The sequence below is a fragment of the Nicotiana tabacum genome, chromosome 11, assembly GCF_000715075.1.
Source record: "Nicotiana tabacum cultivar K326 chromosome 11, ASM71507v2, whole genome shotgun sequence".
Lineage (NCBI taxonomy): Eukaryota > Viridiplantae > Streptophyta > Magnoliopsida > Solanales > Solanaceae > Nicotiana > Nicotiana tabacum.
This window is the reverse complement of record NC_134090.1, coordinates 20,413,762-20,484,359: the sequence shown is the minus strand read 5'-3', so window position 1 is coordinate 20,484,359 and position 70,598 is coordinate 20,413,762. Positions and strand designations below refer to the sequence as shown.

Below are 70,598 nucleotides of genomic sequence, written 5' to 3'. Positions count from 1 at the left end.
TTGAATACAAAAAGTTGAAAGAACAACATCCGTTGACGACATTGCTTTTCCTGATTTGACTGTTGATGTTAAGAAGACCGAAAAATCGATGTACCGAGGGAGCCTTCGTGAATATCAAGCTTTGATTCCTTAAACTTCCATCAAAAACAACATATCCAGCTACCTCCTCTAATGTAGGAGTGAGCTCGAAGTCAGAGAAATGAAAGACATTGTGAACAGGGTCCCAAAAAGTTACTAATGCCGCAATCAGATCATCATGGGGTTTAACTTGCATAATATCCGGGATATTTCCCAAATGCTTGATGACCCACTTTTGACCATCTTCGCCTAATTCACACCACCACCTTTGAAGCTGGAATAGAAACTCTTCTGTATTTGCGGATGAGGGGTTTTGTGTGGTGCTCATTTTGTATCTGAAATTTAATTTAATAAAGTCAAGACTCATTTTGAAAACATACTCTAATCATTTTCAGTCAAAACTATTTTCAAGATTTAAAACTATTTTTTGGGAATTTTTCAAACTATTTTCAAGATTAAATACCTTTCAAGATTAAATACCTTTATTTCAAGATTTGAAAACTATATTTTACTTTTAAAAAAAAAACCCATTTTATTCCTCAGCTCTTACCATGATTTCATTTAAGCCGGTCAGCAAGCATGTTCGAGGCAAATGAATGCAAAAAAACCCATTTTATTCCTCAGCTCTTACCATGATTTCATTTAAGCCGGTCAGCAAGCATGTTCGAGGCAAATGAATGCATATATAGCAAGTAGGATGCATCAGGATGGTCTTTTTATTTCGGGTTCACCTGTCTTAGACAGACCCAACCCCTGTGTTGAGTCCCCTAAGTCAAATGCACGTGATGCAAATAAACGTTCCTACTAGGGATCCGGTACATGGCTGAGTTATTCTAAGTGTAAAACCTGAGGTTGATTGTTCTAAACCTGGCTTACCCAAACAGACAGTTTGAGCCGAAGCGGGGGCAACGTACCGGGAGCACGAAAGTCTGCCCGGCCTAGTTACTTGTCCCAACTCCGTCTTATTTGGTATGACTTTAACAGAAAGGTGGGTCACGCGCACGTGTACACCATAAATTCAGAAGACTCAGAAAGAAGGGGGTTTCGTAACAGTTGTATATATTCACAATTCAAATAATATTAAAGCGGTAAAAGCATCATTTAGCACATTAGGCATACATCATGTAAAAATCAGATAATAAAGCCAAATAATTACAATTACTCTAAGCTCGAATTCATAACCCTGAACCAGTGGTTCTGGGCATAAAGATCCCCAGCAGAGTCGCCAGAGCTGTCACACCTCCTTTTTACATACCCGAGAGGGTACAAGGGAGTTTTTCCAATTAAAGGACAATCGAAACGGGATTGGTTTATTAATTTCAGAGTCGCCACTTGGGAGATTTAGGGTGTCCCAAGTCACCAATTTTAATCCCGAATCGAGGAAAAGAATGACTCCATATTACAGTCTGCGCACCAGAAATCCGGATAAGGAATTCTGTTAACCCGGGAGAAGGTGTTAGGCATTCCCGAGTTCCGTGGTTCTAGCACGGTCGCTCAACTGTCATATTCGGCTTATTTATCTGATTTTAAATACCATTATGAACCAATGTGCCAATTTTAACTTTTTACCGCTTTATTGTTATTATTTCAAAAGGATGTGAACATCGCTTAAAACATGTCTTTGGACTGCGTCACATGAAATGCACCCACAATCTGGAACATATTTTATTTGATGTTTTGGGATTTGGATCTGGGTCGCATGAAATGCACACCCCAAGTTTTAAGAAAGTAGATTATTAAACACGCACCTAAAGAGACTATCGTGTTATTATTTTGGGAAGGGCCGTGAAATTTGCTAAACGGCCCGTCCCGGAATTTAAGTATTTAATATATACATTTAGAGGGCCCCGCAGCTTCTACATTTTTGTTTGTCGAGGCTCGTCTCATTTTTATTTTAAAGGATGACTATATTTCCTATTAAGTTCGTCTCTAAAATAAAAGAAAATCTCTTAATTATTTACATGCTTGCAGATTATTTATAGCAGGATCCGAAATGCTTTTACAGAATAAGGAAACGTGACCATGCATACGGACAGCTGATCGAACATTATAGGCCCAAATCCAGCTCATGCGGAATGGGCCAGACCTGGGCCACTGTTTATCCGAGGCGGGTCTGTTTGGTCTGTTTTGACCTGGGCTCGACCTTCATAAGGTTGAGGGGCGCGGACTTGTGCTAATTGTTATAAGGGTGTGGCTTGATAATTATAACGAGGCAGTTTATCAAAAGAGAATGAAAATTAACTGAGGCGGATAGTTTTATTCTTTGACATGCATTAAAAGAGAATGCTAATTACAAAACACAACTAATTTCCAAGACATAGCCTAGTATACTGCCAATCCTTTTGTGTGTCAACCTAACCAACATATGATATTAAACCATACTACATTTTTTGTATTCACTGTATGAAAGGACCAACTCCAATACCCAAACAAGATTGTAAACCATTACACACTACATGATCATCTATATAGCAACTACATGTGGACATAGATGTCTTCAAATCTTCCCTTTTGTATTCATGCTCGACTTTCAAATTACATGGACAGTATTAGTTGTGTACCTGGTATAGAGGAACAAAAGAAGAAGGAAAAGGATCAGCTGAGTAGTACACAGCAAACAACAGCAACAGCAGATTCACAGCAACAACACAGCAACAACAACCAGCCAACAATGATGAAGCTCAGCAAAGAGTCGAGCAACAAATAAACAATCCCAGAATAACAGAGTAGGAAATAACAGCCCAGAATGTTGAATGTAACAACAACAGAAATCCAATGACCACAAGAAAGCTTGGCAAACGACAGAAAAGCAAAACCACAAAGACAACCTGATCAAACTGGACTCTTGCACAGTTTCTTCTAGACAATACTCATTCACAATGTTCTGAAATTTATTTCTGTTTTTCCTTTTTCAGTTTTCTTACTCACAGAATCTCTCAAGACTCCAAAAAAATGAACTCCCCTTTCTAATGGAAGGTCTGCCTCTTTTATAGCCTAACCTTAACACTTTACAGTCTGTTTGACAACTCAAAATTCCCCCTCCCTGTTGTTTTTCCACTCACTTATTTTAAATAACAAAACTCCCATGAAATCCCTGACAGCCCCTCTCTCTTTTTGTTGTTAAAGTGTCCTAATCTCTTGTTTATTTAACCAAGGTATGGGCAGCAGGAATATAATCTGACAGCACATGTTGTCCCATTATTTTAATTCCTTAAAGCTAACCATACACAGGCTGCCCACGGTCTAAACCAAATAAACATGGCATCATATTTAAAATCAAAGTCTGAACTGCCATTATAACCTTCCCCTAGATGTTCTTTAATTCAATTTGAACAAAATCAATAGGCAATACAATTCAGTTCCTAATGGGATTCAAATACGATCACAGCAAAAATAAACAACATGAATCAAGTTGTTACCATTAATGACTAAAACTAATTGACGACATATATCGACTCGACTATATTAATCGTAACACATAACAATCAATCGTTCATATAAACAACACGTACAGAGTCCCGAATGACTTCAGACAACTTTGTTCAATCACTGGGAACCTATATGAATTAACTCGTTTGACGACTAATCTAATCGAACATGTATATCACAGAATACATTCAAATCATACACAGAAAACAATTGACCAAATAAAAGGTCTTTACAAAGACGGAAGAAATTAAGAAAAGTATCAGAAAACACCAAACAAACACAACAGAACATGCTAACATACTCATCCACACAAAAACAGAAAAGGAAAACTTACTAAAAAATGTTCAAAGCAGGCCGACCCCAGTCCGAATTAAATTTGACCATTTGAGGCCAAACAAACTCTAACCAGGGTGTTCTCAAACCGAGAACACCTTGGTTAAGGTCTATTAGACCTCAAACCCTCTATGAAGCAGGTCGGGTTCCTCAGGCTCTTGTGTTCTAAGGTTCAGATTTTCAGATCTGGTTTTTTTAGGAGTTGTGGGTAGATTCGGACCAAACCAAGTTTGGTTTGGTCACGAGGAGGGTCCGGGGAATGTTTTGGTATGAAGATGGGGAGGTTTGGTATAGATCGAGTTTTGTCTCAAATCTTCAAATCCAGATTCGAGACGATAGGAGGTGATTCGAGGTACATGGCTAGTGGATTCGTGTTCAGGGTGGTTGGATGCTTCAAGGGTGTGAAGGGGGTGGTCACCGGCATTCATGCCGCTGGGTTCTGGTGAAAAGGAAACTAGGGCGGCGTTAGGGTTTGGGGGTTTCAGGGCTTGGGGAAGGAGACGAGTGAAGGGTGGGGTTCGGATAGGGGGCGTGGGGTGTGAGGGAAAGCTTATATACGGAGTAGGGGATTGGATCTGAGCTGTTAGAGCAGATGATCTCAACGGCTTGGATCTGATGGTGAGAAATGAGACGGGGTCGTTTGATATTTAAACGGGGTCGTTTGGTTTAAGTGAGGGGCTGGGCTGAACCGGTTATTGGGTCGGGTTATGTTAAATGGATCTGGGGGTGTAATCCTGGCCGTCGATTCACTCGAGATCAACGGCCCAGCTTAGACGGGACAGAACGACGCCGTTTGGACCGTGTCCGGGCTGCCTGTGTTTGGGCTGTTTTTGGGCCTTAAAATCTTGAAATAAATAGGCCCAATCCGGTTTTCTAAATAATTTGCACTCTTTTTCTTTGTTTTCTAATTTTAAAAATTCAACTAAATTAAAAAATGAATTTGAAATACCCATTAATCAATACTTAACACAATTATTCATACACCTATATAAGAAAAATTTAAAATGGTTAAATTACAACCTAGAAATGCATACATATTTTTTTGTATTTTGTTTGATTAATGATTAAATGCAAAATGGACAGACCCACAAACACATGTCACGGAAAACTCGAAAAATTGTACAGCGAAGTCATTTGTCACTATTTTTATTTTCTTTTGGAGCGATTGTCTGTGAAGCAAAAATCACGTGCTTACAGTAGCAGGAATGAGTCTTTTGGGCATTCTTTGTTCAAATCTGTGAAGTCTATGCACATCCGCTATTTTGCGTTCTTCTGTTTCACCATGACCACATTGGCGACCCATTGGGGGTATTTTGATTCCCTGATGGAGCGTTTTCCAGCAATTTTTCAACCTCATCGCGGACTACATCATTTATTGCAGAATTGAATTTCTGCCTAACTTGCCTTACCGGGGGGTAAAATAGATTGACGTTCAACTTGTGTATCGTTATCTCCATCGGGATACCTATCATGTTTGTATAGGAAAAGGCAAACAAGTCTGCGTTATTAGTTAAGAAATGACAAATCCGCCTGGTTTTTGAAGCTTGTGGCCGATGTAGGCTCTCTTGTTGTGGTCGTTATCATCAAGTTAGACGGGGTCGAGGTCTTCTACGGTTTCTCCCGTAGCCTCTATTTTTTTTGGGGTCTTTGATGACGTCCTCCCTTTAATCATTGCTCGACCTCGACCATGTTAATTATTATGTCTCTTTTGCTTTGCCTTTCATTTGTTGGGTGTATGTGCAATCCTGGGCAATGCGATATCATTCTCGGGAAGTGCGTTGTTCTTCTCGTATGCTGAACACTCCCCATAGGGTAGGAAATTTGATAACTTGGTACAAGCTGGAGGGGATGACCTTCATGGAGTGTATCTATGGTCGACCTATTATGGTGTTATACGTTGTATCCTCATCCGTGATGTGGAATGTGGTTTCCATAGTAAGCTTCCAGCCAGGATGGGGAGTGTGATTTCTCCAGATGTTCGTTCAACTGCATTGTTAAAATTGGTTAGCGTGATGCAGCGTGGCACTATTTTATCCTCGAGTTTCATCTGTGCAAGTACTCGAGGGTGGATAATGCACGCGCCGCTCCCATCGTCCACCATAATGCACTTTACATATGTATCTAATATTTGTAATATGATAACAAGAGCAACATCATGAGGGAAAACCAAACCCTGGGTATCTGACTTATCGAAGATGATACTTTCTTCGAGTTCATTGTACCACTCTTAAGTGATCGACCGTTTGAGTTTGTGGGTCATGGTGCACTTTACGCTATTGATCGATGCATCATTGCCGTCTCCGATGACCATTTGGATGGTGCGAGTTGGTGAAGGTGGTTTCGGCGGCCCCTAGTGTTGTTCGCGTCCTCGGGCAAAATTGGCCCTCCCTCGGTCGCTCAACATCTCTTTCAAGTGTCCTTGGTGAAGCATGTTCACGACCTCCTGCCTCAGAGCAATGCAGTCCTTGATTTTATGACCTCGCTCCTGATAGAATTTGCATAGGGCATTTGACTTCCTGGTGCTTGGGTCGGACCTAATCTTTTGTGGCCACTTTACTTTTGGGCTGAGCTTCTTGTCACGACCCAAAATCCCAACCCGGTCGTGATGGCGCCTCTCGTGAGGACAAGGCCAGCCAATCAATAAAACAGTACATCTCTTTAGAATTACTTAGCAGGAATAAGTCTAAATCATGGGCAATATAATCTTAAATGCGAAATAAACGTGATAGAACAAGGAAAATCCTCCCAACTCAGCCCGAAATTGGGGTGTCACAAGTCATGAGCTACTACAGAGTTTACTAATATTTTACAAAGTCTGGAATTATCATAAATAACAAAGATAAGGGAGAAAACGGGGCTGCGGACGTCAATAGCTACCTCGTTACTCCTAGTCACCGCCTGGTCTGGAAAGAATCAGCGCTCAGGAGCGAACTCAGCTCTGCCTGTATCTGCACACATGGTGCAGGGAGTAATGTGAGTATTTTGACCTAGTGAGTAATAAAAATAAATAACTACTGAAAATATGAAATCTCATAACGGCACAATATAGCGCTATCCCAAGCAGTAAAATCAGTTATACAGTAAAATAGTGAGTATCAGATAATTCTTCTTTTAAAACAGTAAAGACAAATAATTTCCACAGAAAGGATAAATCAAAAGCTTGCCCCTCGGGCTCAATATGTAAATCTCAGTATAGTATCAGCCCCTCGGGCTCACTCCCAACTCACCAGCACACAACATCATCCCCTTGGGCTCACTCCCAACTCACCACACACAAGCAACGGCCTCTCGGGCCCACTCCCAACTCACCTGGGTACCCTGCGCTCACGGGGGTGTGTACAGACTCCAGAGGGGCTCCTACAGCCCAAGCGCAATATCAATAGGCCTGAAAGCCTTCACACATCACACACGAGGCCTGAAAGCCTCCTCATATAACACTTGAGGCTTGAAAGCCTCCTCACATCACTCAACATATCCTCACGTATGGCCCTCGGCCTCAATCAGTCCAGAAAATAATCATAAGCCTCTTGGGCATCAGTAAAACAATAGTGCTCAGCTCAACAGCATTATAAATATCATTAAATCTCGAGTTGAATATAAATGTAGCTGAGTTCACAAAATAATATAATTCAATTGGACTGAGTTCAAATAATATTTCAATTCGTGAGGAAAATAGTGATGTAAATTCACAAAAGATTTCAGATAATTGGCACGAAGCCCAAATATGGCAATAAGCCCAATCATAGTAAAAACAATAATTCTTTATCAATTACGCGGTAAAAATATCAACTGGGATGGACCAAGTCACAATCCCCAATAGTAAATGACCCCGCGCTCGTCATACAACGCGTGTCTCATCTCAACATAGCAGTATGTTGTGCAATCCGGGGTTTCAAACCCTCATTGCATCATTTAAAATCATTACTCACCTCAAGACGGTCCAATGTCTACTCCGCTATGCCCTTGCCTCTCGAATTTACCTCTTCGCGCATCAAATCTGGTCAAAACCACAACGAATACATTACAATAGGCTAAGGGAATATAACCCAATTGAAAAGACTCGAAAAATATCGAAATTCACGAAATTCGCAAAACCCGAGCCCCGGACCCACTTCTCGAAAAATTACGAAAGTCACATCACCGGATTCCTCGTCTCGCCACGAGTCCGTACATATAAAATTTACCAAAATCGGAGTTCAAATGACCCCTCAAATCTTCAAATCTTATTTTCAAATCCCTAGGCCTAAATCTTCAATTTACTCCTCAAAAATATGTAATCTAGTCGGATTATTCGATGATAATTCAATATTATGGAGTAAAAATAATCACAAGTGACTTACCTCAAGATTTCCCAAGATTTCTTGCTAAAAATCGCCCAAAATCCGAGCTTGGAAGTCAAAAAAATGACCAAACTCGGATTGCTGGACATTAAATCTGTCCAGAAATTTTCGGTACTGTTCACGTGGGGCACTATTCATGCATGTGAGGTCACTGTTCACTGTTCACCCGCCGGTACTATTCATTGCTGCAGAAAATACAGCAGCTTTTAAGAAATTTGCAGCACAGCCATTTTTCACGGAAATGGCTCTAACTCCATCATACGAACTCGGAATTAGACGATTCTTATTCCTATGAGTCAAAAATAATAATAAAAATATAACCCTTCAATCGAAACTCAATTCGGAGCTCGTTTTCCCAGTTCAATACCCATTTCGCTCGTTAAACAATTAACTCACATTTTACGTCAAAAACCCAATCGTGACTTGATGAAATTAAACCAAAATTTTCAGATCAGTCCTATAATTCATGATTTAAATTCTGGAAGTCTCAAAATCAAATTTGGATCTCTAGAACTAAAAATGAACCTTTAGATCATTACATTTATGCTCAAAACGGCAAAAATCTTCCAAAAATGACCCGTTGGGCATCCGAAACACACCCGAGGCCCCCGGGACCCCAACCAATAATAACAACTAGTCCCAAAATACATTACGGACTTGCTCGAGGCCTCAAATTACATCAAACAACGCTAAAATCATGAATCAACCTCCAATCCAAGTTTTATGAACTTTAGAATTTCCAAGTTCTATTTCCGATGCCGAAACCTATCAAATCACGTCCGATTGACATCAAATTTTGCACACAAGTCCAAAATGACATAACGAAGCGACAGAAATTCTCGGAATTCTATTCCGACCGTCGGATCAAAATTTCACCTATCAACCGGAAATCGCCAAAATACTAACTTCGCCAAAATAAGCTAATTTCTTCACCGGACCTCCAAAATTAATTCCGATTGCGCTACTAGGCCTTAAATCATCCCCCGAAACTAACCGAATTATCGGAATTCAATTTCGAGCCCTCTAACTCACAAGTCAACGTCCGGTTGACTTTTCCAAACTAATTCTTCCTTAAAGAGACTAATTGTCTCATTTCATACCAAACTCGATCCGAATTGACTCAAATTCACCAAGTACACATATTGAAATATGAATAAGCATTTAACAGGGAATACGAGACGAAAATACAGGAAATGACGGTTCGGGTCGTTACACTTCTCCAACACGTAGACTATTTCTGAATGTGAGACACAAAAATTGTAAGCGGTTAGTAAATGAGTCATACCTCTCTCGCTCCGGTGAGTCCCTTTACTTGGCCTAGATGGACCTTCTTCGTGAAGGGAGGGGACACGATGGCACCCTTGATACATGGTTGATGCCTTTATCGGTTGGCTCGTGGAGCTACTAGATCTCTTCTGGCATCGTTTCTTAAGTCTTTACTGGACTCAGCTTGTACCGAGGTCAACTGTTGGGTCGGCCCATTCAAGTCGTATTCATTAGCACGGACTTCGGCACAATAGGCACTGTATATTTCGTCCCAAGTGGTTGGGGGATATTTCATAAGCCGACTCAGGAACTTTCCGGTCGCCCTCGAACCGTTTCTGTTCAGCCCGTTTTGGAAAGTTGCTACAACTATGCCTTCTAATACATTTGATAATGTCATCCTTACACGATTGAATCAAGCGAGGAAGTCTCTCAGTCCCTCTCCAAGTGCTTGTTTGATGACGAATATGTCATTCACTCTTGCTTCCACCTTTTTCGCTCCGGTATGGGCCTATACGAACATGTCGGCCATCTCTTCGCATGTTTCAATGGAGCGCGCGGGCAGCTGTGAATACCAAGTTAATGTGCCTCCGGTGAGTTTCGCCAAACTTTTTCAACAACATGGAGAATACTTGTTCTTTGGTGAGATCGTTTCCCTTTACCGTGGTGACGCAGTGAGTCACATGATCTTCAGGGTCGATCGTACCGTCATATATTTTTAGGTAGGGCGACATTTTGAAGGTTTTGGGTATGGTATGCGGGGCGGCTTCATCAATGTAGGGTTATTCCACGAACCGACCAACATCTCTTTTTGGTAAGAGTTTTGGGGCACTTGGTATTTTGTCTACCCTATCTTGATGCTCTTTTATTTGGTCTCGAAGCATTTTGTTTTCATTTTTCATTTCTTGCATCTTCCTCAGAATGGTCGTGAGGGATCGTCACCTGCATTATTAACATTGTGAGTAATACCTGTTATTGGAGGGAGAGGGTCATACTGCTAGGCCGTCATTGGTGCAATGCAAGTCTTCGCATTTTCTCTTATTGCTTTTTGGGTGGGCTTGTCGAGGATGTTGGTCATCCAAGCCTCAAGTAATTTCTTCATTGCTGGTGGAGCCTCTTCCATTGTAGACGTGGAATCCGCTTTATCGTGGGACGTTGTGATGCTACCATGAGGGAGGGGTGAGCCACTTCGCATGGGAAGGCATTTGGCATTACATCTTCATCCTCCGTTTCAGAAACCTCATTGATGGTGTTTAAGATGTTGGTAGTGAGATCGGCCACCGCCCTCATCTTTTCTTCTCTGTTACCTGCCAAGTTAGATCTGTGTGTACAAGAGAGTAGGGGATTTTGCATTTTTTTGCTAATTATAGATCTAGAAGAAACTAAAATTTTAACTTAGAAATCCCCATAGACGGCGCCAAATTGTTTGACCAAAAAATATAGATCTTTGATTCATCAATTATATATATATATATATATATATATATATATATATATATATATATATATATATATATATATATATATATATAATGAGGGGTTAAACCTAGTTAATAATAATAACTTCAGATCTATAACCGATTAATACCAATAATGCAGAGCAGCGTTAAAAGAAGATTAAATGCAATTTGCATTTAATATTTTAATACCATTAAGCAATAAATAATAATAAATATCACTAGAATAAATAAGGAGAATATTTAACCCAATATTGAAAGAGGTGGATGATTCCACCTTCTAAAAATGATGAATGATAGATAAATACCAGAATATTGGGACCCTTCTCGGATCTGATGGAAAAGGTATGGAATAATAGACAATCGAATCTCTTTAATTTTATCTAGAGAGAAAGTCTGCTTTTCAAAGAATGTTCTTATCCGAGAATATTACATGCCTATCACCTGATCTCTCTTTCTATTTATAAGGGACATACCCCCAATTAACCCTAAAAGTACAAATATAGAATATTCTCTTAAAAATCTTGTTACTAAACTAGCCGTTACTGCTCCTTCTAACACTTGACCTCATCCATGATCGACTGCTCGAGGGTGAGTCCTATTGGTTACTAGTCAACCTTGGCCAAATTATTTTCAGTAATATCACTTTGTGTCGAATATCCTTGGGCAAATTTTGACCCATACAAAGTTAAGGACACCAAGTCCTTAATATTTATACAACACTCATGAAGTTAATGACACCATGTCCTTAACATTTACACTGTACGTATGAAGTTAGGGACAGGATGTCCTAAAGTTTAAAATAGAAGGTGCTAATTCAGGACACTTTGTCCTTAATATTTACGTAACACTCATGAAGTTAAGGACACCTGTCTAACACATGAGTATTTTTGTCCGGCCTGGTTAAAGTTTATTAAAATACTGACTAAAAAGTAAATATATTTTAACAGTAACTAAAAAGTAAATACATTTCTAATTAGTGGCCAAATGTACGCTTTCCCTCATTCCTGCGCTCTTTTGCTTGTTTTGAAATACCATCAAGTTCCTTCCCGATATGGCCATTTTAAAAATGTATATGATTTTAGTAGTTATAAAAACGGGCCTTAATTATGATTTTAGTAGATTTTACTTGTTTTAAAGAATTCTCTCTCTCTCTCACGCGTATTTCATTTTTCATGATTTTAATTTAGACCCTTTTTTTAAGACAAGCCATGATAATTAGGAGTAAATACAATGAGGATAATTGGGTAGAGTTTGGAGAATTACATTAATGAGGATTATGTGAATTTGGAGAATCAAAATAAGAGTGATCAAGATATGGAGAATTAAATTAAGAAAGAGCGCCATTAAGACATTTATAGATTTGCTACCTTAATCTTGTAGCTTTAAACAAAAACTTTTGGCATGCAAATAAATTCATGGTTTCCTTTTTGTTAGTAATACATAGTACTATAAACCAAAAAGAGAGAAAAAGCTTTAAATGTGTTTTTGTACAAGTCGTCTACTTCTCTACTTTTACTCCCATTAGAACTCTACATTTAATGGGACAAAAAGGAATTACTTTTTGGCGTTTCTCCACAAAACCAAGAACAAAATTGTATAAAGTAAATTAAGATCTTGATTTTTAGAACTAGTCCAAGTACTCTTTTGGCTGGCCACCTTTGATAATTTCCACCTTAAAGGTAGAGCTATATGGTCCCAAGGTATTCAATTGAATCTATTCCTAGATAATTAAACTGAGCAAATAAGACAACAACGTTATATCTGTACATGTGTTGTTGAATCTTCTAAGGTACAAATATTGCTTTACCTCCTAAATTTGAACTTTATCTTATAATTTTTTTTTTGAATCTTTTATTAGAATTTTTAATTTCGTTACTATCAACTTCATCTTACCTGCTCAATTCAAGCCGTGAATTCAAATGATATCAATGAGTGTGGTGAGATAAATGAAATTTCTTCATCTTTAATTATAAATTTTGGGTTCTGAGCTTGAAGTGCACCAAAAAAAGGGCGGCAAGGTGTACTAAGCTTTCGTTATGCGCGGTATTCGGGGGAAAGAGTCTGACCACAAGGGTCTATTGTACACAGTTTTATCCTATATTTTTGAAAGACTATTTTTCGGCTCGAACTCACCTCCTGATCACATGACAACAAAGTTACTAAAGGGAAGAAATGCACCCAAAGACAAACAACAAAATAAGAGTGCGTGCCCTAGCAAACAACTTTGAAAAAGCCATAATATTTACTCCTACTTCTAACTCCTACTAATTACTCCTACTTCAAACTTCTCTTCCCTTCCCCATGCATTAATTATCACCCTAACTAAATTAATACTAGCTGCTTTTGTCAACCCCCACCCTACTAAAACCCTCTACTGGACCAATATAACTGTCGACTTCTGAACTTCTTTTTCACAATATGGTACTATATGTATATAATGCACAGATATTGAAGTGTTCATTTGATGAATAACCAACCCCATGAATTCTTTGAAAATTCAGTGTTCCTGACTCTCTGTATAGCTATATTCACTGGTACATTTCTGAATCTTTATTCCATTCCCTTTTTTCTTGTTCCATTTTGTGCTCCTTATTATGGTTATATACATACCGTTTCTCTTTTGTCCACGTCTTTCTCCTGCATGATAGGGGTAATGTGAAAAGTTTGCTCTAATTAAATGTTTCCATTAAAACTGTCCATGCAATTATTAAAGACAGTTGGAAACTTTCTTGATCTTTTTGTGGGTCTATTGTTAAAATCTTAAATTTCCCTTTTTAAGTTTGTATTCTGAATTACGCTACTTGGGGATTGGAAATATGGACTAATGTATATGTTAGTAAAAATATAATTGTTTCATTTCTTAATGATTTTGCAATAATTAAGATTGCAGGAAAATTGGATATTTTCTCTTAATTTTTGTCTCTTTTCACAGGTTTGATCAAGTGAATTTCAATCTTTTGTGGGTGGCAGAGAGTTTACTGAAACAGAGGATTTTCAGGGGTTTTTTTTAAAAAAAAATTTCTTTGAGTTTCTTGGAGAGGGTAAAAAATGGAGGGAACATTAGGCCGGCCGGATGAGCTGGCCAAGTCACTGAGCCGGCGGTCCTTGAGTAAGAGCGGTCGAAGGCCGAGTTTTGGATCAATAAGTGGAAGGAGTTGGGCATCAGCTAGTGTTAGAGAAGTGTTTAGTGCAGCAACAGGAGGTGATGTTTTTCAAACAAGTGCAAGGGAAAATGATGATGAAGAAGAGCTTAAATGGGCTGCTATTGAGAGACTTCCTACTTATGATAGGCTAAGGAAAGGAATTTTGAAGCAAACATTGGATGATGGAAAGGTTAATTATCAACAAGTTGATGTTGCCAATCTTAGGTTTCAAGATAGGAAACAGCTCTTAGAAAGTATTCTTAAATTTGTTGAAGATGATAATGAGAGGTTCCTTACTAGACTCAGAGACAGGACTGATAGGTGAGTTGAAATTAAAGTGCACAAATTTCCTTGATCTCAATGTGTTTTCATTGAAGGGGAGCGTTGAAACAACGGTAAAGTTGTCTCCGTCTGTAAAGGTCAGGGGTTCGAGCCGTGGAATCAGACACTAAGGCTTGTGTTAGGATAGGCTGCCTACATTACACCCCTTGTGTGCGGCCCTTTCCCGGACCCTTTGTGAATGCGGGATGCTTCGGGCTGCCCTGCCCTCTAGTGTTTTTTATTCTTTCCTGGTTCAACATTATGTGTTAATCAAATGATTTTCGTTTTGCATGGAACAGAGTTGGAATTGAGATTCCGAAGATTGAAGTTCGGTTCGAGCATCTTTGTATTGATGGAGATGCATATGTGGGATCTAGAGCACTGCCTACTCTCTGGAATGCTTCCATCAATTTTGTGGAGGTACTATTTCTTCTTCTAAATGTAATCTTCAATAATTTAGATTGATAGTACATTGACAATAATGCCTTTGTTTCCCTCGCTTTTATTGTACCTGTTAAAAGCTTGTAAAATTTGGTACTTGTACTGGTGAATTGATTTGTTTTTAATGTTCAAATTTGATAGGGGTTTCTTGAAAAGATCAAGATTGTCCCTTCAAAGAAAAGGGTTGTCAACATACTGCGCGATGTGAATGGAATCGTCAGACCTTCAAGGTATGTTCATCAAATGAAAGTTGCATTCAAAAGTTAATATTTGAGTCTAAAATGTGGGCAGTCAAGGACTCCAGGTTTATTTCAAGTAGTGCACCGTTGGTTAAAGAAAAGCAACATATTTTCCAATTAGTATATCGCACATACTTTACTCAGTGTTATTTAGCATGGTTGGGACGGGCTCAGTGGTGGAGCCAGAATTTTCGTTAAGGGGTGTCAAAATATATAAAAGTAAACCTACCAGGAAATTAAGGGGAGTCAATACACAGTATGTATACATATAATTTATTTACCTACCTACACAGTATATTTTTCCCGCGATGGGGTGTCATTTGACACCCATTCCTATAAGGTGGCTCCGCCACTGGACGGGCTTGGAGCTCATATATTGATTCTGTGGTTTTTGCATTTTACAGGTTGACGCTACTTCTGGGGCCTCCGGGTGCTGGGAAAACTACATTGTTAAAAGCACTTGCTGGGGTGCCAGACAAGGACATAAGAGTGAGTGACTTTTGAATTTTCAACGTGTGACCTGAAAGTTCTAATTAAGTGGTGTTTTGCTGACATTGTATTCTTTTAGGTGAATGGAAGAATCAGTTATTGTGGTCATGAACTGTCAGAGTTCATCCCTCAAAGGACATGTGCTTATATTAGTCAGCATGACCTTCATCACGGCGAGATGACGGTTAGAGAGACGTTGGATTTTGCAGGACGTTGTTTAGGAGTCGGAACAAGATATGAGCTCCTTACTGAATTGTCAAGGCGCGAAAAGGAAGCAGGAGTCAAACCTGACCCTGACATAGACGCATTTATGAAAGCTACAGCTGTTGCAGGCCAAGAATCTAGTTTGGTCACAGACTACGTTCTTAAGGTTAGACTCCTGATTGCACTGGTAACTAGTCCTGCATGTATAAATCCACCTACAACTGATTATTGAAGTGAACTACAGATACTTGGGATGGATATCTGTGCTGATACATTGTGCGGTGATGAAATGAGAAGGGGTATCTCTGGTGGACAGAAGAAGCGGCTCACAACAGGTATGTACAATATCGCATCAATCAAGGGAAGACCATCGTCTTATAAGCTTTATTTTGGGATTTTTTTCATTTTTGGCGGGGAGGCCCAAAATAATTACAGGAGGTAGCCCAAATATTCAAAACATATACATTGATTATGTATATGATATGTATATTGTATATATATATACATTTATGTGTATTATATGTATATTTATGCTTCATATACATTTGCCGGCTATTATTTTTTTGGGCTGCCCAAAAATGTCCTCTTCATTTTTTTAACCTGTAGCACCCATCCAGCTTGCTGAGTTTCTTCTAGTGCATGTGGCTTGTGACAACATTTAATGTGAAATTGGTTTTTCACTGAATGCAGGAGAAATGTTGGTTGGTCCTGCTAAAGTTTTCTTCATGGATGAAATATCAACTGGCCTCGACAGTTCTACGACATTTCAAATTGTGAAATACATGAGGCAGATGGTCCATGTCATGGATGTAACCATGATAATCTCTCTTCTTCAACCTGCGCCAGAAACCTATGATCTTTTCGATGACATTATATTGCTTTCTGAGGCAAAAATTGTCTACCAAGGTCCACGTGAGAATGTCCTGGAGTTTTTCGAGAGTGTTGGATTTAAATGCCCAGAGAGGAAAGGAGTTGCTGACTTTCTGCAAGAGGTTACTTCTTTAAAGGACCAAGAACAGTATTGGTTCAGAAAAAATGAACCTTACCAATATATCTCAGTGGCTGAATTTGCGGAACGCTTTAGTAATTTTCATGTTGGGCGACAGCTTTCTGATGACCTTGGAGTTCCTTATGACAAGAGCAAAGTCCATCCTGCTGCACTGGTCACTGAGAAGTACGGTATCTCCAACATGGAACTCCTCAAGGCATGCTTATCGAGGGAATGGCTATTGATGAAGCGGAATTCCTTCTTATACATATTCAAGACATTCCAGATTACTGTGATGTCAATAATTGCCTTCACAGTATTCTTTAGGACACAGATGAAAGTTGGTCAGATCACGGATGGAGGCAAATTTTATGGGGCCTTGTTTTTCAGCCTCATCAATGTGATGTTTAATGGTACAGCGGAGCTTGCACTTACCGTTTTCAGACTTCCTGTGTTCTTTAAACAGAGAGATTCTTTGTTTTATCCAGCTTGGGCTTTCGCTCTTCCCATTTGGCTTTTAAAAATTCCCCTTTCTTTCATGGAATCACTGATATGGATAGTACTTACTTATTACACCATCGGGTTTGCTCCTGCTGCAAGTAGGTATGTTCTCCGTTTACTCCTGGCAACCAAAATTTCTTTGTGGCAAAATGTGGCATATTTGTTATGCTGATGAGTCGTGATATCTGGTCAATGTGAATTTATGATGCACATATAACAATTAGTTTAGGAACTATAAGAATTCAAACTTACATTTTTGCGCCTACAAAATTTTCAGGTTTTTTCGCCAATTCTTGGTATTTTTTGCTTTGCATCAGTCGGCTCTGTCTCTCTTCCGTTTTATTGCTGCACTTGGAAGGACTCTAGTAGTTTCTAGCACATTTGCAACTTTCACGATACTCATAGTTTTTGTGCTTGGTGGTTTCATTGTTGCAAAAGGTCAGTTTTCTGTTTTGCTCTTGGGAATTTGTAAAACTTCTCAGTTCTGATAAAGAGTGCTCTTTATAGTCTTGGACTATAGGTGCAGAGAATCTACAAATTTGACAATTTCACTTGCATGTCCAATTTTGTGAGTTCAATATTTTTAAAATGCGTGCTTATGTATTGGTGCAGATGACCTGGAACCATGGATGAAATGGGGCTACTACATATCTCCTATGACATATGGACAGAATGCGTTAGCTATCAATGAGTTTCTGGACGAAAGATGGAGTACTGTAAGTTCTAACATTAGTTTATAAATAGCGACATATATCAGTTTGACTTCTTCCATCAACATGATTATCTTGACACATCCTATTATGCTCTTTGCAGCCCAACAATGACCCGAGATTTTCCGAGCCAACAGTTGGCAAGGTTCTTCTCAAGGCAAGAAGCATGTATACAGAAGACCATGTTTTTTGGCTCTGTGTTGTTGTCCTATTTGCGTTCTCGTTTTTGTTCAACTTTTTCTTTATCTTGGCACTGACATACCTAAACCGTAAGTCCCAGATTTTCTATACTATCTAAAGTTTCAGAATCTACTTTTGGTTCTGATCGGTTCATGTAAATGAAATGCAGCATTTGGAGACTCCAGATCGGTTATTTCCGAGGATGACAAAAGTAAGAAATATAAGCGAACAGGGTGTAGTTCAGCATCTTCAGCTCCAATGACTGAAGGTTGAGGCTCTTGTACATTTATCCTTTCCTTACTTTTAACCTTTGTAATATTCTGAATACCTGAATGATTATTACAGGTATAGTTATGGACGTCAGGAACACTAATGGCTTAAGTATTGAAGAAGCCAAGAAAAGAGGAATGGTGCTTCCTTTCCAGCCCCTGTCCCTTGCATTTAATCATATCAATTATTATGTTGATATGCCAGCTGTAAGTAACATTTCATGGTATTTAAATATTAACTTTGTTATGATTCAGTTTTTACTAATTATCTGGTAATGGAGAATAGATGCTTCTCAAGGAAGTTCTAACAATCTTATGGGAGCCAACTTCTGTTAGTCAGCAACTCTTTAGACCTACAAGCTGACTTCTCTAATCTAAATGAAAACTGTGATACAGCAATAACATGTCATGCTTGCAAAGAACTAATTACGAGGGCTATTCAGAACTTTTTATTTAATTTGCATGATTAGCCCCATTCTAATGTTCATGTTTGGCTAACTAGTGGGACCTGACAATCGAATAAAGATTCTGAGCAAAGTTTTTTAACGCATAAGCTTTCTTGAGTTACCAAACAATCTGTCGTATTCTTGAGTCAATATTATAAAGGCAGGGGGAGGAATGGAATATGAACTTTTGGTGGCTTATACGGTTCTGGTACTTTATCAGGAAATGAAAGCCCAGGGAGTTAAGGAGATTCGTCTTCAATTATTACGAGATGTCAGTGGTGCTTTTAGGCCCGGAGTTCTTACGGCCTTAGTTGGTGTAAGTGGTGCTGGAAAGACCACGTTAATGGATGTTTTAGCTGGAAGGAAAACTGGTGGATACATTGAAGGAAGCATCAACATTTCTGGTTATCCAAAGAATCAATCAACTTTTGCTCGCATAAGTGGTTATTGTGAACAGAATGACATTCATTCTCCACACGTTACTGTTTATGAGTCGCTGCTATACTCAGCATGGTTGCGTCTCTCTCCAGATGTAAAAGAATATACACGGAAGGTGGGCTCTCTTGTCTTACTTTGTGCTTCTGAATATCCTCTCGAAGATTGTAGTCTCCACGAAAGAACTCAACTTTATTTTTCTGTTACAAACCCTGATAGTTTTCGTAGAAAAGGAGGTCAACAAATGACTTCAATTTTGGTCTTGTTTTAGAATTTTGTTGAGGAAGTAATGGAGCTAGTCGAGTTGAATCCGCTAAGGGACTCCCTAGTTGGTCTTCCGGGGGTAGATGGTCTCTCAACTGAACAGAGAAAGAGGCTGACCATAGCCGTAGAGCTGGTAGCAAATCCATCTATTATTTTCATGGATGAGCCGACATCAGGACTTGATGCTAGAGCTGCAGCAATTGTGATGCGAACTGTGAGAAACACTGTGGATACAGGGAGAACTGTTGTCTGCACTATCCACCAGCCAAGCATAGATATTTTCGAAGCATTTGATGAGGTAGTTAGTTAGTCCAAGCAATGTTCGATTTCATATATTGCGAATACCCGTCGTTGTGATGCAACTGCTCTTCTCATAATCATGTCGAACGATTTTCTTGCAGCTGTTATTGATGAAAAGAGGAGGACAAGTCATATATGCAGGGCCTCTTGGTCATCATTCTCACCTACTGATCGCGTATTTTCAAGTGAGTATCATATCTTTATCAAATTATGGGGGGGGGGGGGGGGGGGGTTCTATTAAGCTAGTCCTATCAACTAAAGAGCTGTTCTTTTCTCAGTCTGTTCCAGGGGTTCCTGGAGTCAAAGAGGGATACAATCCTGCTACTTGGATGCTGGACATCTCGGCTCCGGCTGTTGAAGCTCAACTTCAAGTAGACTTTGCCGACATTTATGCCAACTCTGAACTGTATAGGTAATTTAGCATAGGGATCTTTACACAAATATCTGGCTGAATTCACAGTTTAGTTTTCCTAGCCGGTATACATAGATCATACACTGATTATAACTCGGTTATACACATATTATGTATGGATTAAACATCTATTATACATTCACCAGATATTTTTTTTACGCAGTTGTGTGGACGGCTATTTATGTTAATTCTTCAATAGAATATTGAATAGTTGTATTTTTATTTTACTTCTGGTTTGGTATTTACTAACCCTTCGACCTTTGTTACTTGGTTTTCTCAGGAGGAATCAAGAACTTATCAAAGAACTAAGCATTCCTGCACCAGGATCCCAAGATCTTCACTTCCCCACAGAATATGCCCAACCGTTTCTTGAACAGTGCAAGGCTTGCTTTTGGAAACAACACTTGTCCTACTGGAGGCATCCACAGTATAATGCCATTCGGTTTGCTATGACAGCAATGGTAGGAGTAATATTTGGAATCATTTTTTGGAATAAGGGGGACAAAGTGTGAGTCATCTTCCTTGAGTCCTAAAATTAACATTGTGCAATAACTATCTTTCTATTCTGTCATCACTTTTTATCTTATAGACTAATTATGATAACAGGTCCAAACTACAAGATCTGTTAAATCTGGTTGGAGCTATGTATGCTGCTGTTATGTTCCTTGGTGGAACTAATACTTCAGCCGTGCAGTCTATTGTCGCTGTAGAAAGAACAGTCTTTTATCGAGAAAAAGCAGCAGGAATGTATTCTGCACTCCCTTATGCATTTGCTCAGGTAAGACTAACATAAATTGAACATATACTGTACAATTTCTAGAAAATCAATTGGTCGTTGAGAAGTAATTTGTACTTATGCCATATGCAGGTGGCCATAGAGACTATCTATATCGCGATTCAAACTTTAATTTACAGCCTTATTCTGTATGCAATGATTGGATTCCACTGGACGGCTGGAAAGTTCTTTTTGTTCTATTTTTTTGTTTTTATGTGTTTCGTCTACTTCACAATGTATGGAATGATGCTTGTTGCACTCACTCCAAACTACCACATTGCTGCTATCGTAATGTCTTTCTTCCTCAGCTTTTGGAACTTGTTCTCCGGTTTCCTCATTCCAAGAACGGTTAGTAAACAAAGAACTGCATGATCCAAATCAGAAAGGTCTTCCTTTAAAATTGCTAGCTCTCCAATGCTGACATATTTTGCAAATGCAGCAAATTCCGATATGGTGGAGGTGGTATTACTGGGCTTCTCCGGTGGCATGGACAATATATGGCCTCGTAACGTCTCAAGTAGGCGACAAGAATAACCTCGTTGAGATACCAGGCGGTGGCGAGGTACCATTAAAGTTGTATCTGAAGGAAAACTTTGGTTTTGAGTATGACTTCCTGGGAGTTGTTGCTGCAATGCATGTTGTTTGGGCAGTTTTCTTCTGCTTTGTTTTTGCTTATGCCATCAAGTTCCTGAATTTCCAAAGGAGATAAGTGAAACTTGAAGTCAGAATAGAAAGTTTTGGGCATACATAGAAATATGCATAAGCTAGGCAAAGAGAGAAGTTTTTGGAGAATTATAATTACTACTCTGATAAATTTCAGAAATTTTTGCCCAGTAAGCTTATTTCAAGGTTGTACAGAAACTATTCTTTTGATTATGTCAAATTTTTCATTTTTTATTTTTGCTGTGTAAATTCCTCTACATGCTGTTTTGTTTTAAAACTCTTTCAACGTTTTAAGTTTTCTCTTTGAGAAAAATGACCATTTTTTCATAGTGAGCAGGTTACCCAATGCGCACCCGAAGGGTAGCGACTGCGGGTTTCCAAGAGAAAACATTCTGGGTTGAAGCTAACTTCTACAACAGATTTTATTTAAGTCCTACTTCTGTGGAGGCAACAGGAAGTCCTATGCCAAGTCTTTTTTTGTAAATATCTAATTTGGCCACCATGGCAAATTTGTTCCTATTAGTAGCTGAGAAACTCTTAGTGATGGATGAATTTTTTTTTTCTTATATATATGTGGGTAAATAATACTTTTCTAGAAAACAAAATGTATATATAAAATAGGTCGACATCCGTAAAAAATAATACAAAGATTGAAAATAACAAAGGTCCTGGACCTAAAGCTACGTACAAGCCGAATTGTGACAATAAGCTGACACTGTTTGAGCAATATCGTGTCAAAATAGCATGGTATAGTCAATTTTCGGACTGGTCAATCAAAAATAGCCACCGTTTACGAAGTCAATGAAAAATAGCCACTATTTTGCTGCAACAGAGATCGGTCCCGTATAATATACGGGAGTTCGGTGCATCTGTGTACGAACTCCAGCATATTATACTGGACCGGTATACTTTGCTGACTCTTGTATAATATACGGGAGACTGGAGCACCGGTGCTCCAAACTCCAGTATATTATACTGGACATTTATACTTGCTGGAACTCCCGTATATTATGCTGGAGTTCTAGTGTACTTATGCTGGAACTCCAACATATTATGCTGGAGTTCCAGCATAGTTATCCTGGAACTCCCGTATAATATGCTGGAGTTCAAGCATACTTATGCTAGAACTCCAGTATAATATACGGGCGTATTTACCGGGTATTGAACAGTGTTTTCGCTCAGATTTATCTTTACATGAAAAATGGCTAAATTTCGATTACTTTTGAAACTGTGGCTATTTTTGAATGACCAGTTATAAATCTGGCTATTTTTAAATTTCTCCCCAATATCGTGCATACACTATTGACAATAAGCTTAGCATGAACTAGAACTTTGGGCCCGCGCTAGAAATTATTTATAATAGGTAGCCGAAAAAGTGTATAAATTTTGTATAATTTTTGTATATAACATACATAATGTGTATATACAAAAAATATAATATTTTTTCCGGCTATTATTTTGAGAACGGCTATATAGTGTCATTTCCTCCCAAAAAAAAATTTAAGCTCCTGTTTGTTTTCCTTTCTTCAAAGGAGACAATAAATTTTCCAAAATATCCTAAAACCCACTCATGTTGCAAAAACAAGAGAGAACATCACTTGTCCCACATGATTAATTTGGAGTAAGGATTTTAGACTTTATAATCAAATGCCAAAAGAAAATAAGTTAAAAAGTGGTTTGTATGTACAATGCCTACTTAAAGTGGATAGTATATAGTATTATATCATGTTATATCGCTATATATTAAAAGCACTAGGACTTTGGTAATTATAGATTTAACTAGTTTGAGGTTGTTTTTGAGATTATTTTAGAGACTTCAACAGTTAGAAACTGAAATAAATAAAGTGTCACCTCTCAAACAAGTTTAAACAGACAGGCAATCCACATAATTCAACATGGGATCAAAGTAAGGTAAGCAGAGGTTCTAGATTCGAGCCACACAATCCTCCATTGACACACTATCCTATTATAATCCTACAAGATAGCAACAGAGCCAGGATTTGAAGCTTATGGGTTCGGCGTTGCAATCCTAGCAACTACTGCAATGTCCTCAGCATTATGAACTTGAAAAACAACTCCATGTTCCTCAAATTGCAACAGAACAATTTGGTGTATGTTAAATTTTAAGAAGAAAGAAAAAACTTATACTTAAGCAACAAACAATACTTTTACCTGTTTGTTGTTCCTCCTCTGGATCTCCCTTTAACTAATTGTTATATAAACTTGAGTATAAGTATCTTCATTTTCCATCTTCAAAATTTTCAAGTAAAAAAGGAATAATACACAGAAGTGCATGTAGTATAGGTTTGCCAATTTTAAATTTTTGCGACTTTAAATCTGTCTGTAATAGCTGAAACTTATAAATTTGAACTCTTACTTACAATCAAGAAAAGACAAAAACTTGAATCTGTTGGAACTCCAAAATCTGACAAAATGTGGTATATATACTTGCATAAATATGATTGCCTTAAAACTCTAAAATACGCATTCTTGGCTTTATTATCATCTGCATACATAGAAACCTCCACTATATATACTTTCCTACTAAGTTCATCCTAATGCAACCCAAGATTTCCCCTTTCTCCTCTAAAGATTCAAGCTCAGCCAGATAACCAAAAGGAAAACAAAAAACAAAACCAAAAAGAAGAGAGAGTTAGATTTCTTAGTTACATTCATATTGGTTCTATTTCATACACTGTACATATTTATGTAAGTTCTCTGATTATTTAGTCCTATAATTTCACTAGATATATTCCATTGAGCATAACTTAAGTGACACATTTTTGTTTTTCCACTATTCTAGAACAGCATTGAAGGAAATATTCAAGAAAACTTGGTCCTGGATAGGGTGAAAAATCTGCGTAAATGGCTGCATCAATGAGGGAAAATGAGCTAGTGAGGTCAATGAGCAAAAAGGCAAGTTTTGGATCAGCAAGTAGAAAAGGATCATGGGCTTCAGCAAGTATTCGCGACGCGTTTGGTGCACCAGGAGTGGATGTTTTCGCGAAAAGTGGGAGGCAAGATGATGAAGATGAACTTAAATGGGCTGCAATTGAAAGGCTTCCAACTTATGATAGAATGAGGAAAGGAATTTTAAAGCAAGTATTGGATAATGGAAAAGTTGTTCATGAACAAGTTGATGTAGCACATATGGGAATGCAAGAAAAGAAGCAACTTATGGAGAGTATATTAAATGGTATTGATGAAGACAATGAGAGATTCCTTCTCAGGCTTAAAGATCGTATCGAAAGGTGAAAAAAATACATGAACTGTTTTTTCAGCTTTTTCAAGAATCTAAATCCTTATTGTTTGGAGTAAAAAGCATGAGATAATAAACTTTGTCAAACAGGGTTGGGATAGACATTCCAAGAATTGAAATCAGGTTTGAGCATTTGTCAATTGAAGGAGATGCATATGTTGGCAGTAGAGCACTTCCAACACTATGGAATTCAACCATCAATTCATTAGAGGTAGTTAAAATTTGCATTATTTGAATTGTTTGTATATCGAAGATATTAAAGGCAGCCCGGTGCACTAAGCTCCCGCTATGCGTGGGATCCGAGGAAGGGCCGGACCACAAAAGTCTATCGTACGCAGCCTTACCTTGCATTTCTGCAAGAGGTTGTTTCCACATCTCGAACCCGTGACCTCCTGGTCACATGGCAGCAACTTTACCAGTTATGCCAAGGCCCCCCTTATGTATATCTAAGACATTATTCAGAAGATATCTATTCAAGTAATGATACTTAAGTTTAAGGATTACTCTTTGTATTTTGATGTCTAATAGGGAATTCTTGGTCTTTTGAGGCTTTCGCCGTCTAAGAAGAAATCTATCAAAATACTGGATGACATTTCTGGAATTGTAAAATCATCAAGGTATGATGACTTTGTTCTAATATTTAGGCCTCCTTTTATAATATCTTTTGACATATTTGAGTTTCTGACCATTTGTTATCATTGTTTTTTGTTAAAAATTTGAATTCCTATTATTAGGATGACACTGCTTCTTGGACCTCCAGCCTCTGGCAAAACTACATTGTTGAAGGCACTTGCAGGAAAACTGGAGCAAGATCTTAGGGTGTGTATTTTCCTTAAAACATATCAGTCTTGGTGTTCTTTAAACGGACACCCTGATAACATATTGTCATATTAATGTAGGTAAAGGGAAAGATCAGTCACTGCGGTCACGAACTCAAAGAGTTCATACCTCAGAGAACTTGTGCTTATATCTGCCAACATGATCTTCATCATGGTGAGATGACAGTAAGAGAGACATTAGACTTCTCGGGTCGCTGCTTGGGAGTTGGTGCCAGATATGAACTGCTAGCAGAGCTCTCGAGACGAGAAAAAGATTCAGGAATCAAACCGGATCCTGAGATAGATGCATTCATGAAAGCCATATCAGTAGCTGGACAAAAGACCAATTTGGTCACTGACTCTATTCTCAAGGTCTGCATTCCCCTCCTATAATATGAAGTTCCATTTTTCTTCCACCTATGTTAAAGTGACTAACAAGATTTCTGCACCAGATACTTGGATTGGATATTTGTTCTGATACAATGGTGGGTGATGAAATGAGAAGAGGTATTTCTGGTGGGCAAAAGAAGCGTGTAACGACAGGTATATGATGAGTTAAACTAGTTGGTTTCCATCATTACTTAATTCTGATGTGATAACATATTATTAAAGGTTGCTATTGGATATAAATGCAGGAGAAATGTTGGTTGGGCCTGCGAAAGTTTTCTTGATGGATGAAATCTCGACTGGTCTTGACAGTTCAACAACATTTCAAATTGTCAAATATATGAGACAGATGGTTCATATTATGAATGTGACAATGATAATATCTCTACTTCAGCCAGCCCCGGAAACCTTTAATCTATTTGATGACATTATCTTGCTTTCAGAAGGGAAAATTGTCTACCAAGGTCCACGTGAAGAGGTTCTTGAGTTCTTCGAAAGTGTTGGATTTAAATGTCCTGAAAGGAAAGGAGTTGCGGATTTTCTTCAAGAGGTTACTTCCAAGAAAGATCAAGAACAATACTGGTCCAAAAAGAATGTTCCTTATCAATATGTATCAGTACCTGACTTTGTTGAGCACTTCCAATCTTTCCATATCGGCCTAAAGCTTTTCGGTGAAGTTCAAGTTCCTTATGACAGAAGTAGAACCCACCCTGCAGCATTGGTGAAAGAAAAATATGGTATCTCTAACAAAGAACTTTTCAAGGCATGCTTGTCAAGGGAGTGGTTGCTGATGAAACGAAACTCCTTCGTCTACATTTTCAAGACTGTTCAGATCACAATCATGGCTATCTTTACATTCACTGTATTCTTTAGAACGAAAATGAAGCACGGTGAAGCAGAAGATGGAGGAAAATTTTATGGTGCTCTGTTTTTCAGCCTTCTCAACGTGATGTTCAATGGCATGGCTGAGCTTGCAATGACTATCTTCAGGCTACCTGTCTTTTTTAAACAGAGAGATGCTTTGGTTTACCCAGCTTGGGCTTTTGCTCTTCCAATTTGGCTCCTTAGGATCCCCGTCTCGCTGATGGAATCAGGAATATGGATCCTTCTCACATACTACACTGTTGGATTTGCACCTGCAGCTGATAGGTATGTCCACTATATAGCATGTTTGGCCGTGCTTCTAAAATCAGCTTATTTTGAAAAGTGTTTTTCAAAAATAAAAACTTTTGAGCAGCAATTATATTTGGTCAAGTTTTTAAAAAGTGCTTCTAAATGTATTTTTCTCAACAGTACTTTTCAAAAAAGTGTTTTTGGGAGAAGTTAATTTTTCTGCTTCTCAAAAACTGCTTCTGCTTCTACTCAGAAGCACTTTTTTTCCTTCTAAAAGCTTGGCCAAACACCTTAACTTTGGAAAAAAACATTTTTGGCCAAAAAGAAGCACTTTTGGCCGGAAAAAAAAACACGACCAAACAGGCTAATAGTCTCATTTGATAGATCCTATAGCTGACAGTGTCAGATTTTCAAAGTTCACTAACAAGTTCATCAACTTAAACAGGTTTTTCCGGCAGTACTTGGCCTATGTTGGTATTCACCAGATGGCGTTGGGACTCTTCCGTTTCATTGCAGCGCTTGGAAGAACACAAGTTGTGGCCAACACCCTTGGTACCTTCACATTGTTGTCAGTTTTTGTCCTTGGTGGATTTATCATTGCCAAAGGTTAGCAACTGAAAGATATATTAGCTAATGAAGTAAAACTAGTTAATCATTCAAAGATTGGAATTTCATCATACTGTGATTCTGATATAAGCAAATTGGTTGTTCCAATAGATGACCTCCAACCTTGGATGAAATGGGCCTATTACCTTTCCCCTATGTCATATGGACAGAACGCTATAGTTCTTGTTGAATTTCTTGACAAAAGATGGAACAAGGTAAATTAGCACAGTTACATCTTAGATATTCATTTTTTATCTCTATCTTTAGATATTCTAAGAATATGTTGCTCTCTTTCAGCCCAATGAGGATCCAAGCTTTCCAGGAAAAACAGTTGGAATAGAGCTTCTTAAAGCCAGAGGGATGTTTACAGATGACATTTGGTACTGGATTTGTGTCATTGCACTTTTCGCGTTCTCATTGTTTTTCAACCTTTGCTTCGTTGCAGCACTCACGTACTTAAAACGTAAGAGATGAGACATGGTAGTGATTTTCTCACTAGGCTTGGACACTATCTTTTGGTTTTGACCGGATTTTAAAACTTGATATCAGCTCTTGGAGATACTAAATCTATTATGGTGAATGAAGAACACAGTCAATACAAGGAAAAGAAGATGAAAGTAATACCAGATGAAGGTTCAAGATTAAGACCATCTCTTTGTTTCCAAGAATTTGAATTATATGTATCAAAGAATGCTGGTGAAGTGCTTCATCTGCTTATTTATCTGTTTTGATGTGTCAGGAAAGAACACTTCAGAAGATGTAAAATCAAATGGTGCAGATAGTGCAACCAACAAAAAAGGCATGGTTCTGCCATTCCAGCCTTTGTCCCTTTCATTTGAACATGTGAATTACTATGTCGATATGCCTGCTGTAAGTTCTTATCTCTTCTCCACTTATTAGAATCTAACGGTTTAAAATTTTGTTTCTCTTCTTCAATGAAGCCTGCATCCACTATTGCATGTATATAAACAAAATTCCTAACTGGTCAATGAATGATGTCTGTATCAGGAAATGAAAAGTCAAGGAATTGAAGAAATGCGACTCCAGCTTCTACGAGATGTGAGTGGTGCCTTTAGACCAGGTGTGCTAACAGCATTAATGGGTGTGAGTGGTGCTGGAAAGACTACTTTGATGGATGTTTTAGCTGGAAGGAAAACTGGTGGATACATTGAAGGGAATATCTGTGTTTCTGGTTATCCAAAGATCCAAGAAACCTTCGCTCGAGTTAGTGGCTACTGTGAACAAAATGACATTCATTCTCCACATGTCACTGTTTATGAATCTCTTCTATATTCTGCCTGGTTGCGTCTTCCTTCAGATGTCAACAACGAAACTCGAATGGTATAGCTTTAGATTTTCTTTGGTAGAATGATGATGTCTATCAAAATATGTTTAGTACCTTTCTTTTCATCCACTGAGAAAGCATTGACGAATCCCTCGTTTGGTTCAGATGTTTGTGGAGGAAGTGATGGAGTTGGTTGAGCTTACATTATTGAGAAACTCTCTAGTTGGACTTCCAGGAGTTGATGGTTTATCGACTGAACAAAGAAAGCGGCTTACTATAGCCGTGGAGTTGGTTGCTAATCCTTCGATCATCTTCATGGATGAGCCTACGTCGGGTCTGGATGCTCGAGCTGCTGCAATTGTAATGAGAGCTGTAAGGAACACTGTGGATACAGGGAGAACTGTAGTTTGCACAATTCATCAACCAAGTATTGACATATTTGAATCATTTGATGAGGTACTAACTTCTTGAATCTAGTCCACATCATCTATAACTAGTTCATAGCTTCATCACCTTGGACTGGATTTATCATGACTAGCTACAATGTCACTATCTATGCAGTTATTCTTGATGAAGAGAGGAGGACAAGTCATTTATGCTGGACCCCTCGGTCGCAATTCTCAGCACTTGAGAGAGTATTTTGAAGTAAGATGATACTACATTTTGTAAAATAGTTACCATTCTATTATAAGTCATCGATAGTCATGCAAATGATCGTTTATACCAACTTTTTCAGTCTGTTCCTGGGGTTAACAAGATCAAAGATGGATATAATCCTGCTACTTGGATGCTTGAGGTCAGCGCTGCATCCGTTGAGACTCAACTTGGTGTAAACTTTGCAGAAATATTAACCAACTCTGATCTGTACAGGTATGAGAATATGACAAATGAAACTGATCCATTACTATTATTCATTGTTCTATTCCCTACATCCAACTCTTGCTCATACTAAATCTTCTCCTCAAATTCTCCAAATTTGCAGGAGAAATGAAGAACTGATTAAGCAACTTAGTACTTCAGCACCAGGATCTAAGGACCTGTATTTCCCTACCAAGTACTCTCAGCCCCTATTGACTCAATTCAAGGCATGTTTCTGGAAACAACATTGGTCTTATTGGAGGAATCCACAGTACAATGTCATCAGATTTTTCATGACAACAGTCATCGGAATTATTTTTGGCGTCGTTTTCTGGGGCAAAGGAGGAAAATTGTGAGTCATTTTCCTAAAACTTGAATTACTAAGCTTCAATTTTCAGCACTGAAAGTGGATCAACTCTTAAACGAGCTATTCTTTCTATCAGCGAAAAACAACAGGACCTTTCAAATCTAATGGGAGCAATGTATGCTGCTGTTCTGTTTCTTGGAGGAACAAACACTTCTGCTGTTCAATCTGTTGTGGCTATTGAGAGAACAGTCTTCTATCGCGAAAGAGCAGCAGGGATGTTTTCAGCTTTGCCATATGCTTTTGCTCAGGTATATGAACTGACCATCTAGTTCATATGGATTGTAAGCATCGGTTATGCCAACAAAGTCAAGCTCATTATTTGTTCCTTTACAGGTGACTGTGGAAACAATCTATGTCGGAATCCAAACTTTCCTTTACAGCCTAATTCTTTACTCAATGATTGGATTTGAGTGGCAAGCTGACAAGTTCTTCTGGTTCTATTACTACGTGTTCATGTGCTTCGTCTACTTCACACTCTACGGAATGATGCTTGTAGCTCTCACTCCAAATTATCAGATAGCAGCAATTGTCATGTCTTTCTTCCTTAGCTTCTGGAACCTCTTCTCTGGTTTCCTCATTCCTAGGATGGTAAGTGAAATCTTGATATCCCAATTATTCTTCCTTTCATAAACTAAAAAAAAAAAAGGCAGCCTGGTGCACTAAGCTCCCACTATGCCTGGGGTCGGGGACGGGCCGGACCACAAGCAGAGGCGGATCCAGGATTTAATGTTTATGGGTTCGTGTAACGACCTCGAGTAAATTTTCAGTAGTAACTGGATTCACATTCAAACATTTATAGATATTTAGTGAATTTTTGGAACATATTTACACTGTTTGGACAAAAGTTATTGGGTTCACGTGAACCCGTAGGTCGCAAGCTGGATCCGCCCCTGACCATAAGAGTCTCTATTGTACGCAGCCTTACCCTATTTCTACAAGAGCCTGTTTCCATGGCTCGAACTCATGACCTCTTGGTCACGTGACAACAACTATTAATCTAATATTTGACATGTTTATACTATGTTGCAGCAAATTCCAATATGGTGGAGGTGGTACTACTGGGGTTCACCAGTTGCATGGACAATATATGGTCTCATTACATCTCAATTGGGAGACAAAACAGAACCTGTTCATGTTCCTAGTCATGATAATGCCCCTAGTTATCTTCCATTGAAGGATTACCTCAAGGAATATCTTGGTTATGATTTTGACTTTCTTGGTGCAGTTGCTGCAGCACATCTTGGTTGGGTGCTTCTATTCTTCACTGTCTTTGTATATGCCATCAGAGTTCTCAACTTCCAAAAGAGATAAAATTCAAGAAAACCTCCAAGTTTGAATTGTTCAGCTCTATACACAACTAGTTCTACTGTTCTTTTCTTCATCTCTTTTACGATAATTCAAGGGAAATAATGTAGGTAGCATTGTGAAATAATGTATGTAGCATTTATCATCTTGTTCTTGTTTGCAGTAATTGTAAATTTTCATTCTTCCAAATTTGTACTAATTGCTGTTATTTATATGAAACAAAAAACAAAGTTCATTCAACTAGTACTGATATTGCATACATTTTTCGTCTTCTGCTCGGTTTCAAGCTTAATATTTAAGCTTATTTGAAAATAAATAAAACTCTCTCTTACATTGGATTAAGCATTGCATCGTTTCCTCCTCTGTGTGCTTTGATTTCAAGCTTAATTTCTGAATTTCATTGGGAAACAAATGAATCAACTCTCTTATTTTGGATAGGATTTAAGTTATACATATATACTAATTATTTAAAGACATTTTACAACTATCAGTTATCACTAAGTGATTGCAAGTTAGTTACTATTTTTACCATTTAATGAGATTGTGAAAATATTTTCTGCACCTGCAATACATAGAACTTAAACTCGGAGAGGATATTGATCAACTTCAGCCTCGACTACTGAAACATAAACATTTACTTTCCACTAATTTCCTGTCAATTCTAAAATGAATATAGAAGAGACTAGTTCAAGGCCGTTTATAGATGTTAACCAAAATAAGCACAGATTAAAAAGATGGGAAAGGTAACTGATGAACTCCATCGACCATGCAATCTTCAAGAAAAAAGGGGTTTTGGCTTACCCCTGTTATGTGCTTGATTTGCACCAAAAGTTTTACAAATGCAATCGACAGCACAAATGTAGCAAAAGAAAAGCCATAATAAAGCAATAAGAGAAGTAGCATAAGCTTGCATAAAGGTTCTGGAGTTTGACAAAAGCTGTGGATATGAACAGAGTTTTACACAATTCACAATCCTTTAGTTTTCTTTGTACCTTTCTTCCATCCTCCTATCTACACTGATTTCTTTCTGATTTTTTGTGTTCCAAAAGGTCGACGGCTGGAGGGGTTCTCCCGAGCTGCAATGAAAACTTTAACCCTTAATCTCCCTCAACAGGGTTGACAGGAGCATCTACAAAATCATGAATCTCCTTTTTACTCTTGATTAAACATTTTCTTTTGGTGTCATTATCAACTTTATCCAAGTCTTCCGCTATTCCCAAGTAACCATAGAGCAAAAGTTCCTCAACTTCATCCCCCTTCACGTTTCTGTTCATGCCTTTGCCCTTGGAAGAAGTTGCTATTCCAAAGTCTGTCCTTCCACGTTCTTCTCCCATGAAGTAGTAATGAAGCTTTTCTGCATCCTGAAAGCCAGGAATAGTGCCCAAGAACTTCACCAGTAATACACTACCATTACCAGGCTTCCCCAAACAAACCTTCATTCTACCACCGCTATAACCTTTACCTGCAGTTGAAGAGTACAGAGAAGCGAGAATATTGTCATCAAACACAATGATACAAAGACGTCAGCTCTCTAAGAACAACTGAAAGAAACTTCCTAATCTGCAGAATACGTAAATGAATTGCTACTGATATTAGATGAAAGCAGGGCATCACCCTTCTCATAATAACATCCCCCTCTTGAGGCACAAAACTCAAAACCAGATAAACCAAAAAGTTGTACAACACACGCACCTCTCAGAAAGTCCTCCACAGCTTCAGTAGTCGTGACTTTTCGCCTATCTAGGCCAGTTACCAAAACAGAGCAGTTATGTATAACAACCACTGGTGGCCAAAGAATAAGATCTTCTTTTTGGGCTAAAGCAGTAGGGGCAGGAACAGCCACTGGCGCCCATAATTTTCCCTCAGGGGGTGCATCATTGTTCCACCCCATTAGGACACATATTGCATTGTGAAGACCCAAGTGTTTTGCTTTCAACCCCAACTTTTTTGACATAAAACAATGTTTCGCCAAGGCTCGAGTATCTGTGAACTCTTTTGATTGACTGAGAAAGTACAATTATTTAGCAATTGCAAGATAAAAGTAGTACACGGCAATATATACAAGATAAATTCGGAGAACTAATTGGGCCATGCAAAAATGTCCATGTGAAGACAAAACAAAAAGTGATATCACCAACCTACTCCAGCACAAAAAAGAAACATTCAAAAGTCAGGAGGACAACAGGGTATCAAGCATCCTTATCTGACTAGGCGGTTCCAAACTGAGTCCTTGGCGTGTACTAACCAACAGAACCAAAACAGCTTAAATCTCCTCAGGAACTACATCTTCAGAAGCCTATAACTATATCTAGCTTTTGTTTTATTTTATTGCTATAGCCTATGAAGTTTGTTTTTCTTTTCCTTTATTATATCTTGGCGGCACAGTATTTCCATAACCTTGTTTGTACTTTTTAATGTGAGCTTGCTCATACTTCTATATCTTAATAGAATCTGCAGATTCCTCTTACAAAGAACAATGTATTCAGCTGCTTATTACAATAGTGGAAAAAACATAAGCATACAGAGTATGATGTCCAGAAGAATTTGACCACAATTAGAACTAAAAACTACCCCAAGTACTTGAATAAACTTTGTCCATCTGCAGAAGAAAAAATGGATTTAACAGAACCTTCTTCAGTTTCAAATTTTATCTTCTTCTTGCTGCCACAATAACTTTATTTTTTTGAATCAGTAACACATTCATATCTTTGATAAAGAAGCAAGTGCACGGTTATGCACAACTTTTGTCTCCACATATTCTAGAACAGCAAATGGATCTTTGTTCCATTTCTCCAACATAAAAAATAAAAAAGAGATGAATTCCTAGACCCCTTTTGCTGCCATCAGTTCAAAGTAGGACAATGCTTATAGTTGAAGTTCAAGACGCAAAAGATTTAGATACGTTTTTCTATAACTGCTTTCTATTTTCTGAGAGGAGTACCCTGCAAATAAATGTTTTCTATTTTCTGATCGGGTTTCCAGGAGAAATAGAGCACTACCAATGTCTTTCCAGCCTACCATTTCACACTCAAAATCATTTTTTTAGAAAGGTTCTGGACCAGTTTGATCACTAAAACCAAACCCTCAATTGAAACTTCATGTAATCCTGTTAAGTTCAAGGAAAATTGAGAGAAGAAAGGCAGGTTTTCAAGAATCTGATATTGAGTTCCGTATCAAATAGAATTTGATATTGATCTGACCAAAGCATAGAAATGGATTGAAGCAACTAAGATTTGACCATCCTCATAGAAGTTACAGAATATATGTTAACGATGTTACAGTTCTGCTGGGTAATTCCCATAATTCACCTGATCAAACAATATCCTATGAGTTTTACATAATAAGAACTGAATAATTGGCAGAGAGAACGAAAATATTTTCTGATTTGGACCCATGTCATTTTTGATAAGGTAAATTGTATTAATCAAAAGGAAGAAAACTCCCGTATACAAGAAGTATACCAAAAAGTAGAGAATTTACATCAAAACATGATTCTCTACAAAAGACGCCCAATCTTCTATACAAGTAGGGGCTATATGAGTGCACCAAAAAGCGATCAAAGGTAAAAGACTATTTTTAAGATGTGAAAAAGGAGACTCAATCCCCTCAAAAGCTCTCCTATTTCTCTCCCCCAAACTATCCACATGAGAGCTAACGGGGCGAAAAAATTCCACGCCTTTTGCTTTCTTCTTCTATGGAAACCAGCCCAGCTATATAACATTTCCTTTACAGTTGAGCATCAGCATAATTTGTAATTCCATTTAATAATAATAATCCAAATAAGCTACTAAAAGATAGAAAAACCAATTTCGAGAATTCAAAATAAATTTATGGAACATGAATCTTGAACAACGTAAATGACCAGATGTAACGGTATTCTCGATATGAGAGAGAATGCCACATAGTGATTCAACTAGAACCATACTTGATTCTGCATGCAACACAATTTCACAGAAGCGATTATAACCTAGTTAAAGAAATTCATAACATGTGACATTTTGAAGCAACCAAATAGCAACATATTATATTTATACTAATAAGCCATAAGCTTAAAGTTCAAACACTAAAAAGGAGACAGACCTCTTGGGACAAACAATGCAGTATAAGCCACCAGCCCTCCCTTGCTCCTTGTACCTTTTCTGAGTAGAAACACTCTCACTCAACTTTTTGGTGGAATATAGGAAGAACTTATTTACCAGTTGCTTAAATTCAAGTGAGTCTTCAGGCAACTCAGTTTTTGCACAAGTTACCTGATCCTTTAACCCTTCAACTATGTGGTCAGATCCTTCTGTTTTTTTATCATCTTTGCCTCTTATCCAAACATTTTTTGTTAGATGGTGTTTCCTATTACATTGAATTGAAACATTAGGTCTCAGTGAACTGGGATTCTCATGCACCTTTTGCTTTTTACCAGGATTATATGGTCTAATAAGGTGCCTCTGCCCCTGATTTATTGAACTGTGATACGACAATAAGCCATCAGCGCTAGTAACTCTACCGTAAAGGTCCCCTCTGTATGTCTTTTCTGCCTTTCTAAACCATTTGTCATCCTCAAAGCTCTCAGGTGACAGTAAGCCACTGCTGTCTTGATCATCCCACACCTCGTTTCTACAATCTAAATCTTGATTTCTGGTAATGTTTTTCTTCCATTTACTGCACACAACCTGTCTAGACTTATGCCCCATTGTTTCTTCATCTAATGTGTATTTCCTTTTTACTGACCTAATTGGATAACAATCGGGGCCAATTACACCTGATTCAATTTTCTTTAATTGTATCCTATCTCCAAGCATTTCCATTTCATGTTCATGCCGTGGTGATCTCCTCCACCTCTCAACATAGGATATATGATGTCCATCCTTGCTAGTATGGTAATCCAGTCGCCTACGAGGAATCTCTTCATGACAGGGAACATCCAAATTTTCTATGTCTGATTCTCTTACATTTCGCATATCAACATTAATATCACCAGGATCCACATAAAACTGACCTTGGCTTGATCTCACTAATGATCTGGCATCCAGAAGGTTCATTGAAACTGATTGTTTGGTCAATGAATGGTGATCCCATGAACTGCTGTTAATGACATCTCTTCGAGGAAACTCAGCATAATCAGTATTCTCTCTAAGGGGTTCCAAATAAATTGGTGCCCGAGCATGCCCTTTGTCAAGTACTGCTTGTCCAAGCATACTAGTTCTTTCATATGAATGATCATAATCGCTAATATCTCTTGGCCTACCTTTAGGATATAAACAATCCATATTGTCACCCGTAGGCGGACTAACTTTATCATACTGGTAGCTTGTCCGTTCCTTATGCCCAGCTGCATATTCTTCAAGGGTATTATAACTGTGATTTTCACCATATTCATTCAGATATGATGGTTGTCTAAGCTTTGTGGAACTCCTTGAATGAATATCCCCAAGCAAATGCATATCATCTTGAACCACAGGGGCATAATTCATCCTAGAGATTCCAGAGGATGTGGTCACACGTTCCTTATACTGAGAGGAGGCAGCAAGATCCTTAGACCGGGATGCTGACTCCAAGTAGTGTGAAACATCCTTGGGATGAAATCTAGATCTTTCCTCTCTTTCAATCATTTCAATTGCCGACAATTTATCAAGGAAAGGATCAGGATAATGAGCAACCTCATCCCCAAGCCTAATCTGTTGGGGATGCACATGGACCGATAAAGGCCTCCTTGCAGTCTCCACATATTTTGAGGTAGATTGAGGGTCAAAGGGCAAAGTATGACCTCCTCGGCTCGACCCATCTTCCAATTCCAACAGTTTCTGTCTGTCCAACCCATGATGATGCATACTACCCAAAACTCTCTCGCGATTCACATTACGGCCTTGAACACTTCTAGCACTATCATATTCATAATCATAATTTACACCACTGCCTGCAGCTTCATATCTGTCCTCATCATCAAAGAACTCATCATATCTTCTCCTTGTCTCATCCCTACTACTCAAAGAAGCCTGATAATGATGTCCAGGCTTCTTCTCATGCCCTTGTCGATAAGCAAGCGACTTCAACTGAGGCTGCATTTTGTTAACTCTATCACTAAATTCTTCATTCCTCTCCACCAACCCACTCCTAGATTCAGGCTTCATTATATCACCTCTATAACTAAAATCTTCATCTCTTTCCATTAATCCACTCCTCAACTGGGGTTCCATTATATCACCTCTATCACAAAAATCTTCATCTCTTTCCATTAATCCACTCCTCAACTGAGGTTCCATCATATCACCTCTAATACTAAAATCTTGATCTCCATCCCCTAACCCATGCCTCAACCGGAGCTCCACTATATCACCTCTATCACTAAATTTTACCTCTCTTCTCATTAATCCACTCTTCAACTGGGGTTCCATTATATCACCTCTATCACTAAAATCTTGATCTCTATCCATTAACCCGCTCCTACGCCAACTAACTCGACGGGGCCTTTCCTCTCTTTGAAGGCTCGGGCTCAGACTCCTCGGCCTATGTGAAAACTGTTCCATTCCCCCACTATGAGGCATGCAGTAAGGCTCAGAACCCAATTCAACTCCATGATCATGCATTCTTAACCTCTCAACCCTATAGGCTCGTCCTGCAAAATCATCATGCTCAACGCGCCCCATTTATTTTATTTTTTTCCTTCAGGGCTACTACAGTAAAAGACAAGTGTTCCCTAGTTAATACAGGGGGTTGGGGTGGGGTGGGTGGTGTAAGGGGAGAGTGATCGTATACACAAAAAATCACTTCCAGTAACACATTGAAGAAGCTACAGCATCAGCAATATCCGTTCGTTTTTTCCCCTTTTTGCTTTTTTTCAACTATAATCTACTGGAATACTAAATTGCTCCATATATTTACGTAGTCGTTTTCTCTTTATAAGAACAGACTTTTATCTAAACCCTAACCCTAACCTAGTGAGAGTTAATAAGACTTATTAACCTTTACTTCATACACGAATAAGGAAGATCAATATTGAACCTTGGATAGTGAAGTGAAGAGACGCCATGAACGGTTATAGTACAGATTATCAACCGGAAAATTGTTAGCGGATTTGAGGAACTTTCTTTTTTTAATCGGATTTGAGGGAACTTCTTTATTTATAGGGTACAATTTTTTTTTTGGTCAAAAGTATTTGTTTAAATTTAAGATAGTTGACCGCTTTTAGTAGGAAAAAGGAGTGCTCTATACAAGTGGAAAAAAATAATTTTTTCCAAAAATATTTTTTTGATAGTTCTTTTGAGATATATTTAGAAATATTTTTTAAAAGTTTGGTTAAGTATTAATTATTACTTAAAAATATTTTTTAAATTAATTAGTCAAACACAAATTGTTTCTCATCAAAATTACTTTTTTGAGAAAAATACTTTTTAATATAAATTAATTTTAAAAACTTACCGACTATTAAAGTACTAATTGAGAACTAATTGCTGTAGAATTGGGAGCATCCCCACTCTATATAAGTGCCTAGGCCCTAGTGCCTTAATATTAAAAAAAAAGGAAGAAATTTTGTCTTAAGAATCTAACTATACCCCTTAACTTTGCTAAACAAACTAAATAATGAAACTGCTAAACAGATGCTCTTTGAATTTGCTATTTACAAATTCTCGTGAAAAAAGAAATTGCTATTTAAATAATCAAGCCTAATATGTGTTGTAAAAATTATAGGTAAGGTTGAATTCACACAAATTTGAAAACTTTATATGGTCTATAGTTTCAAAGAATATTTATGGTAGACTATAGTTACGAAAGAAAATTAATAATAGAATAAGGGGTATAAGAAGCTATAAGAGTGGTATAAAAATTTAATACCATCTTAATACTCTGTTTAGTTAGCAAACCAGGTATAAGTTATTCCGGTGTTAATTTTAACACTGGGATAACTTATACCTTATAGAAGGTGGGGTAATTAGCACCGATATAACTTATACCTTCTTTCTTAGAAATTATGCAATTGGCATTCTTAATACAACATATCAAACAATGAATAAACAACAATCCCAGCATAACTTATCCAAATATAACTAATACCGACATAATTTATACGGGTATAAATCATATTCCAACCAAACGACCCATAAGTGAAATACAAACGTCTGTCTGTAGTACGTACTCCTAAAAAATTTTGATTCATCTGGTTATATAGCGTCGGGGACAATCTAAAGAGTGGTCAAAATCTAAAGAGTAGTCTCAAAAGGATCATTTGTGAAAATCGGGAGAAATTCAAAAATAACAAAATTTACAAGCGGTCATTCAAAAATAACCACAGTTTCAAAAGTAATTGAAATTTAGCCACTTTTCATGTAAAGATAAATCTGAACGAAAACATTGTTCAAAATCCGAAAATTCCAGCATAATATACTGGAATTCTAGTATAAATATATTGGTCCAACATAATATGTTGGAAGTTCATATACATGTGCTCCAATCTCCAGTATATTATGCTGCAACTTTCCGCGTGTTGGAGTTCCAGCATAATATGCTGGAAGTTCATACACAGGTGTACCGATCTCCAGCATATTATGCTGGAACTTTTCATGTTGCAGCAAAATAGTGGCCATTGTTTAATGACTTTGCAAACACTGGCTATTTCTAAATGACCAGTCCGAAAATTGGCTATTTCTAAATAACCAGTCCGAAAACTGGCTAGCCACCGCTCATGTCTTTATTTTAAAGCCAGCGTTTTAAATGTCTTTAGTCTTTAGCCACTGGTTTAATAAACTTTAACTGCTCGGACGAAAATACTCTTCTGTTCATGTCCTTAACTTAAGGACTTCAGGACTACATGTCCTTAACTTTTGAACTTGAAACTCTAAGTTCAGGACTTCAGGACTACATGTCCTTAACTTTTGAACTTGAAACTCTAAGTTCAGGACTTCAAGGTTACATGTCCTTAACTTTTGAACTTGGAACTCAAACTTCAAAACCAAGCGTCCTTAACTTTTGAACTTGTAACTGTAAGTTAAGTACTGCTTGTCCTTAACTTTTGAACGTGTAACTGTAAGTTAAGGACTGTCTGTCCTTAACTTTTGAACTTTAAACTCAGAGTTAAGGACAGACAGTCCTTAAGTTTTGAACTTGAAACAATAACTTAAGGACTGCCTGTCCTTAAGTTTTGAACTTGAAACTATAAGTTAAGGACTGTCTGTCCTTAACTTTTGAACCTGAAACTCAAAGTTAAGGACAACAAGTCCTTAAGTTTTGAACTTGAAACAATAACTTAAATACTGATTGTCCTTAAGTTTTGAACTTGAAACTATAAGTTAAGGATTGTCTGTCCTTATCTTTTGAACCTGCATGTCAAATTTAAGGACTGTCTGTCCTTAACTTTTAAACCTGCATGTCAAACTTAAAGACTCATGTCCTTATCTTTTAATCTTTGAACTCAAAAGAAACAAAAACAAGGTAAGAAGAAAGAAATTACTGTACGTAATTGAGACATCTGCTCAAAAATTCAGAACTTGAAAATTTTGATGATGCAAAAGGAACTATTGTACGTATTGGTAAAAGAAATAGTGAAGCAAAATCAGAAGGATCTCGTGATGGACCTGGTTATGTCCTAGTAATTGGGGCTACTAATAGACCCGATGCTATTGACCAAGCATGAAGGAGGCCGACCGTGAAATCACCTTGGGTATTCCAGATGAAAATGCAACGCGAAAGAGAGGAAGAAAAGGTAAAATTGTCTTTTTTCTATTAGTAGTGGCTATTTTTGCTGAGCATTATAATTAGTGGATAAAAACTAAAGACACCCTTAATTAGTGGCTACTACACGCCATTTTTACCACTATTTTTACGTGAAAATCGCCAATGTTAGGCCCAGATACATTAGCCAAAAGCCCACAACATTGTAACCCACATAATATGCCCACCCGGTTGGCAAGTCAAAGTCGGATCGGATCCAGTAGGAAAGTCAGCATCTTCAGCTCATACGAATTCAGCTGATCAACTGAGAGAGAGAGAGAGAGAGAGAGTGAAAATGCATTACTGGATTCGAGCATCTTCTTCGGATTTCGCCGGAACGATTCCACAACCTCGAAGGTAAGATAAAATTTTGCATTTCAATCTGTCTTCATTTGTGTCTGAATCATTTGAATTTGATGCTAAATACGAAACTTTTGTTGCCAATTATCAGTGGACACACTGCAGTGAACATTGGGAAATCGAAAGTTGTGGTGTTCGGCGGACTACTTGACAAGAAGTTCCTTAATGACATCACTGTCTATGATATTGGTAAGTTGATTCCCTCCTAATCAGCTGCTAACATTTAACTCTCTCTTCACTTGAGGTGAAGTTAGTATTTAGGGATGGCAATGGGGCGGGGCGGGAGGGCGGGTTTTGTTTGGGGGTTGCTCTTATTCGGGTGCTGGTTAAACAGTTTTTAAATTTTTTAAAGCGGGGCGGGTTGCGAGTTTAATGCGGGGCAACTTTGAATTTTATCTTTTTTGAAACAAAGCAATCATTTCAACTACAATTTCACATTCTTCTCACTAGCACGAATACTATTTTGATTTATAATTAACCAATTTGCATAAGTCTCGCCAAAATGATATTACATAAGTCAAGATGTCGTATTAGTAATAGGAAATGATAGTAACCCATTTATTTTGAAAGATCAGCATAGTAGTGGCAAAATGGTTCAAAGAAAACAGTTAACCACCCATATTATCACTAAAAAATGGGTTGGATAATGAACTTTTTAAAAACGGATCAAATATGGATAAGAACCATATTATCCATTTAGAAAATGGATAACCAATGGGTCTAGCTTTTACATTTATAAAGCCTCAAATTAGCGGTTCCTCAAGTTAGGAAGACTAAGAATTCTCCCAAAAGTGATCATATGCAAGAAGTCGTGAATAATATGGTTACCCATATTATCCGCCAGTTAGCCTATTTTTTATCCGTATTAAATATGAATCGGGTCGGATAATTTATCCGTTTTTTCATTACCCGCCTTCGACCTGAGCCATATCCGATCCGATCCGCCCATTTGCCACTCTTAGATCAGCATAATACTCTCAGTTTTATGTTTATGTGATTCTATTAAACTCTCCATTTTATAAAATAATAAAATGTCAAACTAGTTTATTTTAGAAAAAAAATTAAAGAAAAAAGAAAAAAAAATTAATTGGGGCGGGGCGGGGCAGGTTGAAAACTGAAAAAATAACTAGGGGGAGGGGGGTTGAAATTTTTGTGGTTTTTGCTGCACCCGCCCCGCCCCATTGCCATCCCTATTAGTATTTAAACATATCATTTGGCGGAAAGCACTAATAGTTTAAAGACTTTTGTACAATTTCAGTAAATTTTAACCTGTGATAGTAGATTAATTACCCATTTTACTACATTAACAGTTAATGCTTATCAAGAGATTGACTTGTAATTACGGTATACATGATGTGATTGTGTAAATATTTTTTACACTGTCATTGCATAGAACTTAAACTCTATTGGAATTAGTGTGAGATTTAGAGAACGTATAGTTTATGACTTTGTATTGCAAGGTCGGAGTAAGTGTGAGATTTAAGGAATCTTTAGTTAGTTTTATTCGAGATTTGTAATTCAGTGTAGGAATAAATATGAGGTATTTTTTGGGTTGTTAGAATAAGTGTGAGATTTAGAGAACGTTTTGTTAGTTTGGTATAGATTTGTATGTCATGTTGGAGTAGGGTGAAATTTAGAGAACTTATAGTTAGTTTTTTTTTTAATTTTTTTTTATTTTTTTTATAAGGAGAACTTATAGTTAGTTTGGTCAGAGATTTGTGTTTCAGTCTAATAAGTGAGAGTCAGAGAGCCTTTAGTTTTGCAGAACCACTAGTTTTTCTTTTTAAGATAAATTATTGAGTACTTCAATGAAATAGGCCGGATGGAGCGGAACAGATATGTAAAATATTCATATGGCCAATGAAAACTTTTTTGAGATTGAGGCGTCTTCGGTTGATATTTCCTCTGTGACATTGCATAATACAGTTTCTGGAAGCCAATGTGGTTGCTTTGTATTGAATCAATCAGTCATTTTTATATTCTAAATTCATATGTTGTTAATGTTTCAGAAAACAAATTGTGGTTTCAGCCAGATTGCACAGGCAGTGGTTCTGATGGCCAAGTGGGTCCCAGCCCACGAGCATTCCACGTTGCTGTATCAATTGACTGTCATATGTTCATCTTTGGTGGGAGATCTGGCAGTCGAAGGTATGCAGATGCTACATAACTCATATGTTGTGTATTATAAATGTTGCTTCTGCCAATGCCTTTAATTGGGTATCCTCATTTTCAGATTAGGCGATTTTTGGGTTCTGGATACTGGTAAGGATTTCTTTCTACATTGGCAATGTGAGCTGCTATGCAAAGAAAAATGCATCATTATTTTTTATTTCTTCTTTTCACTATCATCGGACATTTGTGATAAGTTCACAATAATCTCTTTGATATTACACCAAGTTGTATCACTAAACAGTGCAGGTTTACATCAAACTCCTTCCAATTATACAATATAGGATAGCTCTTTTGCCTAAAATATAGTAATGATCAACAAGGAGTTATTAATCATCCATAATGGATTTTCAACTCCTTCAGAAGAATTCCTTTCTCTCTCAAATCAGCCAAAAGATGCATAGAGGATTACACTTCAGCTCCTTCCCAGTGTCCATCTTCCTTTACCTCCAGCACTCCAAAGTTTCCTCCACAGCTCTCAGTAGAGGGGTATGAAAAACAGAGTATGCTATCCGAGTAAAGCTGCCTCTAAGCCGTATACAATCCACATTCTCACTGATCAGTGTTTGCTTGGCAGAAACAACACAAATTAACTAGTGCCCGACTCCTCCCCTGCTAGTTATCCGCTGTTAGTATGGCGTTCTAAGCTGCAAACCATGTGAAGAAAGTATATTTCACTGTCATCAGACTTGGGTCTTGATTTTTTTATCTCTGCGGTGCTAGATATATGGCAATGGTCAGAGTTGACAAGTTTTGGTGACTTACCTTCTGCAAGGGATTTCGCAGCTGCTTCAGCCATTGGAAACAGTAAAATTGTTATGTAAGTTTGTCCTACCTTCTGCTGGTGCTTATGTCTTATCCTTCTTTCATTAATTTTTTGGCGTTGATTTGCATGCAGGTATGGTGGCTGGGATGGTAAAAAGTGGTTGTCAGATGTCTATATCTTGGACACAAGTACTGTCTTTGATAGCAACTCTAGGTTTTCTCTACCCTTTCCCTGTGTTAGATAACAATTTATCCATAACAGTTGGTATATTTTTGAACAGTGTCTCTTGAGTGGAGGGAGTTATCTGTTTTGGGAACTTTACCGCCACCTAGATGTGGCCATACCTCTACTATGGTCGAGAAAAGATTGCTTGTCTATGGTGGTAGAGGTAAATGTGGATGATGATTTATATTTGGCTTGGATATATCATGTTTGTCTCTGTAATTTGCTATTCAGCATTTTCATATACTGTAAAGGTTTTATGCTGCTTAGAAAATCTTGAGGTCTTCCACTTATCAGGTTGACCCCCCCCCCCCCCTCTTACAGTGGGAATTAAAGCAGTTTATCAGCAAATTTAGTCTCGCTTAAGCATAAGGGAAAATTTCACGGACACTTAATATGGTGAGTGAAGTTAAGGATTTAAACTTGCACGTCTATGCTACATCCTAAACTAATGTTGAAGGGAATGAAGCTCTTAAATGCCCCAACGTAAATGGTTCAGTGCATGGGTGTCCAGAGAAATGGTCTTGAAAGATTTCAATATAGCAAGGAATTTAACAGAGTATGAGATCCATTAAGGAGAAGTCTGAATCTTTGAACGTTTCCTTGCCGTAAGAAAACCCTTCTCAACTTGTCTATTTCTTTTTCCACTTTGGAGGGCATGGAGAACAAACACATAATATACGTAGGCATAGAATCAAGTTATAATAGTACATTTACCATTTTCTAAAACACATTTAACCGTTCAGTTGCAATTTTATCTGAAGGTATGTTTGTTACAACTTACATACGCTGGTGATGCTTTTACTTTTCATCTTTTTGTAGGGCAAGTTGGCATTGACATCTTTAATTGGTTTTAGTTTTAATCTACATGTGTTCAGATACTTGAATCTCTTTCTTAATATATGGACTAATGTGGTTAACTTTACTTTTGGGTAGGAGGTGGAGGGCCAATCATGGCTGACTTGTGGGCTTTGAAGGGCCTAATTGAAGAAGGTATACTTTACCTTGAAGCTTCAAGTTATGATCAGTGGACTTCCTTTTTTACTAGTGATGTTTCCTTTTTCTGGTAAATTGTCTTCGGGTTTGTAAAGAAGAGAAGATGTGATTTAACTTCATCAGTTGCTTCTTGAATTGGTATGGCATGTCATACATTTTCAGCTAATATTTCGTGGCTGTGCTTATCCAGTCTTTCAGAAATAGGAACAAATTTTCCTAGAAAATATGAGTTTGGCTGCCCTTGATGAAATACTCTAGTTCGTATAGCTGGAATTTCTATTTTTCATTTACTACTTTCCAGTTAGGGCTGGGCAACTATCGGGTATAACTGATAGCCCAAACCGAAAAAAGCTTATTGGGGTATCGATATCGGGTTATTAGGTTAACGGTTCGGTAACGGTTTAATATTTTTTCACTATTGGGTTATCGGTTCGGGCCTCGGTTTGCCCAATTTCTTAACGGGTTAACCGATAACCCCATAAGAATTAGTATTATTTTAGTTGTGTTTGGACAACTGCTGAATTACTAGTACTCTTGTTGCTCTTGCTACAATTGGACTCTGAAAAAAGACATCGATCTCTTGATTATGTTTTGGCAGGAAACCAAAAAATTGTTATTTATGTTCCTGTTAAATGCTATTTCCAGCGAATTGGAGATGGAATGCTTGTGGAGTTGTAGTATCAATTTTTGAGATTGCATAGGTCTTGAATTTGTCAAAATGAAGCATGCTTCAAATATTAGTTGTGGCCAGAACGCAGAAATGGGTAGTATACTATATGTAGATTCTTTTCTTTTTTGCTTAACTCCAGTGAATTGTTTTCTCTTTTTGCTTAACTCTAGATTGAGCTATCTTATCGGGTAAACCGATAACCGAACCGATAATGGTCGATAACCGATTAACCGATAACCGAACCGATAATGGTCGATAACCGATTAACCGATAACCGATTAACCGATAACCGATATCTTATCGGTTCGGTTATTGGTTTATCATATTTGTAAACCGATAATCGATATGCTAAACCGATAATATTCACAACCGAACCGACCAATGCCCACCCCTATTTCCAGTAATTAGTCAACATTCTTTTGGATCACTCACATGTTATTTGTACCCTATCATCTGCTGTAGTTAGTTTGAATTGGTTTTATCTTTCCACTTCCTTTTTTTCTGGACTTCTCTCTTGAAGCTTTTATGACTATTTTTCCTGTTTAAGCACTTAGCTATATAAAAACTTCTGATTTTTCCGGAAGGAAGAGAACGAAAGCCCTGGATGGACCCAACTGAAGCTTCCAGGTCAAGCTCCTACAGCGCGTTGTGGACATACAGTTACATCTGGAGGACTCTATGTAAGTCCTTTTCATGGTGAAAGTCATGGCATGCAAAACTATGCAAGTTAATAGTTGGAATATAAGGAGATAAGAATGAGTTAACACTGTTCTTGGGGTGTTGATGTTTATCAGCTGCTAGCTGTGTTACATCTGTCTTGGCAATATCTTTGAAAATCTATTTGCAGTGAAAACATAATTAGCACGTCTGATGCGTGCAATTTTTACTGGCAGTTTTGAGTTTATTGAGGAGGTATAATTTCATTTAGCACATATAACCCCTTAAGAAAAGAATATTAAATTCTTTATTTAATCACTGTGTTTACTGTGGTAGTAAAACTAGAGGAGCCGAAACCCTTTGCAAGTAGATGTGTTGTTGCCACTTTGAAGAGTTCTAAAAGAATAGTGGTGGAGATAATATCCAAACTTCTGTAATTCCTTTCCTTACACTCTCTTGTTACTTCTGAAGTCGTATAAATGTGCATAGAAACTTCATAGTGTCTATACATACCTCTTCACCTAGGAGGAGTTAGTGCATGTAAGTTCAAGTATTCGATTGTTCCTGAAGCCCATATTGGCACAGCCAGGTTGTGTCGATATCACCAGTAAAGATTGTTGTGAATTATGCTGAAATTCTTGATGAACTTCCCCAGGTTGTACTTGAAATATCCACACAATTACTGTTGCATTAGAGTGGCAAGTATAGTTATTTAATGATTGTACACTGTCATTACTTTTTACTTTACTTTATCCCAAATAAAAAAAGAAGAAAACCTGTCACTTATGTGTTATGGGTAATGTAATTATTTCCACTTTTCACTTGATACTGTTCACTCAAACCTTTCCCTGCTTCCAGCAACCATAAAAGAAAAGAAAAGAAGAAGCATTCTGACCTATAATTTCTCTGCAGCTGTTGTTATTTGGAGGGCACGGAACTGGTGGTTGGTTGAGTCGGTATGATGTTTACTACAATGATTGTGTTGTTTTAGACAGGGGTAAGCATGTATCATCAATACTTTTTAGAATTACTATAGCGCTCCATGTACTGGTATAGGCTTTGTGACTTGTACTGCATTACAATTTTTGGTTTTGTTCTATGGCGGAGCTTCTTTTGCATTTTCATGCCAGAATAATTTTGATCCACATTAATAGAATTCTGTAGCTTGTACCAATCAAAAATACATTTCTATAGCTTGTACATACAAAAGTAATTTGGAGATGTAAAAGACTTAACTAGATTAACAAATGTTTCCACAATTGTGAATGTATGTTTTATAGAAGATGGAGGCACATAGGGTGTGTTTGGTATGAAGGAAAACATTTTCCGGAGAAAGATTTCCAATTTTTCCATGTTTGGTTGGCTTAAATGCTTTGGAAAACATTTTCCTCATGAACTTATTTTCCTCCAATTGGAGGAAAAAGTTTTCTCTATCACGAGAAGGGAAAACATTTTCCAAAACTCTTCTTCAACCTTCCCAACCCTATTCCCCATCCTCACCAATTCCCCCGCACCCTATCCATCAAAGCACAATCACAAACAAGGGAAAATAAGTGATAAAACTACTTATTTTTCTTGGAAAAACATTTTCCTTCGTACCAAACACAACCATAGTTAAATGATCTGAAAACCATCATGATTGTTGTAAATGGTCAGTAAGAGTATTTTGCTCTAAAGTTCTCTGTTTCCAGTCTCTGTACAGTGGAAACGCCTAGCAACTATGAATGTATCGCCAGCTGCACGAGCATACCACTCGATGACCTCCGTTGGGTCACGATATTTGTTGTTTGGTGGGTTCGATGGAAAATCAACTTATGGTGATCTCTGGTGGTTAGTTCCAGAAGGTATTGAGTCTCTTTCAAGTACAGCTTTGTGTAACCTTTCACTGTTAAGCGGAGTTCTTCTCTTTTCAAAAACTTGTGTTAGCTTGTTGTGCCACCAACTTAATTGATTACTTCCTTCTTAGCATACTGTTGTTCTCCATCCATTTATCCTCTGCTGTTTATTTCTTACTTGCGTGATTTTATGCTGTTGATCTATAATTTTATTAGATCATTTGAAAATTGATATCAGGAGTTCGTTCATATCTTCTCAACTTCCAGCTTTTCCTTAAAGTTTGCACAATAGCCCTGTTTGAGTTGGTCAATTTTGTATGAAGATATGCCAGGAAAAAGCCTTCCTTTTTAAGCAACTCTCATGCAGAGTTTAACCGCCCATTTAAATGGTGCTAGAGTTGTATGAGTTGTACAATGTTACACATTTTGGCAATAAAGAGTTAGCTCTAAGCTAATGCATGCCTTGGAAAAGTGAACGAACTTCTCTTGTATTATAGACTTGATTGCACTACACTCTCATTCTTTCAATTAACATCTTGTACGTATGTTTCTTCATAATGTATGATCTTTAGATGATCCAATTGCTAAGCGCGTAACGGCTTCTCCTCCCAAGGGCATTCATGAAAGTCAGGATGCTTCAATGACAAGTATGGAGAAGGTAAAGGGCCATGGATTTTCATTTTTTATTACTCCCCTCTCAGTTCAAATATTAAAATGTGTGTGCTAGGAGACCATACCATTGCATTGGACATATTAGTTCCTTTTTGCTGCTATTTGGAATTTGGAGCCTAAACATCTCGATGATGTATCAACTAGATGCAAATCGCATTTGACTCGTGGAATGAACTGGTCAGTGGAGTCTCTGCATAAAGTTAAACATCAAGCAAGGATTACTGAATGATACCCATGAAAAAGAGCCGCTTAGCCCTACTTACAGAACTTGAACCACTTACACTTCAAAGGTGCTTGGGCACCAGCATGAATTGGCACAGCTCACTCACTAGACGTAGATGGTCATTCCCGCACCCCCCTTGAGTATACTTTGGTTTCCTTTCACACTAAGGAGTCATGCATCCAATCTTTGGAGATTTTGTGTGGCATAAGAAGTTGTAATCATACTTGAGAAATCCTTGAAATGGTGTCAAACTTGACCTTTTCTAGAAAAATGAAGGTAAAATGTGATGGAACTCCCTTTTGCTCTGAATTGGAGTTTTGAGCACAAAAGGCACAAGTAGAGTTGGTGTAGTAGAAAGTGATATTTTTTGCTTGGCATGAAGGTGTTTGAACTAGTGCTGGAAGGCTTGCAGAGCAGCTGGATGCCAACGTTTTTTTTTTTTGAATTTTAAAAGAAATTAAATCTACTTTGTCGTTCAAATTTTGTTTGTTTACTTGCACAAGTGTCGCTTTGAACCCCATTTACTTGTTCTATAAAAAAATGAGGCATCAAACAATTTCTTACTTGATATTTTCTGAGAGTGAAGAAATGAGAGCACAACCTTGCAGAGTTACAAAGTCAAGATAGTTGTTTATGAACAGTACAATAAACTTATCCAAGTTTAGAGAATGATAAAACCAACCTTATTCTTCTGGGGAAGAATATAAACAGATGTTGTTCAACTTGATTTTACACTGAATTAATCCGATAACTTCAAATTTTGTGGCACCTCAGCTTTGACCATTGGCCCAAGCTTCACTGGGTTTTCTTTAATCAAGTGATTGCTTGACGATACCGTCTATCTGCATGCATGATTGCATGTATGTCCAAGTCTTTTCTTAAAATCTTTTGATTTCCTTGGGTATGTATTTGGGGTGGGGGTGAATAAGTGGGTGGCAGTTGTTGAGGGTGCGGTTTTTACCACGGCTATATCTGTCATCCTAGTAAGTCTCTTTATTGTGATTGTGCTTTGATATTTTAGATGTATATTTACCATCTCAATAAAAATAAAATTAAATGAGTGTGTTGATATTGCTTCTATGACGGACAAAGGATCTATCCTGGTTTAACTCTCTCTTACTATTAATAGGAGAGGCAAATGCAAGAAGATGCTTTGGCAGAGTTGCAGAAAAGGATAGGAGTTTCAGTCTCCATCTCCAATTCCAATACAAAGAAAATTGTAGATGAGTTGGAAGATACAGAATTATTAGAATTGGCATCTAAATTGGTTGGAGAGGGAGCTCTCAGTAATAAAGAGGTTTGTAATTTCTTTGCTCAGTGTATATTATGCAATATGTACACACACACACATGGACATGCGCATGCACCTGAGCAAATGTTTAAGTTACTTAATCTTGAATAGTTTGATCACTGAAGGTTGTACAAGCACTTCGTGACCATTGGTCAAGGTCCTCGCCAAAGTCAATTCAATTAAAGGAGCTTAGCCCATTACTTCGTGACTACCAGCGCATGATTACCCACCTTCAGAAGTAAGAACATTGTCTTGTACATTTTTGCTTTATGTTTACATCTAGTTAAGTTCTGGTATTCTTATAAATGTGAAGAAGAACTTACATATCCTGAAAAGATGATCAAGTCAGACTACTTCTACGAGTGATGGAAGTAAATGTAAATTTCACTAGTGACGTATAAAGTGCTATTGCATTGTTGGTTTACAGCAGTATCTCAAGTCAAGGCGATGGATCACTATCACTATATATAGATGCTTTCCCTGGATAATGTTCAATGGCACCTGATATGTCAGCAAGGGCTTACTAAGAGATCTTGCATGTTTTATGGGGTGCTTCTTATGTCTTTCCATAAGCATTCACATGTGCACAAAAACTCATGTTTCCCCAAGTAACCAAGTCGCTGATAAACTTGTTTGTTAGCAAGTGTTTTGTTTATTTTCTTTTGAAGTTTTCTTGTGTTCTACTGGTGTGAGACTAAATTTTGGGGCTTTATACTATAGATATTTGGATATGATGATGAAATTTTAGAATCTCCTTTCAACCTTCATGACGTAAGTGTATTGACCCTGACTTTTATCAATTTTCAGGACTCGGAAATAAGTTAATCATTGAATTTAAATGAAATCTATGTGATCTGCTATCAAATCTAAGTAAAATTTGGTCTTTCAATTACTTCCTCCCATTTTATGAATGTGTGGACAGTTGAAGGAACAAATTTTCTCTTGAAGAGGAAAGAAAAAAGAAAATGGAGGGGGAGGGAGTACCTCAACTGAAATGCTGTTCACCTTCTCACAGTTTAAGTTTTGATCATTTGACATTACAGGGAAAAGCTAAGATCACTCTTACAATCCTCGAATGCTGGATCGATGGGGAAAGAGACTTATAGATTCTATCATATCAGAAATATTAGTCAGGTATGCGTTCTTCAAGGTTCTATTTGTTAGTCTTGATGTTATTTACATCTGAATTCTTGGTTGCTTCACTTCTTTATCATCTCTCTTATATATTGCTCAAGTGGCCTTGATGCTTGATATTCTGATTTGTTGAGTGCTGCAACTAGCTCAAGTTTCCTTGGAGCTTGACATTCGGACTTTTAATGTCATCATGCTAATTATTTGTTAAGTTTTCCACTTTCCTCCTACTTCATGTATCTTTTCCAGTAGTTCGTCATGAATACTGAGGTTAGCAACAGAGTGCTTCTTGACAATTCGTGTTAAAGTAGATCTATTTTTGCAACCATTCCATACTAAGACTGCTTTGCATTTGAACATTAGCATAAAGCTTTGTGGACAAGATGCTGAAAAGACACTAAACTTAACACCATTTCCTGTTAGGGAAGGTAACCGTAAATTATCATGCTATAGAGGAGATATTCGTTATTACCACAAACCAGGGCTTTAGTTATCAACCCATCAAGTGTATAGTTTCCCTAATATGTATTTAGTTTGCATAAACAGTAGAAGTGACACCTGAGTCGAAACCAAAGTTGGGTGTAAACTTCATTTTTTGAACCCCTCTTTATCTCTTTATCTTCATCTTTCCTTTCTTTTAAATATGTGCATTTGTTTGCATCTGTGATCTGTTTGTTGCTAGCTCTTCACTTTTATCACCTTTTTCCTAGTAGTAATGTCATTTACTCCTTCGATTGTCAGTTTTCAGTTAGAATGTTCTTTTCTGATCTGCAGCTACGTATGGATGATATACCACATCTGCTAGCTGAGTACAGGCAGCTCGTCGTGGATATAGGAGCAGATTAAAAATTTCAAGTTTAAGATCTTATATTTAATCATGACCTTACCCCCTGGAAATTAGTTGTACTAGTGTTTCTCAACTCAGACCCCCTCCCCCCCCCCCCCCCACAAACACTTGGGGGAAGGGGGGTGGAGTCGAGGTAAATCCCTATGATTTAGCAAAGACGCGTAAAATCTTGAATGTACTCATAAACTTCCTACCTTTTCTGGCAGTTTGTAAAAGTCTCTATATAGACTTCTATATTTCATTGTTCTGATTGGAAAACCTACGACGTTATAAACATAGTTATCAACTTATCATCCTTTTTATAGTAGAGAATTCAAACATTGCATAAAGCATTTCTTTGTAAATCCTCGACTTGTCGCTTGAGCTATGCCTTTGGCACTAAAAATAGGCATTTATTAGGACACTTCGAATTTACATACAGTGACTTAAGAGTATACAATTGAGGACTAAAAGGAAGCCAAACAAACTTTTGTCTCCCTTTTCCTTTTTCTTTTTGCTTGCAAACAAACTCTTCAACAACAGTGAATAATCAAACCGAAGGAAGGAAAATTTAATACATTATTCGAAGGGATATCAAGTGAAAGTTAAAATAAATTGTTTCTGTATGATACATAGAGAATATGTGAATCATTCGTTAGTGTCAGCAATGGCCAATGGTGGAGTTTAACAGCACTAGCGTTTGGGATTCAAAACCTTGCTTAGTTCCTCCAGCTTTCCCATCCTGAATTTCTCACTTTCCTTCACTAGCTAAAAGATGAAAATACACAAGCCCAAAAGTCAATTAGATAGGGGAATTTAAAAAGAAAAAGAAAATCAAGAATAAAAGAATAAAAAAAAGAATGGTTATTATGAATCGTCACCTCTACTAGAGTGGAGGTTAGCTGAGTTTTCTCGTTATTCTTTTCGTTGAAAACCTCTAGCACTTCTCTGTATTCTTTCTCCTATTGCCACAGGAAAATATCATTAAAATTTTTAATTTTAATAATACAAACACAAATTAGGAATGAGGGAGCATTAGGAGAAGATTTATTTTAAGTTGTAAAACTAGCAATTGAACAACGAATTTAGCTGTATAAAAATGGGAAAATAACACTATACAACTACTCTCAAAAAATCAATCAAAATATATATATATATATATATATATATATATATATATATATATATATATATATATATATCTGTGTGTGTGTGGGGTGTAATTGGTGTGTTGATGTTGTTGTTGTATACATTATGTTATATACAAAAGTTATACAAATTTTATACACTTTTTCGACTACCAAATGTAAATAATTACCGTTGCAGCAGACTAAAAGTTATAATACTCAAAAAAAAAAAAAAAAAAAGAGAGGAAGGGCAATAAGGAAGTAAGCAAATACTACCTTCTTTTGACAGGTCTGTCCAAGTGATTTGATTTCACGGTTAACAACGTCAATTTTCTTGCGTACCATTGCAACTTCCTTTCTCATTGGATCCGTCAACACTTCAAGCTCCTTTTAAAAGTTATTAACATGAAATAAGAAATCGGAAATTAAGAAATGAACATTTCATTCTAGTTTAATTTGTTAAAACGACTAATATTTGGGATCAGATGAAGCAGTATTTACCTCCCAAACACGAACCAAACGCCTAGTTTCTTCTTCAGCACGGCTAAGTTGAGTCTCAACTTTTCCTTTCACCTCCATTTTCTTCCTCTCAATCTCTTCTTCTCTTGCTTGAAATGAAGCCAATGCTACCTTTGTCATCTCTTGATCTTCATCGTTGTCGTCCGCAGTCGTTGAAGTTCTTCCACTGCTCCCAACACTTTGAAGAGTACTCATCATTTTTCTCCTTACAATTTCACACCTTCTTTCTTTTCATATTTTGATCCCTTTTTATTAGTGTTATTGCTTTTGCTTCAATTCTAACCTCTCTTTCACGTTTCCTTTCTTCACTTCAAAACAATATCTTGAAAGGGTACACATATTAAATGAAATACGTACGTGTTATCTGACTAAGTTTCATGTCAACACTGCCCAGAAATGTATTTGCATATATAAATACTGTAATGGGAATGAGTTGTCTTTGCTAAGTTGTAAAAGGATTAATATGCAAAATGATAAAATAGGCTTTTGCTTGAAGGAAAGGGTAGCCTACGTGATAGTTTAGTTTGTTATTTTGACTCATTCGAGTGTTTGTTACTTCAGAGCCCTCTGATGGGGTTGTTTTAGTCTGAATTGCCAAGAGGTGAATCCAGAATTTAAAATGTGTGAGTTCTTAAAGGTTAATGAATTAGGGGGATTATTGATTTAGTAATCAATAAGTGAATTTAAAAGCACTTATTTAGTAATCAGAGTTTAAAGTTTAAAAGAATTTTCAAATACAAAGTGAATTTTTTTTAAGCACTATAAAAGAAAGAGTTTAAGCATTATAAAAGAAAAAGTGCTACATAAAATGAATTAGGGGGATTATTGATTTAGTAATTAGTCATTTACGAACATGGAGGGGAATCTTCGAGCAACGATAAAATTGTCTTCGTGTGACCTATAACAATTTGTTTGGATGGTTGTTACCTGTTATATTGTATCGTATTGTTACTTAAATTTTATAGTATCGTATCGTTAAATTTGTTGCTGCGTAACGACGAAAAGTGTCACTTTATGGAACGATCGATTGGTGTGGTCACTGTAAGCACGTGATTTTTGACCCTCCCCGAGAATTTTCACATTTTAGTGTGAATATGTGAAATTGGGTCTAGTATAGCTATTTTAACTATTTTTACTTTATTTCGTTGCAAAAGAAAAATTACAAAAAAAAAAGTATATATATAAATTTTAGTTTATGTATCCCTCATAAACTTGAAAAAAACAAAAATTGTACTTTATTTTGGTACTTTATATAAATTCGAAAATTAACAAAAAATATATATATAATTCTATTAATGTTTTGAAGTCATTTTAATACAAAAAATATTATTTCATATTTTTGTCTTTATTAAAAAACGAAAATTACAAAAAAAAATAGTTTTATTAATATTTTATAGTTATTTTAACTTTGAAAAATACAAAAAATATTACTTCATATTTTATCTTAATATTTACGAAAATTACAAAAAAATGGTTTTATTAATCTTTTATAGTCGTTTTAACTTTGAAAAAATACAAAAAATAGTACTTCATATTTTATCTTAATATTTACGAAAATTACAAAAATAGTTTTATTAATATTTTGTAGCTATTTTAAAACCTTAAAAATATTTAAAAAAAAGATATAGTTTTGTTAAATACTAGTCTTATTTTCGGTAGTTATTTTGCTTACATAGGACTAGTTAAGCAACGTGTTCCTATTTCTCGGGTCCGGGCAAAAGAATAATATTCGGGTTCAAACTACCCGGTTTTAGGCCTAATTTTCGGACCTAACCCATAATAACCGTGTCCAGGATACGTGGGGAACCCCACCACGCGTGGGCTCATTTTTCTGGGCAAACCATGTCAAATACACGGACTAACACATTTGACAAAGGGAAAATTTTGGACTTTTGGTCAGAAAAAAAAAAGGAAAAAAAACGGACTTTTGGATTTTTGAAGAAAATAGTACTGTTTCATCATCTTCTTCAGGAGAAGAAGGAAAAACCTACTGTCAACCTCCATAAAAACGATCCAGTTCCAACCAACGAAAAAGGGAACCACCTCCATCGTCGGACCCGACCTTCCCCTCGTCGACCACCGGCGTACACCACCCTACTCCAAAACCCTCACGTAAAACCACCCGCAAAACCTAGAAGATTACCGTCCGAACACCACCCCGTCTCTCTCCACCTCCGTCAACTGCTCAAACGACCATAACCACCGCCGAAACCACCATTTCCGACTTCTTCAAGTCAAACGACCCCACGACCGCTGCTATCACGCAACAGCTGCTATTTCTTCCTCGCCGGAACAGCTGCACCACCAGGTCACCTTCCACCGCGACCAAACGAACATCGTCCAAACACCACCACCAGTTCCAGCCATCCCACGCACCCCAGCAACACCCAGACAACCGCCCGTCAAGCAGTAGCCATCGCTACTGCATCGTCCAAACACCCCCTCCGTCAACTGCTCAAACAAACCTCCACAGCTGCTCCCCCACGTCCACCGTCGCCCAGCTCCCCCCAGCTCGCCTCCTTCCCCAGCAACGAACCAGTCACCATTAGCATTAGCCTGCCCAGTTGCCGCCGTTTCTTCGCTATCGTCGCGCAGTCCGTCTGAGGTCGTCGTCGGGTTGTGCTCGTGGTTTCCGGTCTGATATCGTTGAGTTTGACATCGAGGTTCCGTCATTGGAGAGGTTTCCGATAGTGGTCGGGACAGTTTGGTTGTTGTTCTCGCTTCAAACAGGTGCATACACATTTCCAAACGTGTTATATTTGCTTAAATGGAATGAAATGATGTGGATTTCCTATGCACTGTTTGTGTATCGGATTTGTTGAATGTCTTTTCCTTTGTTTCGTTATTTTAGGTAGCTATTTGACATTTTGTTTTCTTCATGTTTAAATTGTTGTTATCCAAATATTTGTCGTAATAGAGGTTTGTATGAAAGGTGTTAATTATTTAGTTTGTCTTAATAGTTGTTTATACATGTGGTAGTAATGTTGAAATTATAGTAGCAATTTTAATTCCGCGGAAAAATACTCGCTTCATCAAATAGGTTCAATCTATAACCTATGACCTCGCAAAGTAGCAAAGAATGTAGTTATTTTAGCCTTATCCTTTTTTTCCTTTTGAAAAAAATAAATAAACAAATAAATAAATAAAAAAAATAAAAAATAATAATAAAGAATAAAATGAGACGAGCCTCGCCGAATAAAAGGGACAAATTGCGGGGCCCTCACAAAATATATGTATTAAATACTTAGATTCCGGGATGGGCCGTTTAACAAATTTCACGGCCCTCCCCACAAATAATAATGCGTTGGTTGCTTTAGGCGCATCTTAATAATGTATCTCCCTAAACTCGGGTGCACATTTATGTGACCCAAATCCAAATCTCAATGGAATCGAAATGTGTCTCTAATCACGGGTACATTGACTGTGATGTGGTATGAGATGCATTTCCATGACGTTGCAAATTCTTTTTTGAATGAGACGAGCCTCGCCAAATAAAAATGCAAATTGCGGGGCCCTCAATAATCAGTCATAATAAATACTTAGAATTTGGGATGGACCGTTTAGTGAAGTTCACTACCTTCCCTGAAGATAATAACGCGTTAGCCTCTTTAGACGCGATTTAATTAAATTACTTTCTTAAACTCGGGTGCGCATTTCATGCGACCCAAATCCAAATCCTAAAACATCAAATAAAATATGTTTCAGATTGTGGGTGCATTTCATGTGACACAGTCCAAAGATATGTTTTAAGCGATGTTCACATTCCTAAAAATAATGATAATAAAGCGGTAAAAGATAAAATTTGCACATGGTTCATAATTGTATTAAAAATCAGATAATCAAGCCAAATATAACAGTTGAGCGACCGTGCTAGAACCACGGAACTCGGGAATGCCTAACACCTTCTCCCGGGTTAACAGAATTCCTTATCCGGATTTCTGGTACGCAGACTATAATATAGAGTCATTATTTTCCTCGATTCGGGATTAAAATTGGTGACTTGGGACACCCTAAATCTCCCAAGTGGCGACTCTGAAATAAATAAATAAATCCCGTCTCGATTGTCCTTTAATTGGAAAAAACTCCCCTCGCACCCCCTCGGGTGCGGAAAAATGAGGTGTGACAGCTCTGGCGACTCTGCTGGGGATTGACCCAGAACCACTGGTTCAGGGTTAAGAATTCGAGCTTAAAATAATTGTTATTATTTGGCTTTATCTATTATCTGATTTTTTACATGTTTGAGCCTAATGTGTTAAATGCTGCTTTTACCGTTTTGATATTATTTGAACTGTATATAAACTGTGCCGAAACTCATATCCTCTCTGAGTCTTCTAAATCATGAAGAAGGGCGTACTTCGTATGACTTCTTTTCTGTATAGTGTCAAATCCCAATTTAGAACGAGGTTCGGATAAGTTGCTAAGCCGGTGAAGCTTCTGTATTCCCGGTACGCTGCCCCCCTTGGCTCGAGCTGTCCGCTCGGGTAAGCCAGGTCTAGAACAAACACCCAGGTTCTGAACCTAGTATAACAAAGCCACATGCCGGATCCCTAGTAGGAACGTTTATTTGCATCATGTGCATTTGACTTAGGGGACTCAACACAGGGGTTGGGTCCGTCTAGGACAAGCAACCTGAAAATAATAGACCATCTTATGGCATCCTATGTGCTACATGTTGTATTCAGTCAAGAGCGAATGGGTCATTTGGTCATTTCCAGCATGATGTTATTTTAATCAAAGCATGAGGAACATTTGCGGAATCCAAGAAGCCTTGGAATTCCCTATGTCCCCCACGCTTGCTTTTTGGGAAAACACATGGGGAACATTTGTGGAATCCTAGAAGTCTTGGAATTCCCATATGTCCCCCACGCTTCATATGTTGGAAAAAGCGCATGGGGAACATTTGCGAAATCCAAGATGTCTTGGAAATCCTTATGTTTCCCATGCCACATTTTGAAAATAACAATAAACATAAAAAAATAAAAATACATATAAAAACAAGGCATGAAAAAAAAGATTGTGTATGTTTTCATCATCATCCACAAATTAGAAAATAGTGGAAAAGAGGAGAAAATAACAGTGTAGAGATATAACTACTTATTGTTAGAAAAAAAAAACAAATGTCCAAGTAGTGTCGAAACTCTGCCGAAATTTTGAGAAAATAAAAAAAAATGTGTTAGTTTGCTTTATTAAAAGCAAAGGGAAAAAAAAGTCGTCGCTCTGTTTTGTTTTTCAAAAAAAAAGGAGAAAAGATATATAGTTTGTCTTGCCATTAAAAAGAAAATGAAAAAAGAGTCTTATTTTAAAAAATAAAAAATGTTTTTTTTTATTTATTTATTTGCTTATGAAAATGCAAAAAAAATATATAAAAGAAAAAATAAAAGAAGTCTTTCATTATCTGTCGCAAGTATATATATTTAAAAAATCCAAAAAGTTTTTCTTATTTTCCAAAAAATTTATATATATCTTTATTTGTTGCAAGAACAATTGTCTTGCCAAAAGTTTTTAGAATCCCAATTCTCAAAACAAATAATCCAAAAATATTTTCCATTATTGACACCTTTAGAAAGTCTTTCCATTTGTTTTTAAAAAAATCCGAGAATATTTTGATTCTTCTTTCAAAATTGAAAGGGAATTCAAAATTCAAAAAAAAACATATTTTTAAAGCATTTCTTTTATTAAAGGTAAAATTCCGAAAAATACTTTCTTCTTCTTCTTTAGAATAAAAAAAAAAAGCAAATGAAATTCAAAAATATATCTTAGAAGTATTTCTTTCAAAAAAAAAAAGATCAATCAAAAATCCAAAAAAAATATACTTCATTTCTTCTTTTAAAGTAGTTCTTTCACAAATTCAAAAAAGGTTAGTTCATCTACTTCTGTTATTTTTATCTTTGAAAAATAGGTTGTTTTATTTGTTGAAAAGAAAAAGAAAAAACGAGTCTCGTTGCTAAAAATAGTTTGTACTCGCTTATGAAATGCCAAAAAATAAAAATGGAAAAGAGTCATGTTTTAAAATAGTTCGGTTAATTAGCCCGAACTACGCGGGTTTGATTCTCACCGGATGTGAGATACGTAGGCAACCCTCATCGGGTCCAACCCCACCTTTTGCTAAAAAAGCCAAAAACAAACAAATAATGAAAAACATGTCGAATTTTAAAAGAGTCGTAAATAAGTCAGGTGATGTTGTTTTGTCATAAATAGCCGAATGTTCCCGAAAGGGACGCCGAAAGGCTGACTTTGCGTAAACAGCCACCTTTTTGGGTCATTTTTTTTAAAAGATTTGGTCCAGTTGACCCACACAGCCTTAAAAATCTTCGTCCCCGGGACGTTGAAAGGCAGTGCTTGCAATATTGAGTTTTCTAATTTGAAAAACGACAAAAGAGTCATAAATAAGTCAGGTGATGCTGTTTTGTCATAAATAGCCGAATGTTCCCGAAAGGGACGCCGGAAGGCTGACTTTGCATAAATAGCCACCTTCGGGTCATGTTTAGAATTTTTGGTCCAAGTTGACCCACACAGCCTTATAAATCTTCGTCCCCGAGGCGCTGAAGGGCCGTGTTTACAACGCCAAGTCTTTTATTGTAATTTGAAAAGAAAAAAAATCAAAGAGTCAGCGGTCATGTGAATACCGTCTTTTGTCATAATAAGCCGAGCCAGCTTCGGCCGCATCTTAAACCGTTCTTGCCGAAATAGCCTTAGAGTATCTTTCAGTTGTTGAAAGGTTATTTTCGTAAAAGAATGGACAAGTTTGTAAAGTGTCGAAATAATCCTCCCCGACCTCAAAATTCATGTGAAATTTGGAAGGGGCCACATTTGCAAAAAATAACCATTTGGTTGCATTTGCCGAACAGAGAAAGGGAGCTGGAATTTTGTTTTTGAGTCTACCAATCTTTTGATTAGAATATGTGGGTTGTTTGATTTTCGAGTTTGTAGGTCATCTTCAAACCTTTGAAACCCAGTTTGTTCTAATATGAAAAAATGTTTAGTATTGTTTATCTTTTAGTGGTCCGAACTACGCAAGGTCTGATTCATGCGGGGTCATGATACGTAGGCAATCTCCATAAGATTCGACCACGACAAAAAAAAATGATGATGAAAAAAAAAGAAAGAAAAGAAAAACAAAGGTAAAAATAAAAAAAAATAAAAAAAAATATTGATAATAATAATAATAAGGACCGACTGAGTCCATTCTAACATATTTGGTTTTGAATTGTGAAGAAAGTTGAGGTGGTTGGTTTGTGCCTCAAAGAAAATGACAACTAACGTCGAAGCTGTTACAAGTGCTCCAGAGACTCAGAGTGGGAAGGTTCCTCGTCATGAGTCACAATTTGCGACACAACAAGAGCAGTACCACTCTCATGAGTACCACTCGTACTCGTTTGATCTTGCTGCAAAAACTGAGAAGCCTGCCCGAAAGATGGTACAGGAAGAAATGACCCGAAGAGTGAAAAGCTTCGAACAATGGTTGGAGAACATGCAAGGGTTGGCAGGCCAAAAGAGTGTTGCCTTCAAAGATCTATGTATATTCCCCGATGTCCACTTGCCGCCTGGTTTCAAGACTCCAAAATTTGAAAAGTACGATGGACATGGAGATCCCATAGCCCACCTGAAAAGGTATTGCAATCAACTGAGAGGGGCAGGAAGAAATGAAAAATTGTTGATGGCTTATTTTGTGGAAAGCCTTACGGGAGTAGCCTCCGAATGGTTTATGGATCAAGACACATCTCGCTGGTATGTCTGGGATGACATGGCACAGGCCTTTGTCAGACAGTTCCAATACAACATCGACATTCCCCCAGACCGCATTTCCCTTTCAAACTTGAAGAAGAAACCAAGTGAAAGTTTCAGGGAATATGCCATAAAATGGAGAGAGCAAGCAGCTCGAGTTAAGCCACCCATGGATGACCACGAGCTAATTACTGTCTTCCTTCAAGCGCAAGAGCCAGATTACTTTCAAAACATGGTGTCCGCAGTTGGCAAAACCTTCTCGGAAGCAATCAAAATTGGAGAAATGGTAGAGAATGGTCTTAAGACAGGCAAAATTATAAGTCAAGTTGTTCTTAAAGCCGCAACTCAGGCTGTCCGGTTTGAGTCAGATAATCTTAGCGACGCAAATGAGGAGATTGAAGAAATCATGATGACATCAGGGTCTAGAAGAGGTCCCAGAAGAACATCTCGAAGGTATGAGCAGCCTCCTCAAATTTGCCATGGCTCCCCTGAGCAGTATTATCCACCTCAGGATGCTCAATACTCTGTCGCTCCACCTCAGTATGTTGTCCAGCCACCAAAACACCCCAGGAGGCGAGCACGAGCATCACAAAATCTCCAGAAGTCTCCACAAAATTTTCAGGTACCCTATAACCCACAGCCAAGCCAGTGGTATAAAGGGGAACAAAGGTTGAAAGATAATTTTACACCAATATGAGAGTCCTATGAAAGCTTATTTGAGAAATTAAGGAATCATGACATGATTGCACCTATTCCTCCAAATCGTGTGGACCCACGTGTAAGAAGCTTTGACCCTTCTAAAAGGTGTGAATACCATTCCAATGTCCAGGGGCACAATGTTGAAAGCTGTCGGGATTTGAAAAGAGAAATAGAAAGAATGATCCAAGAAGGGCGGATTGTGATCAATAACAGTGACATGGAGCACTCGAACCCTATCGAGAACTTGTTGACAGAGGGTGACGATGTTGAAGCGCGTAATGGTCTTGGCAGTATCGATGCAAAGCTCAGTGGCTAAGATGCCAATTTTTTTTTTGGGAGGACGCTTCGTTCCTTGGTCAGCAAGAGAGAAGCTTGTGGTGGCTTATTTTGCGGTCATTTTTGTTGTTCGGATTATTAGGATTGTAATTCGGATTTGTTTTGTGTCAATGTCTTTCCGCGTATCTTTCCGTTTTGTCATAGCGGTTTGTTTAAGTTTTGTCCAAGTTGTTTAGGATTTTATTCCGGTTTGCTTTGTTTTTAAAACCATTTGTTCAGTCCAATGCAAAAAATTCAGTCTTTGATTATTCCCAGTCATCTTTCTGTTTAGTCATTATGTCATTCTTATTCAGCACCGATTCTAGTGACATGACATGCGCACACAGTTTGGGCCTAGTCTTTAAAGTTAATCATAAAACCCCAGAAAGGCGATCAAACCATTTAAAGAAAATAAGGACGGTTTGAGATTATTTGGAGCCCGAGTCATGTGAAACTGGGGCAAGTTAAACACAAAGAAAACCGTTAAAGAAAGATTCGCCTAAATTGGCATGGGGGTCGTTCATAATAATGAGAATGAGAGTGTCGCCCAACGGTGTTTTAGAAGTGACAAATGAACAAACAGATGTTGAATATAATTGTCAAGTCCGGCACCATCGGAAGAGACTATAAATCTATTGTTTAATTGTGTTGTTTGCACTTGGCATGTGTTGAAGACTGGAATGACGAAGGCATTTTGTTCTGCTACCCAAACACTTTATCCTTCGTTAGCCCTTTGAGCCTTATTTATTTTCTTTCATACCCCTCGTTCGGAATTAGTAGCAACGAATAAAATACGCAAGCATGGCAGGTAAGAGAAAAGAAAGAAAAGAAAACAACAAAATGGAAAAAGAAGAATAAAAGAAAAAGAGAGAAAGAGAAAAAAAAACGACAAAAAGAAAGGAGCAATGAGAAAGGAAAAGAAGAAAGAAAAGAAAAGTGATAACAAAAAAAAAGAAGAAGAAAGTCGGAATGAAAAGAGGAATTGGGAACTACGTTTGACCTGATTCCTCAAAGAGGATACGTAGGCGCTTCACGGCTCGGTCATAGTTTTGAAAAATGAAAAAAAAACAATTAAGATATCCCCAAGCAAGAAACTGGGGCAAAAGTTGCGTTTGTTGTAAATAAATCTAATTCCGAAGGTTGTAATTAATAACCCAAAATTAATGCATTTTTGAGCCTTTAATACCATTTTTCTAGCCCTATCCAAAACCTACGTTACGGTCCAAAGAAAGACCTTCTGATCAGTTTTCAAAAAATGCCAAGTCAGACAAATGAAGAGTCTTACCGGCGAACATAACATTCTGTTACACAGCAGAAAGGACTCTAATCTCCAACAGAAAGAGTCATACCAGCAACACTCCAAATCCCCATCTGGAGAGAGATATAAAACGAGAGAGTCTTATTGGTGAAAACCTTCACAGGCACCATAAGGCGATGAAAGCTGAGAGAAAAGCCAAAAATGAGAGAGACTTGATAGTGAAAACCCTTCGGGCACTGCAAGTCGAATAAGATTAAGATGGGGAATCACCAATTGAGGATCTTGAAAGATGATTAACGGTAGAGGATAGGCCCCATATGCATGTCATGGCCATTAGAGTCAGTATCTGCATTTGATAGGGTTTTATTTATAGTTTCTTTTGTAAAAGAGTCATCGTTTCCTTTGTCTTTTATTTTGTTTCTGTTATCTTTCTCCTTTCATAAAAAATTTCCCCAATAGAGTCTGTCCGGTCAGAACAAGTATGAAATGACTTCAAAATATGCCATCATCTTTCCAAGATGAGATCTGACTAGTACATCCAAATGGTATAGTCAGCAAGGAACAAGCGCGAGGCCAATGTCAAAAAAAGATATCCCCAGCAAAGGGAATTGACAAAAGGATTGACGAGCGTCAAGAGAGATATCCTTGCCAAAACTTAGGTTATAAACCTCAAAGGCCAAGGCCCATGAACAGAGCAAGGAGAGCAGTGAGCATGATTGGGCGAAATCCATACTAGACTAAAAGGTAAAGGAAATGGCATTGATGCAGAAACGCATGCCACAAGGGATATTATCAAACTGGGGCAGAAAATTTTCCTTTCATTTAGAAAATTTTCTGGAAGTCAGGTACCCTCAGCTGATAACATTTTACCCCCAACAGGTAAGTAAATCAAGGGAGGTAGTCTTCGAAGGAAGAAGCTATGAAAAAAGAAAAAAGAAAAAAAAGAGAATAAAAAAAAAAGAAGAATAAAAAGATAATAATGAAAAAAAAGAGGGGAAAATTCATCCCAATCCCCAGCAAGTATTCGAGGTAAGACATTTCAAGTCTTAAGGATATTTTCGGGTTCATCCGCCCTCAAATAGGATATGTCGGGTTCATCCGCCCTCAAATAGGATCTGTCGGGTTCATCCGCCCTCAAATAGGATATGTCGGGTTCATCCGCCCTCAAATAGGATATGTCGGGTTCATCCGCCCTCAAATAGGATATGTCGGGTTCATCCGCCCTCAAATAGGATCTGTTGGGTTCATCCGCCCTCAAATAGGATCTGTTGGGTTCATCCGCCCTCAAATAGGATATGTTGGGTTCATCCGCCCTCAAATAGGATATGTTGGGTTCATCCGCCCTCAAATAGGATATGTCGGGTTCATCCGCCCTCAAATAGGATATGTCGGGTTCATCCGCCCTCAAATAGGATATGTTGGGTTCATCCGCCCTCAAATAGGATCTGTCGGGTTCATCCGCCCTCAAATAGGATATGTTGGGTTCATCCGCCCTCAAATAGGATTTGTTGGGTTCATCCGCCCTCAAATAGGATATGTCGGGTTCATCCGCCCTCAAATAGGATCTGTTGGGTTCATCCGCCCTCAAATAGGATATGTTGGGTTCATCCGCCCTCAAATAGGATCTGTCGGGTTCATCCGCCCTCAAATAGGATCTGTCGGGTTCATCCGCCCTCAAATAGGATCTGTTGGGTTAATCCGCCCTCAAATAGGATCTGTCGGGTTCATCCGCCCTCAAATAGGATCTGTTGGGTTCATCCGCCCTCAAATAGGATATGTTGGGTTCATCCGCCCTCAAATAGGATCTGTTGGGTTCATCCGCCCTCAAATAGGATATGTTGGGTTCATCCGCCCTCAAATAGGATATGTTGGTTTCAGTCTTTACTTTTAAGTGTTGAAATTGGGAGCCCGCCCAGATAACAGAGGCATAAATTCAGTCTTTTTATTTTCAAGTGTCGAAGTTGGGAGCCCGCTCAGATAATAGAGGCATACATTCAGTCTTTTTATTTTCAAGTGTCGAAGTTGGGAGCCCGCCCAGATAATAGAGGCATACATTCAGTCTTTTATTTTAAGTGTTGAAATTGGGAGCCCGCCCAGATAATAGAGGCATACATTCAGTCTTTTATTTTAAGTGTTGAAATTGGGAGCCCGCCCAGATAACAGAGGCATACATTCAGTCTTTTTATTTCAAGTGTTGAAATTGGGAGCCCACCCAGATAATAGAGGCATACATTCCACGTCTTCACCCATAGGAGATGCATTTCCTCCTAAGTTTTAGTTTTACCCATAGGAGATGCATTTCCTCCTAGGTTTGTTCAGTTTCACCCATAGGAGATGCATTTCCTCCTAAGTTCAGTTTTACCATAGGAGACGCACTTCCTAAGTTCAGTTCTACCAATAGGAGACGCACTTCCTAAGTTTATTGCACCCAATAGGAGACGCATTTCCTAAGCAAGTTTTTACCAGTAGGAGACACACCTCCTAAGAATAGTTCACCAATAGGAGACGCACTTCCTAAAGTTTAGTGTCACCCAGTAGGAGACGCACTTCCTAAAAACAGTTATCCCCAATAGGAGACGCACTTCCTAAGTTTATTGTACCCACAGGAGACGCACTTCCTCAAAGTTAAGTTTTACCCATAGGAGATGCATTTCCTCCTAAGTTGTTTTTCAAGAAAAAAAAAAGAAAAATCTTAGTCTGATGAATCTTTCTCCTAAGATACCAAAAAACAAACAAGACCTAGTCTGATGAACCTTCTCCTAGGATCAAAATCTTAGTCTGACGAATTTTTCTCCTAAGATAGAGACCTAGTCTGGCGAACCTTCTCCTAGGATCCAAATCTTAGTCTGATGAATCTTTCTCCTAAGATACCAAAAACAAACAAGACCTAGTCTGATGAACCTTCTCCTAGGATCAAAATCTTAGTCTGACGAATTTTTCTCCTAAGATAGAGACCTAGTCTGACGAACCTTCTCCTAGGATCCAAATCTTAGTCTGATGAATCTTTCTCCTAAGATAACCAAAAAACAAAAAATGACCTAGTCTGATGAACCTTCTCATAGGATCAAAATCTTAGTCTGATGAATCTTTCTCCTAAGATACCAAAAAAAAATGACCTAGTCTGATGAACCTTCTCCTAGGATCAAAATCTTAGTCCGATGAATTTTTCTCCTGAGATAGAGACCTAGTCTGACGAACCTTCTCCTAGGATCAAAATCTTAGTCTGATGAATCTTTCTCCTAAGATAACCAAAAAAACAAAATGACCTAGTCTGATGAACCTTCTCCTAGGATCAAAATCTTAGTCCGATGAATTTTTCTCCTGAGATAGAGGCCTAGTCTGACGAACCTTCTCCTAGGATCAAAATCTTAGTCTGACGAATTTTTCTCCTAAGATAGAGACCTAGTCTGACGAACCTTCTCCTAGGATCCAAATCTTAGTCTGATGAATCTTTCTCCTAAGATACCAAAAACAAACAAGACCTAGTCTGATGAACCTTCTCCTAGGATCAAAATCTTAGTCTGACGAATTTTTCTCCTAAGATAGAGACCTAGTCTGACGAACCTTCTCCTAGGATCCAAATCTTAGTCTGATGAATCTTTCTCCTAAGATAACCAAAAAACAAAAAATGACCTAGTCTGATGAACCTTCTCCTAGGATCAAAATCTTAGTCTGATGAATCTTTCTCCTAAGATACCAAAAAAAAATGACCTAGTCTGATGAACCTTCTCCTAGGATCAAAATCTTAGTCCGATGAATTTTTCTCCTGAGATAGAGACCTAGTCTGACGAACCTTCTCCTAGGATCAAAATCTTAGTCTGATGAATCTTTCTCCTAAGATAACCAAAAAAACAAAATGACCTAGTCTGATGAACCTTCTCCTAGGATCAAAATCTTAGTCCGATGAATTTTTCTCCTGAGATAGAGACCTAGTCTGACGAACCTTCTCCTAGGATCAAAATCTTAGTCTGATGAATCTTTCTCCTAAGATAACCAAAAAACAAAAATGACCTAGTCTGACGAACCTTCTCCTAGGATCAAAATCTTAGTCCGATGAATCTTTCTCCTAAGATGCTAAAAAAAAACATTTTGAAAAAAAAGAAGAGTCATTTTCCTAAAGCCAGGCGCCCACCTGTATAACGAGAGGAATACATTTCAGTCCTTACATTTCAAGCATTGAAGTTAGGCGTCCACCTGCATAACAAGGGAATACATCCTAATCTAGTGTTTAGTTCACTCTCAGCACTGCACCAGTAGTATCAGTGGGCTACGATTTTGCTAACGACTCACAAACCTTCCCAGTGCAAACTGGGTTAGGAAATTTTGTTTGTTTTGATTGTCAGGGGCCTGCCTGTAGAGCAGAAGATTGTTATATGTCAAAGATTGAAGAAGTTAGGGGTCCGCCTGTAGAACAGCGGGATCGTTCAAAGTCAAGCCGTAACCCATTGGAAGGCAGAAGGCTACAACAAAAATCCCCAGCACTCAATCCAAGATAGAAGCAACAAGAAGCTCGCCCCAAGAATGCGAGTCAACAGTCTGAGAGGGTCAACAAAAGCTAGTCACAAAAACAAAAAAAAAATGAATGAATCCAAAGCACGAAAGTGGAGAACAGATGTGATCTGCTCAAGAACTAGCGCCTACAACTAGCAAGTATCAAGGTTCAAATCCAAAGTCTGTATGAAGCACCATTCAAGACTCAAGACCAAGTTTCAGAAGACTTAAGAGATAGGAATCCTTGTAACTAGTAGCTGATAGGCTTAGTTAGTCTTTTTCAGTTTTCATTTTTGTTGTAACGACAGGACCGCGGACCGGAACCTCAACGGAACGGCACCTCGATCGGCTCTTCACCTCGGTACACTTCACTATCTCTCTCATTTCCGAACTAAACGTGACTTGATTCCTGTATAACCAAGGATATGTAGGCAGCTCGGATACCAGGGCTCGGTCACATTCCCTCCCTTTCCTGAAGTGTAGTCCGTCCAAGTAATGGTCGGGTCAAAAACACGGCTAGTCGTTCTTTGTCGGAAAACTCTTCGTGTTTCCAGTCAAAGAGGGGCAGCTGTAAGCACGTGATTTTTGACCCTCCCCGAGAATTTTCACATTTTAGTGTGAATATGTGAAATTGGGTCTAGTATAGCTATTTTAACTATTTTTACTTTATTTCGTTGCAAAAAGAAAAATTACAAAAAAAAGTATATATATAAATTTTAGTTTATGTATCCCTCATAAACTTGAAAAAAATCAAAAATTGCACTTTATTTTGGTACTTTATATAAATTCGAAAATTAACAAAAAATATATATATAATTCTATTAATGTTTTGAAGTCATTTTAATACAAAAAATATTATTTCATATTTTTGTCTTTATTAAAAAACGAAAATTACAAAAAAATAGTTTTATTAATATTTTATAGTTATTTTAACTTTGAAAAATACAAAAAATATTACTTCATATTTTATCTTAATATTTACGAAAATTACAAAAAATGGTTTTATTAATATTTTATAGTCGTTTTAACTTTGAAAAAATACAAAAATAGTACTTCATATTTTATCTTAATATTTACGAAAATTACAAAAATAGTTTTATTAATATTTTGTAGCTATTTTAAAACCTTAAAAATATTTAAAAAAAAGATATAGTTTTGTTAAATACTAGTCTTATTTTCGGTAGTTATTTTGCTTACATAGGACTAGTTAAGCAACGTGTTCCTATTTCTCGGGTCCGGGCAAAAGAATAATATTCGGGTTCAAACTAC

At 37.6% G+C, this 70,598-nt stretch overlaps 5 protein-coding genes across 7 annotated transcripts; 3 read left to right on the top strand and 2 right to left on the bottom strand.

Moving 5' to 3' along the window:
- The first annotated feature begins 13,309 nt into the window (after window positions 1-13,309).
- On the top strand, window positions 13,310-21,929 carry LOC107794199 (pleiotropic drug resistance protein 2-like). Of its 3 annotated transcripts, none has more exons than XM_075224888.1 (21): window positions 13,310-13,437; window positions 13,836-14,367; window positions 14,667-14,787; window positions 14,950-15,038; window positions 15,452-15,536; window positions 15,616-15,906; window positions 15,985-16,075; window positions 16,431-17,331; window positions 17,507-17,667; window positions 17,842-17,945; window positions 18,043-18,208; window positions 18,289-18,387; window positions 18,465-18,595; window positions 19,055-19,387; window positions 19,541-19,831; window positions 19,935-20,018; window positions 20,112-20,245; window positions 20,526-20,753; window positions 20,852-21,023; window positions 21,114-21,368; window positions 21,460-21,929. In XM_075224888.1, exons 2-21 carry the CDS (start codon window positions 13,952-13,954, stop codon window positions 21,727-21,729), a joined length of 4,422 nt encoding a protein of 1,473 aa, XP_075080989.1. In that variant the 5' UTR covers window positions 13,310-13,437; window positions 13,836-13,951; the 3' UTR covers window positions 21,730-21,929. The 3 variants fall into 3 exon arrangements, with proteins under 3 accessions (XP_075080989.1, XP_075080991.1, XP_075080990.1); XM_075224890.1 differs by lacking the exon at window positions 13,310-13,437 and adding an exon at window positions 13,492-13,553; XM_075224889.1 differs by lacking the exon at window positions 13,310-13,437 and adding an exon at window positions 13,614-13,735.
- A 2,327-nt stretch (window positions 21,930-24,256) lies between these two features.
- Window positions 24,257-31,915, top strand: LOC107794194 (pleiotropic drug resistance protein 2-like). Its single transcript, XM_075224887.1, has 21 exons — window positions 24,257-24,392; window positions 24,487-24,934; window positions 25,033-25,153; window positions 25,471-25,559; window positions 25,677-25,761; window positions 25,842-26,132; window positions 26,213-26,303; window positions 26,396-27,296; window positions 27,706-27,866; window positions 27,978-28,081; window positions 28,164-28,329; window positions 28,416-28,499; window positions 28,606-28,736; window positions 28,875-29,207; window positions 29,317-29,607; window positions 29,713-29,796; window positions 29,888-30,021; window positions 30,134-30,361; window positions 30,453-30,624; window positions 30,710-30,964; window positions 31,406-31,915. The coding sequence occupies exons 2-21, from the start codon at window positions 24,549-24,551 to the stop codon at window positions 31,685-31,687; spliced, it is 4,389 nt and encodes a 1,462-aa protein (XP_075080988.1). The 5' UTR covers window positions 24,257-24,392; window positions 24,487-24,548; the 3' UTR covers window positions 31,688-31,915.
- A 540-nt stretch (window positions 31,916-32,455) lies between these two features.
- Window positions 32,456-38,823, bottom strand: LOC107794198 (uncharacterized). Its single transcript, XM_016616670.2, has 3 exons — window positions 35,762-38,823; window positions 33,374-33,684; window positions 32,456-33,143 (listed from the first exon to the last, which is right to left on the bottom strand). Exons 1-3 carry the CDS (start codon window positions 38,317-38,319, stop codon window positions 32,779-32,781), a joined length of 3,234 nt encoding a protein of 1,077 aa, XP_016472156.1. The 5' UTR covers window positions 38,320-38,823; the 3' UTR covers window positions 32,456-32,778.
- Window positions 38,824-41,568: 2,745 nt separating this feature from the next.
- LOC107794195 (protein GLUTELIN PRECURSOR ACCUMULATION 3) lies at window positions 41,569-53,546 on the top strand. The gene is made up of 16 exons (XM_016616668.2): window positions 41,569-41,734; window positions 41,829-41,926; window positions 43,747-43,885; window positions 43,971-43,999; window positions 44,630-44,726; window positions 44,805-44,860; window positions 44,953-45,060; window positions 45,831-45,887; window positions 47,149-47,240; window positions 48,130-48,214; window positions 48,909-49,061; window positions 49,625-49,710; window positions 51,077-51,244; window positions 51,364-51,476; window positions 52,282-52,372; window positions 53,144-53,546. Exons 1-16 carry the CDS (start codon window positions 41,673-41,675, stop codon window positions 53,213-53,215), a joined length of 1,506 nt encoding a protein of 501 aa, XP_016472154.1. The 5' UTR covers window positions 41,569-41,672; the 3' UTR covers window positions 53,216-53,546.
- A 109-nt stretch (window positions 53,547-53,655) lies between these two features.
- On the bottom strand, window positions 53,656-55,077 carry LOC107794196 (uncharacterized). Its single transcript, XM_016616669.2, has 4 exons — window positions 54,824-55,077; window positions 54,599-54,709; window positions 54,077-54,157; window positions 53,656-53,963 (listed from the first exon to the last, which is right to left on the bottom strand). The coding sequence occupies exons 1-4, from the start codon at window positions 55,037-55,039 to the stop codon at window positions 53,889-53,891; spliced, it is 483 nt and encodes a 160-aa protein (XP_016472155.1). The 5' UTR covers window positions 55,040-55,077; the 3' UTR covers window positions 53,656-53,888.
- Window positions 55,078-70,598: the final 15,521 nt, after the last annotated feature.

Excerpts from the sequence above, each read along its gene's own strand:
- LOC107794196 (XM_016616669.2), bottom strand. The coding sequence starts at position 55,039 with ATGATGAGTACTCTTCAAAGTGTTGGGAGCAGTGGAAGAACTTCAACG. Across the intron at positions 54,710-54,823 it reads GTTTGGTTCGTGTTTGGGAG|GAGCTTGAAGTGTTGACGGA; the intron begins GTAAATACTGCT and ends AACTTTTAAAAG. Across the intron at positions 53,964-54,076 it reads TAACCTCCACTCTAGTAGAG|CTAGTGAAGGAAAGTGAGAA; the intron begins GTGACGATTCAT and ends TTCATCTTTTAG.
- LOC107794195 (XM_016616668.2), top strand. The coding sequence starts at position 41,673 with ATGCATTACTGGATTCGAGCATCTTCTTCGGATTTCGCCGGAACGATT. Across the intron at positions 44,000-44,629 it reads TTTTTGGGTTCTGGATACTG|ATATATGGCAATGGTCAGAG; the intron begins GTAAGGATTTCT and ends CTGCGGTGCTAG. Across the intron at positions 49,062-49,624 it reads CTGGTGGTTAGTTCCAGAAG|ATGATCCAATTGCTAAGCGC; the intron begins GTATTGAGTCTC and ends TATGATCTTTAG.
- LOC107794199 (XM_075224888.1), top strand. The coding sequence starts at position 13,952 with ATGGAGGGAACATTAGGCCGGCCGGATGAGCTGGCCAAGTCACTGAGC. Across the intron at positions 15,907-15,984 it reads TCACAGACTACGTTCTTAAG|ATACTTGGGATGGATATCTG; the intron begins GTTAGACTCCTG and ends AGTGAACTACAG. Across the intron at positions 20,019-20,111 it reads TACTGATCGCGTATTTTCAA|TCTGTTCCAGGGGTTCCTGG; the intron begins GTGAGTATCATA and ends TTCTTTTCTCAG.
- LOC107794194 (XM_075224887.1), top strand. The coding sequence starts at position 24,549 with ATGGCTGCATCAATGAGGGAAAATGAGCTAGTGAGGTCAATGAGCAAA. Across the intron at positions 24,935-25,032 it reads CTTAAAGATCGTATCGAAAG|GGTTGGGATAGACATTCCAA; the intron begins GTGAAAAAAATA and ends TTTGTCAAACAG. Across the intron at positions 29,797-29,887 it reads ACTTGAGAGAGTATTTTGAA|TCTGTTCCTGGGGTTAACAA; the intron begins GTAAGATGATAC and ends CAACTTTTTCAG.
- LOC107794198 (XM_016616670.2), bottom strand. The coding sequence starts at position 38,319 with ATGGGGCGCGTTGAGCATGATGATTTTGCAGGACGAGCCTATAGGGTT. Across the intron at positions 33,685-35,761 it reads TGCATTGTTTGTCCCAAGAG|TCAATCAAAAGAGTTCACAG; the intron begins GTCTGTCTCCTT and ends GTACTTTCTCAG. Across the intron at positions 33,144-33,373 it reads TGTGGAGGACTTTCTGAGAG|GTAAAGGTTATAGCGGTGGT; the intron begins GTGCGTGTGTTG and ends CTTCAACTGCAG.